Consider the following 72,089-nt stretch of genomic DNA (forward strand, 5'->3'; position numbering starts at 1 on the left):
GGGCACTAGCAAGGTGGGCGCCATGCATGTGCCAGTGGATTCGCCTCTGCCAGTCCGGCCCTCACCTCGGTGTAACCCAGTGGCGTAGCGTGGGGGTGCAGGGGGGGCCGGCCTCACCGGGCGCAACATCTGGGGGGGCGCGCTCGCACTCGCAGCTCTCTGCCCCTACCTGGCTCACTCACTCTCTCTCACTGCAGTGTTGGCTGTGCGAATCCGATCCGAGCCGCCGGGTCGCCGCCCACTGTGGAGGGGAGGGTGCCAGGCATGCGGTGCGGTGCGGAGAGCGAGGGACTATCTGGGGGAGGGACAGTGCAGCGGGGGGGGGGCGCAAATTACTTGCCTTGCCCCGGGTGCTGACAACCCACGCTACGCCACTGGTGTAACCACACAGCCTTGCCATTCTCTCCTGTCAGCCCTGTCCAGGTAAGCAGCAACGAGAAGGCAGGGTTTGGGAGAGGGCTGCTCTGTGGCTCTGCCCCAACGCCAGCCAGGACTCGGCACAAACAAGCAGTCGCAGCAGCATCTAGAACTGGCTTCTTGCATTTCTCTCTGCCAAGGGAGGAAAGGACTGGACCATTTTCTTAGCGTTTGTAAAACCGGTTTGTTAAAATCGCCCTGCCGTGCCACCAGCTGTTTGTATCTTGCCATTGGTGTTATTTCTATCTCTACAGTATTTTTAGGTTTATATAATGTTCTGCCAAGTATTGTAAAATGAATGAAACCATTTTTTAAAAAAAGAGAGAGGAAGACAGTTGTGTGTAATTCCTGGATTTCTTTCCAGCTTCTCGAAGCCTCTTTTTACTAGACCAAATTTATTTATTCCATTGCTTTGTGTCCCGGATGACCTCTGTCCCCACTACTAAGCTTTGCTCACCTGGGTATCCAGGATGTGGTAAGCAGGGTGTGTCTCCTTGCGAGTGTCTCGTATTCCTCCTTTGGAGTTGCAGTGCATTAAAGAGGCAAAAAAGCGGGGAGGAGGCGGCTGCTCACTGCCTTTTGCAGGTAGCGAGTGGGTAGCCATGTGATGTCTCATGCTATTGCCGCTTGCACAGACAGGTGTCGTGGCACAGGGCAAGAAGAAGAAGGGTTTGGATTTGATATCCTGCTTTATCACTACCCTAAAGAGTCTCAACGGGATGTGGGTGTCACTGTGGGTTAAACCACAGAGCCTAGGACTTGCCAATCAGAAGGTCTGCGGTTCGAATCCCCGTGACGGGGTGAGCTCCCGTTGCTCGGTCCCTGCTTCTGCCAACCTAGCAGTTCAAAAGCACGTCAAAGTGCAAGTAGATCAATAGGTACCGCTCTGGCGGGAAGGTAAACGGCATTTCCGTGCGCTGCTCTGGTTCGCCAGAAGCGGCTTAGTCATGCTGGCCACATGACCCGGAAGCTGTACGCCGGCTCCCTTGGCCAATAAAGCGAGATGAGCACCGCAACCCCAGAGTCGGCCACAACTGGACCTAATGGTCAGGGGTCCCTTTACCTTTAAGGAGTCTCAAAGCGGCTAACATTCTCCTTTCCCTTCCTCCCCCACAACAAACACTCTGTGAGGTGAGTGAAGCTGAGAGACTTCAAAGAAGTGTGACCAGCCCAAGGTCACCCAGCAGCTGCATGTGGAGGAGCGGAGATGCGAACCCCGTTCACCAGATTACGAGTCCACCGCTCTTAACCACTACACCACACTGCTTTCCCCCTCGCTGTGGCTGGTGGAGAGCAGTAGTTGGAGAGGGGCAATTTCAGGCCAGGGTCCAGCCAGGCCTCTTTGGCCCTTGGAAATCTCTCTAGGCCTACATGGGCCTTGCAGTCTCTTCCAACTCTATGATTCTGTTCTTAGTCTCATGCTAGCCTGGATGGAGACTTCTCGGGACACTTGCCCCAAAGCAGGCTCAGAGTCTTTGTCTTTGTTATTACAGTGGTACCTCTGGTTAAGAACTTAATTCGTTCTGGAGGTCCGTTCTTAACCTGAAACTGTTCTTAACCTGAAGCACCACTTTAGCTAATGGGGCCTCCCGCCGCCGCCACGTGATTTCTGTTCTCATCCTGAAGCAAAGTTCTTAACCCGAGGTACTATTTCTGGGTTAGCAGAGTCTGTAACCTGAAGCGTCTGTAACCCGAGGTACCACTGTATTTGAAGCTTAGATTTAAAAAGAAGAAGAAGAAGATGGCAGCCTTCTGAAGAAAAGTAAAAAGAAAAACATTTCTCTGCCATTATTGCCTCTGGTTCTGCCTGCTACTGGTATGTGTGGCTGCTCAGAAGGAAATGTGGTTCTTGGGCGCAAAAAATATCCCCATCTCTGTGGTAGTAGTAAAGGTAAAGGTACCCCTGACCATTAGGTCCAGTTGTGGACGACTGGGGTTGCGCACTCATCTTGCTCTATAGGACTCTATAGGACTATAGGAGCCGGTGTTTGTCCACAGACAGCTTCTGGGTCATGTGGCCAGCATGACTAAGCCGCTTCTGGCGAACCAGAGCAGCGCACAGAAATGCTGTTTATCTTCCCGCCGGAGTGGTACCTATTTATCCACTTGCACTTTGACGTGCTTTCGAACTGCTAGGTAGGCAGGAGCTGGGACTGAGCAACGGGAGCTCACCCCATCATGGGGATTCGAACCGCCGACCTTCTGATTGGCAAGTCCTAGGCTCTGTGGTTTAACCCACAGCACCACCTGCGTCCCTATTACCTGCTTAATTGGGAGTCAATCCTATAGAGCTCAGTAGACTTATATAGGCTTGTACTGGCAACCTCCTCGTGAACCCTGGCCACACCCTGCGATTTTGAAGCACTCGTGTGCCACCTTGGCACTAGTGGATTTCCCCAAAGAATTGTGGGAAGTGGTTAGTTGAGGGTGCTGTGAGCTGTAGCTCTGTAAGGCGTCTCATAACAACTCCCGGCACTGTTCACCATCTGCAGTTCTCATCAGGATTCTTTGCAGGGAAGCCGTTAGCACTTAACTTTTCCCAACTCGCCACTGAGGCTGGGAAAAGGTGAGGTGTGTGGTGGGAACGACTTGAAAAGGACAAGATATCTTTACTGGGGCAGGGTGGTGGTGACTGGAAATAGTCCTTCTTTTTGAGCCTCCATGAAATTGGTACCTATTTTCATTGCTCAGTCTTGGGTACCTTCTGCAGTTTAGTTAGGATGCACTTTTGAGGAAGAGAATGTGTCTTTTTAAAAAGCAGACCGCCCAATTACTTTACAAGGGGATGCTCGCAGGGACTGTAAATGCATGGAATGGGCTTGTCTCTTAAAAACATATTTCTTTGGCTTCACTCGGGGTGTCTTTGGGGCCCTGAGTTTCCTGAGAAAGGAAATGGGGGCGAGGTGGAAAAACCCTCTTGAAGGACAAACAATAGCTCAATAAACCCTAACCCTGCATAACAAAAGCAGGGTGAAGGAAGAATCCCTCTCACCTATGTGTTAAGTAGCGGGGTCACCAGTGGGAAACAAGCTTTATGGGCCCTGCCTGGGGGCTATAAGCCCCTGGGCAGAGAGAGAAAGAGAAGCCGAGCCTATAGCTGCGGGAAAAGAAACAGCCACTGTGAAATCACAGCCCTTGTAAAAGTGCAAAAACCGGAAGCGGCACACATATTTTGGAAGTTGGGTGATGAGGGCTGAGCTGAGTTCACAGAACTGGAGAGTTGGAAGGGAACTCAAAGGTCATCTAGCCCAACCCCCGGCAATGCAGGAATCTCAGCATAGATTTCCGCTTTCTAGTCTAACCAGAGCAGTTAGATTCAGGTAGGTAGCCGCGTGGGTCTGACGCAGTCGAAATAAATAGAAAATTCAAAAATTGTCCAGTAGCACCTTAGATACCAACTAAGTTTGTTCTGGGTACAGTGGATGCTCAGGTTGCGAACATGATCCGTGTGGGATGCATGTTCACAACCCGCAGCGTTTGCAACCCACAGTGGCGCTTCTGCGCACGCGCGGGTTGCGATTCGGCACTTCTGCGCATGCGTGACTGCTGAAACCTAGAAATAACCTGTTCCGGTACTTCCGGGTTTCGGTGGGTCTGTAACCTGAAAAAACGCAACCTGAAGTGTCTGTAACCCGAGGTATGACTGTATAAGCTTTTATGTGCATGCACACTTCTTCAGGCACACGAAAGCTTATACCCAGAACAAACCTAGTTGGTCTCTAAGGTGCTACTGGATAATTTTTTTTATTTATTCAGAGCAGGGCAGTTCACAATCATTCTAGAGTTTTGGTAGGAGAGCCAGTGTGGTGTAGTGGTTAAGAGCAGTAGTCTCGTAATCTGGGGAACTGGGTTCGCGTCTCCGTTCCTCCACATGCAGCTGCTGGGTGACCTTGGGCCAGTCACACTTCTTTGAAGTCTCTCAGCCCCACTCACTCATTTTAAACCCTTGAGGTCCCTTCCAACTCTGCAGTTCTGATTCTGTTTACAGTGGTACTTTGGTTCTCAAACTTAATTCGTTCCGGAAGTCCGTTCCAAAACCAAAGCGTTCCAAATGCGAGAGCCAGTGTGGTGTAGTGGTTAAGAGCGGTGGACTCATAATCTCAGCGGCGTAGCGTGGGTTGTCAGCACCCAGGGCAAGGCAAGTAATTTGCGCCCCCTAACCCGTGGATTTGCGCCCCCTAACCCGTGGATTTGCGCCCCTAACCCTAACCCCCAGATGTTGCGCCCGGTGCGGCCGGCCCCCCCTGCACCCCCCACGCTACGCCACTGCATAATCTGGTGAACCGGGTTTGAGTCCCTGCTCCTCCACATGCAGCTGCTGGGTGACCTTGGGCCAGTCACACTTCTCTGAAGTCTCTCAGCCCCACTCACCTCACAGAGTGTTTGTTGTGGGGGAGGAGGGGAAAGGAGAATGTTAGCCGCTTTGAGACTCCTTAAAGGGAGTGAAAGGCGGGATATCAAATCCAAACTCTTCTTCTTCTTCTAGTTGTGAAGTGAATTGACTTCTGCAATTGAGAGTTAGCCAACTCAGTGTTCTGCAGATACTGCTCAACTCACAGTCCCTAACCATTGGCCATGCTGTCTGGGGCCAATGGCAGCTGGAGTCCAGTGACATCCTGCAGGGTCAAAAGTTCCCCATCCCTGATCTAGAGGTGTACCGACTGGAAAGCAGGCTGCTGTATCCCTAAGTCTCTGGATGTTTGGGATTGTCCACTCCCGCCAGCCCCAACCAGCATTATATAGTTGAGCGTTGTCGTTACATCACAGGGAAAGGCCTGTGGACCAGCGGTAGAGTAACTGCTTTGTATGCTGAAGGTTGTAGGTTCAATCCACAGCATTAATCAATTGTTTTTATAGCTGGTGTTAGCCGTCCTGAGCCCGGCCTTGGCTGGGGAGGGCGGGGTATAAATAAAATTTATCATCATCATCTCCATATAGAGCTGGGAATGTCCCCTGCTGGAAATCGTGGGTCGACTGTTGCCAGTCAGTGTTGACAATACTAAGCTAGATGGAGCAGTCCTTCCTTGGCGGTTTCTAAGCAGAGGTTGGATGGCCGTCTGTCATGGATTCTTTAGCTGAGATTCCTGCATTTCAGGGGGTTGGACTGGATGACCCTTGGGGTCCCTTCCAACTCTACAATTCTATGATTTGATGACTCAGTATAAGGAAACTTCCTACTGTTCCTATATCACAACAACCCAATAAAATCAATTTCATAATAATAATAATAATAATAATAATAATAATAATAATAATAATATAATATAATTATATCCCGCCCTCCCCAGCCGAAGCCGGGCTCAGAGCATCTAACAATAAAAGTAACACAGCATTCTAAAATCAATTCAGAATCAAATTAATGGCAACCATTGGGCTAGAGTTCTGTGAGGATTACCAAAGGAGGGGGTCAGATTGTGCCTTGGCCAAAGGCCTGGTGGAACAGCTCTGTCTTGCAGGCCCTGCAGAAAGATGTCAAGTCCCGCAGGGCCCTAGTCTCTTGTGACAGAGCGTTCCACCAGATCGGGGCCACGCCCGAAAAAGCCCTGGCTCTGGTTGAGGCCAGCCTAACCTCCCTGAGGCATGGATCTCCAAGATGTTTTTCTTTGAAGACCGTAAGGTCCTCTGTGGGACATACCAGGAGAGGCGGTCCCATAGGTACGAGGGTCCTAGGCCGTATAGGGCCATATAGGGCTCATTAAACTATTAACCTGTTTCCCTTGCTTCTAATCACTTTAACAGCTTTCCAACGTTTCTTGGGTTGTAAAGAGTCCTCAAGAGAAGGCGAATTTGTCTTTTTCTACTTTGCTCCAACGCTCCTCCGACGTGCTTCATCTCTGCCTAACTTGCTGCAGATCACCATGGTGTGGTTCATGATACTTGAACACCTGCCCACTGATGACTTCTTTGGCTGGTGTAAGTAAGCTTGCAGAAAACATTATTGTCCTGCTACGCTGATAGGTCTGGGCAAAGCATTCTGGCCAGAGCACTCAGTTTACAAGAAGTAATGATGACATCATTTAACCCTCCCTTCCTCTCCCACTCCCCCACGCAACCCCAACCCCAACCCATTCTCAGTTCATGCATAAATCAATGCCGATATATTTTATGCAGCTCAAAGGTCAGGAAGTGATTCTGACGGGTCTCTGTTCGGACAAAGACCTCAGCTCCAAAGGGTGAGAGTCCCTGCAGCCCTTGAGCTTGTGAGTGATGGGTTCACAAGCCCACCTTCCCAGCCCCCAGCCCCCACTCCATTGTTGGAGGTTGAAAGGAAGCTATACACTGTCAGAAAACCAGACCCACTTCCTTGGGGCACATCGGGGCTAGGAGTTCACAGAAATGCTTTGGAGAGAATGAGAAGGGTGACACACACACACACACACACTCCCTGCCAGTTTGTCCTGTCATCTCACTTGCAACTTGTGACATTTGCAACAGTCCTGATCACAAAATGTGTATGTATATTTTCCTGATGGGCATATGGGTTGTCTCCTATGCTCATCCCATTCAGAGTAGACCCACTGGAATCCACAAACCTACTTAGGTGAGTAATGATCATTTCAGTGGGTCTGCTACTCCTTTAAGGTCTGCATCTATATGTGTTGGGTGCAGCTTAATGTACTGCAAAACAAAGGCAGAGTTAGCCTGCTTGGTGTCTTAGCCAGCCACATCCTTTTGCGAGACGCTCTGCTCCATTCCTTCTCCCACCTGGTTTTCCATTTCTCCTCCACTAAGCATGCTTGGTCCTCGCTGAGTTATTTCGGGGGTTCCCCGCACACCCCAGAGTTTGCCCCCTAACATTATGGAAAGCATTAGGACATTAGGATGCTCCCAGCCCAGACTACAACTCCCATCGGCACTGGCCAGCATGAGCTGGTGGGAGTTGTAGTCCAAAGCAGGCGGAGGACCCCAGGTTATGGAAGATTGTTGACTTTGTCAACCTTTGCTCAGCTTATGAGGAGTATTATTATTATTATTATTATTATTATTATTATTATTATTATTATTATTATTTTATTAAATTTGTATACCACCCTATATCCTCAGGTCCCAGGACGGTTCCTAGGATAAAATCACAATATAAAAACACAAAATGCATAATCAAAAACAACCCAATAATACCCCCCATTTTAAAAGGGAATTGGATGTCAACCAGCCAAAGGCCTGGTAAAAGAGGAATGTTTTTGCTTGGTGCCTAAAGGTGTATACAGTTGTACCTCGGGTTAAGTACTTAATTCGTTCCAGAGGTCCATGCTTAATCTGAAACTGTTCTTAACCTGAGGTACCACTTTAGCTAATGGGACCTCCCGCTGCCGCCACACGATTTCTGTTCTCATACTGAAGCAAAGTTATTAACCTGAGGTACTATTTCTGGGTTAGCGGAGTCTGTAACCTGAAGCGTCTGTAACCTGAGGTACCACTGTATACACAGGGATGCAGGTGGTGCCGTGGTCTAAACCACTGAGTCTCTTGGGTTTGCTGATCAGAAAGTTGGCAGTTCGAATCCCTGCGACATCGTGAGCCCCCGTTGTTTGGTCCCGATGAAAATAAGGACGGGATATTCCAGGATCAAATCAGAACCTGGGATGGCTACTGTAAAACCGGGGATGCCCCTGGAAAATAGGGACACTTGGAGGGTCTCTATGCCGGCCCCAAAACAGCTACAGACACAATGAGTATTGGAAGTGGGATTGTAGAGTAACTGCCCCAATTACCATCATAATCAGAGTTATCACGAATGCACCATGAAAAGGATGTCGACCTGAAGCAGGTTCCTATGTCCTTAGGAAGGTGCCTTACAATGAGTCAGACCACTGGTCTATCTAGCTCAGTATTTCTCCAGGGTTACAGGTGAGGGACATGCTAAGGACTAAACCTGAGACCTTCTGCTGGAGAGGTGGTATAATGCTATAACCCAGTAAGAAGTAATGTGCAATAGGCGTCCTATCCTTCTGCTGTCTCTTTAAATAGCTGTCTGAAGGTAGGGGAGTCGCATTAATGTTGGGGGAACAGGGAGCCCCAATAGCCACGGGCAAAGTCTCTTCCTTGCTCCGTCCTGCCTCGAACGGCAGCCAGATGGCTTAATTTGGAGTGTCTCCCGAGCTCCGACAACCCCTAATTATCTTCATTTCCTTTTCTCTCGCTCTAGCCCAACAGGTCACTCCTCAGGCAGAGAGGATTAACCTGTGATCGTACATCATTACTGCGTGAAGAAAATCCACCCTTTGCCTTTCCCCCCCTTCTTCCAATTGGCATCAACCATTCAGTGGGTCAGGCTACAGTTATGCGTATACATAGGGCTGTCACTTATTTTTACTTTTAGGGAGAGGATAGGAAGCTGCCTCAACTAATAGCATGGAATGATTTTTTTGATTTTTTTGCAGGGGGTGGGAAGTGAGACTCTGCCAATATCACAATGCCATTATACCAATATTTGGTGTGACTGCATTTGGAACACTGCAGGATATTGCAGAGCCAGAAGAAGTTCAGAAAATGGCAAGCAAAATGAACAAGGGCCGTGCACCAACTCTATGAGGAACGGTTGCAAAATCTTTAGCTGAGATTCTTGTACTGTGGGGGTTGGACTAGATGACCCCTGGGGTCCCTTCCAATTCTACCATTCTATGATTCTATGATCTGGGTTTTTTAGTGGTATGGAAAAAATGTGTGTATACGTAATGGAGATGTATAAAATTAAGGATGGGTAAAGAGGATACGGAATTAAAAGACACCTGCTTCTTAGGAGAAAAGCAATGACAAGCCTAGACAGCATCTTAATAAGCAGAGACATCACCTTGCCAACAAAGGTCCGTATAGTTAAAGCTATGGTTTCCCCAGTAGTGATGTATGGAAGTGAGAGCTGGACCATAAAGAAGGCTGATCGCCGAAGAATGGATGCTTTTGAATTATGGTGCTGGAGGAGACTCTTGAGAGTCCCATGGACTGCAAGAAGATCAAACCTCTCCATTCTGAAGGAATTCAGCCCTGAGTCCTTACTGGAAGACAAATCCTGAAGCTGAGACTCCAATATTTTGGCCACCTCATGAGAAGAGAAGACTCCCTGGAAAAGACCCTGATGTTGGGAACGTTGGAGGGCGCAAGGAGAAGGGGACGACGGAGGCTGAGATGGTGGGACAGTGTTCTGGAAGCTACCAGCATGAGTTTGACCAAACTGTGGGAGGCAGTGGAAGACGGTAGTGCCTGGCGTGCTCTGGTCCAGGGGGGTCACTAAGAGTTAGACACGACTAAATGACTAAACAACAACAAAAAGAGGATACCAATTCATAAAGCCATCCATCAAGGCTGAATGCTGGAAGATTAAGGACAGGTAAAAGAAAGCCCCTTTCCAACACACCCTATAGGTATGGAATTCACTGCCATGAGAAACAGCGAAGGCCACCAGTTTGTGTGGCTTTAAGAAAGAACCAAAATCATGGAGGATATCAATGGCCACTAGCCACCAATGCCCATTCTCTGCCTCAATAATGCTTCTGAAAACCAGTTGCTGGAAATTGCAAGAGAGGAGAGCATTCATGTCCCGTTTGCAGGCTTCCCATGGGCTACTAGCTGACCACAGCGAGAAGACGGTGCCGGACTATACGGGCCACTGGCCTGGCCCAGCCGGGGCTCTTAGGTTTTGTCTCAAAAGGCATTCTGCTTCCTTGATGAAGTTATGACACAGTTGTGTCAGAAGATGGCACTGTGGAGTTGCACCCACTGAAACCTGCTATTGCAAAGGCATCCCGGTTTAAATTGCCTTGCCAGTTTTAACAAAGCACCTTGCTAAAACCCTGAGGACCAACAGCTTTTGTTGCAGACTACAGTCCACTTCATCATACTTTGGTCTACGAAAGCTTATGCCGTAAGAATGTGTTCATCTGGGCAGTGCCAGAATAGTCTTGGTTTCCCCGCCCCCTGCAAGACGAATAGGAAATTGCCAAATTTAGTGACTTTGGGGGAAACCCTTTATTATGGCATTAGCCCCCCCCCCCAGCCTAAATGAATGTGCAGTAGTGGCAGGGTGGGAAAGGTTCTCTCCTGATGGATGATAATAATAATAATAATAATAATAATAATAATAATAATAATAATATTTATACCCCACCCATCTGGCTGGACTTTCCCAGCCACTCTGGGTGGCTTCCAACAAAATATTAAAATACAGTAATGCATCAAACATGGAAAGCTTCCCTAAACAGGGCTGCCTTCAGATATCTTCTAAAAGTCTGGTAGTTGTTTTTCTCTTTGACATCTGGTGGGAGGGCGTTCCACAGGGCGGGGGCCACTACCGAGAAGGCCCTCTGCCTGGTTCCCTGTAACTTGGCTTCTCGCAGTGAGGGAACTGCCAGAAGGCCCTCGGTGCTGGACCTCAGTGTCCGGGCTGAACGATGGGGGTGGAGACTCTCCTTCGGGTATACCGGAACAAGAATCCCTGCTCTTGCGGGGGTGGGTAGAACAGGCAGAGGTGGAATTCTGCCCCCTTCCCTGTTAAATCCCACACAATGTCAGGGGCTGTGGGCTAAGCATGTACATCACCCTCATGCCCCCAGGGAATGTGTGACCAGTGCTGGGAGACAGATCGTTTTGGCAATAAGAGACGGAGCTTTCGCTGCTGAAGCGATTGCAGGGCTGTGTTGGAGGGGAGAATTAAGGGTCACAGGGTGTGGTTCTTCTGTGATCCCATTCCCTCTACTCTCTCTCCCTCCCTCCCCCCCATGAATTTTAAGACTGTAAGGAAGAGCCCAATTGAACAAGAAAAAGCTTTCATCTAGTCCAGCATTTTCCTAATTTAAACTTAAGGAAGCATGCCATTTGCTACATGCCAAAATCGAAAGAATAATGCCACTTTACAATAAAATTATTTTGATAATTGTTAGCTATGGCTTTCTTCTAATCCTTTGTTCCTTTGTTGTTGTTGAGACTTTTGTAGATGTAGGAATCTTGTAACAAGATTTGTCCTTCACAAAAATATCAGTAGTGGACCACTCACAAAACCATACACACACATATATACACAGTGGTACCTCGGGTTAAGTACTTAATTCGTTCCGGAGGTCCGTTCTTAACCTGAAACTGTTCTTAACCTGAGGTACCACTTTAGCTAATGGGGCCTCCCGCTGCCACCACGCAATTTCTGTTCTCATCCTGAGCAAAGTTCTTAACCTGTAACCTGAGGTACCACTGTATACACTGGGATGCAGGTGGTGCTGTGGTCTAAACCACTGAGCCCCTTGGGCTTGCTGATCAGAAAGTTGGCAGTTTGAATCCCCGCGACAGTGAGCTCTCATTGCTCTGTCCCAGCTCTTGATAACCTAGCAGTTCGAAAGCACGCCAGTGCAAGTAGATAAATAGGTACCACTGTGGCAGGAAGGTAAGCAGTATTTTCGTGTGCTCTGGTTTCCATCGCGATGTTCTGTTGCGCCAAAAGCGGTTTAGTCATGCTGGCCACATGACCCGGAAAGCTGTCTGTGGACAAACGCCGGCTGCCTCTGCCTGAAAGCGACATGAGCGCTGCAACCTGTCACCTTTGACTGGACTTAACCATCCAGGGGTCCTTTACCTTTATCTACACACACACACTTACAGGGGGGCTTCCTCCAATGAAGTGAACAGGGAAGCCACTGCAGATCAGGAATCATTCAATTTTTCAAGTGGACTACGTTGGGGAAAAAACACCTGCTAGCACATTTGCAAAGCTAAGCAGGGCCCAATAAGGTTTCAAACTGGATGGGGGACCACATGTTGAGATTCCTTCATTGCAGGGGGCTGGACTAGATGACCCTCAAGTTCCCTCCCAACTCTGCAATTCTGTAACTCTTAAGTATCTTTGTTGCACATCCCAGGGCAACATGATGGATAGGAGTGTGAGCAGTGCTTTGGCAGTCCCCGGTTCAAAGCTCAGATCAAGCAAGTCACTCTCAGTCTCAACCTCCGAATTGCAATGTGAGAACGACTTGGGAGCTGTGAAAGTCCATCTTCAAATTTCTCCAGAAAGGATCCATCCGAACTGGATGTGTCAAAGGCAGCAGAATGGCAGCTGTTCAATGTAAATAAAGCAAGAGCATGTTGCATACCCCAACAAGGTCTGAGCTACTTAGACCTCTGGACTAGTCAATGAAGCTGGATGTCTGAAAGCCTAGGACAGGCATTGTGCCTTGGGGGCAGCTGGTTCACCACTTTGAGAAGAGGATGTTAGTCTAGACTTAAGCTCTTAAGTTCTTTCACATCAGATGACTTTTAAGAGTTTGAATCAACCCCTTGAAGAAATGAAACAAGTGTGTTATTCCAAACACCTGGTTTACTGGGCGAAGAGGGAAAATTTAATCATTTTCTGAATGGCTTCCTCCCAAAGCCAGTTTGGACTTAATGGATGAGAAACATGTAAGCAAATGTACTTGCTTTTGTATCAGCAAGCTGTTGGGAACATACCCTCAAATTTGGGGGGTGGGTTTATGCTAATTTCCCATGCTGCAATGACACATGGGGTATATTTTATAGAATGACTTGAAACACCCTTTCCAAGGGCTGAGTTAGCGGGGGATTGTGTGGTTATCAAATAGCTGGCAAAAAGCTGTCATCACAGCAGCCTCGGGTAATAGCCCAGAATGGACAATCAGTTTTTAACTGTATGTAACTGAGAACTAAGGAAATGGCCTTTTGCCAACGAACACCAGAAAAGGACATTATCACTGGGCATGTTTCACATTTTATCCTACTTCTGCCAAGCCAAATTATGTAGGACCCCAACTCACAGGAGTCCTCTACCTCAGCTACTGCTGTAACTGCATCGCCCTTCATTCTTCAGAGATTTTGCAAGGTCCTCCTCCCTGCTGAAGAATCCCTTTAACAAAGGCTGCTGTATTTCAAAAAGTGAAAATCTGGACATTAAAGTTGTTTCTTCTTCTTTTTTGCCAAAGGTGTTGTCATGCCCAAAGTTACTGAGCTTTCTTTTTGCAATATTGAGTGTTTCAGCTATTTTTAATGAAATTCACCAAAATCTACACTGCCATAATTCTGAATGTTCCCGGATTTGTGCGATTCCCACCTGGAAGCTGTTTACGAGGGCTGAATACAAGCTATGTATAGGAAATTCCAGACGTATGGCAACCCTGCTTTTAACAGCTGCAAACATGTTTACCTAGCTGAAAGCAGGTTTTTGGGGAGCCCCTGCTGGAGGAAGGCAATTCTCTAATCCAGTTATTTACATAAAGTGTAGGGTCACTCTTGAAGGGTGGCTAAATAACCCAACTTTAAAATTACCCATAGTGTATATGCCTCATTTGCTTTTTTAACAGTTCTGGCCCACTAGCCTGTTCCTGCCAATACTCTGCCCACAACCCATATGGTAACTCACTATAACCCACAATATGTTCCCAAGTAAGATTTGAACTGGTATGTGGCAGATTACAAGAGGGCATGTTCCGCAGCATTCACAAGTCTGCTTTAACATGATATATACGAGGAAAAAAACAGCTTTGTGGACTACTTCTTTACTTCAATATGCAGGAGCTCAAGGAGGCAGGAAGGGAACTCGTCTAGTCCAAGCGGCTACTCAAAAGCAGAAACTGACGAGCACAAAGACCATGAAAGGCTTTATTCAGTATGTTTTTGGTTATGGAGCCCAGCAAGATGGAACAGGCAAAGCATGAAAACCCCAGGAAATAGTTAAGAGATTTTTATTCTAATAGCTTTAATTACAGTGCTTGTTTGTCGAAATGAAAACTGAAAACAAGTATACAAAACAGTTGATTACTGTGTATTGAAAGCAAATAAAGAGATTTTCCACAACACTAAACAAACCAGTTCTGATAGTTCCTCAAGTTAAAGTTTAAACAGCTCCAGCTTCTTCAGTGTTTTATCAAAATACAAAAGAAAAAAAAAAGTTAAGAGGTCTTCTTGATGGCAAATCTGAACCTTGCAGTATGAGGGATGTGAAGGGGTTTCCACACATATACAGATATGGGAGTGTTCCAAAAAATGGCATCAAACACTTCTAGAATGGAATGAAACTCCAAACTCTCATGCTTTTAGTATTTCCCCCCCTAAACATTTCATTAGGTGGCTTGGATGGCATTTCTTACTTAAGTACAGTACTTGCTGATGACAGAGCTGAGCACTGCTATGGGCTGCTGTACTCTGTGGAAATAATTTGTCTTCTGGAGTACTGTAGTTCTACATGAGAAAAGTCCAAAACACTTGGGGAGGGGGCGACAACAGAACAGGTAAAGGATGGCATCCAAATTAGATGCAAGAGGAGAAAAACGTTCTTGCCCAAATCTGAGAGAGCACTAGAGGGTCATAGTGTTTTACACGTGCGCCAATTTCTCTTAAGTCTGTGGCCTGAACTGAACTGAACTCTGACTTTAGGAGATCTCACATTCACAAAAAACACAAAAGAGGTTGTCAAGCACAGGAAGATCCAGGATGCTGCCCATTCCATGGACCTATAACATGTTAAATTGCTGGTATTCAAGTTGTTGCAGAACTCACAATGGACATTTTGTTCAAGTGTTTCAGCTTTCCTTCTTTTCTAAAAAAGAAACTGACATCTCCAGGCTAAAAAATAGCCACCAAATCTGGCCTCCCCACAGACCTCGCAAGCCAAGAGGGATTGTATTCAGCTCTAGCGTACAACCAGACAACTGGCAACTTTTCTCTGAATCCACTTCAAATCCCTTCCCCAGTACTAAACAGCGAGTTGATTTTCTTTATAATAAAAAAGCTGAGTAATATTGCATAGGAGTACCAGAAACTGTCTCATTGGAAACAAGAACTATTTACATTAAATAAGAAACCTAAACTGTTTTCAGGCTTGGATTTGCCACATGTACAGCATGGTGAAGGACATCCTGTGACAAGAGAAATGAAAACAGCTTCCGGCACTCAATACCACAAAGTAGCATGGTTTGCCACGTTAGAGTAAAGCGAAGGGTGAAGGAGGAGGAGGAGGAGGAGGAGGAGGAGGAAACAAGGAGGGGTGGAGAAAAGAGGGAAAAGAAGAGTATTTTTAGGGCTTCATTTCTGGTTTCGGAGCTGATTGGACAACCAGTCCAGTCCTTCATAGAGACCGTCTCCACTAGTGGCACAGGTGGCCTGGATATACCAGTTCCTGTGGCGAAGAGAATGCAGTCCTAGTTTGTCTGTGATTTCTGCTGCATTCATCGCATTAGGCAGGTCCTGAAAAATGGAAGCAATTTGCTTTAGAAAATGGATTTTTGTTTCCTTTAGAGAATTCATAGGAAGAATCTGCAACACACAGTTCAAAGGTGGCATAATGGTAAGATGTTGCATTGACCATTAATCTGTGCGATCTGGGCTACAGTGTGATATAGACAGAACCAGATCTGGTTCCCTGAGGCCAAAGACATCCTTGTGCTCTCACATGGCTTGCAACAGTAGCAACCCACCCTTCTCAATCCAGTGAGAACACAGAAGGCCCATAGTACAGATCATGACGAGAGTGGAAATTTTGAATCTGGCTGTTTATGTAGCATGCAAAATTCCTAACTTGTCTGAAGTGTGGTGGAGAAAAAGTGGTGGAAAAGTGAGACTTGTAAAGGCAACAGATGCTCTGGGATATTCATATATTCATACTCTGACCGATACTGTTGGTACTTTTAAACCCCTACATAATGGCATTGTGGTGCCACAATTTGTTTGGAGGTGCAGCAGTTCAGGAAAGTCAATAAAGAAGCACTTTTAGCATGGTAAAATCGTATGTTTTGTGTTGCAAGGGAAGTCCCAGGGGCTCCTTAATGCAATTGTGTCATGCAAGAGACAATATATTTTACTTCTGAAATCTGTCAGTAATATTATTTCCAGCCCACTGCTGACAGCAAGGCCCATTGACATAGGCATAAGCAACAGAGGGTGACTGGAAAGTGAGAACTCTTACAGCCCACCATCACAACTGGAGGCAAAGGGAACCTTGGGGTACAATTCTGGCTGCGCTGTTCATGATCACTTACCTGTTTGTTAGCAAACACTAAAAGGACAGCATCTCTGAGCTCATCTTCTGCCAACATTCTCATAAGTTCTTCTCGGGCCTCATTGACTCTCTCTCTGTCATTGCTATCAACAACAAAGATCAAACCTACAAAGGAAACAACAGTTGTTTACATGGACAGGCATGGAGACAGAGAGCCTTTCTGAAAGGAAGTTTTAAGTATGGAACTAGGTTTATTGTCATAAAAATGTGTCTATACCAATAGGCACTGGCAATCTATAATGTAATTTAAATCAAATTCACTAGTTATGGGGCTAAAGCTAGCCACACAGCAACCAAGTAATAGCGAACTATGTGAAGAAGCCATTTACTCAATTTAGAAATCAAGTATTGTTTTTGATCAAGCCAATGGATGTATATAATCTTCTGGAATCTGCTCAAAGTCCAAGGCTATAACAATATCAAAATAATGAGATAATTTTGGGCATTTGCAAACAAGGTAGGAAAGAATGAATAGGAACCCTTTAAATACGAATCTTGGGCTCTTAGAAAGAAAGCTGTAAGAAGTGCCTACCAAAATTCTGTATGCTAAAGCCACAGATGAAAGAAAAAAAGACCAATATTTAGGGAAGAACTGTTTAACATGATGGGACTTGCGTATTTTTTTACCTCCATCTGTCAGTCAACATATCCTAAGATGGTGCTATCTAACCAAGTGTTCAAGAGAAGCCATCCTATAGCTAAGATCAGATCTATTGCTGATGTTTCCATCAGTAACATGCTGATGCAGCCAAATTACAACATACTGGAAAAGCTACTTAAAATAGCTCACCTTGAAAGTGCTTTGACATCTATATGGGAAAAAGTCACAAACTTGAGACCTCGCACAGCTTCATTTACGGAATAGGTATGGAGAAGTTAAATGACATTACTACATAGGAATACCTGAAAGGATGCCCTCAACAATCTCCTCTTAATACCCAGATTACTCAAGGAGGACAGCAAAATGCTGGTTGAATGCTTGAGATGCTACCAAAATGACTGACTTTCTTACTTACCAGGATAAAAGCCAATGTCTAGTATTTTACTTATGAAAAGCAGCCAGTAGACGAGGCACAAATTCATGCCCGAGAAAACATCTGACTCTTGACTTCCTGACCTAAAGCTCGCTTTAGTGCCATGCTGCTGCTGTGGCAACCTTATTACACATGTGCAGGTACATAGGAAGCTTTCATATACTGTAAGTTCATCTAACTCAATTTTGTTTACATCGACTGGCAGTGGCCCTCCTGGATTTCAGTCAGGATTTTGTCAGCCCTACCCTACCTAGGTACTCCAGGAAACATAACCTGGAACCTTCTGCATGCAAGGCATGTCTCTACTACTAAGCTATGGCTCCAACCAGAACCATGAAGGATTCATAGACACGGCAAGTATGGTGAGCTGGTTTTCTGTGCAGAAACAAGTATATCATATTGTTTTTCCAGTGATTCTGAAACTTTAGCTCTTGGGTCACAACAACGTTGACACCATAAGACAAAGTAGCCTCAGCAAGGATTTCAAAAGCAGTGAGACAACAGCCAACAATGTCAAGCTATGTGTCTACATCACCAATGCAGCAGCTCCTATGCTTAAAGGTAAACGGTGAAAGCGAAACACATGCTGATCTGTCACAGCCTTTGCTAAGTCAGCCCTGAGGGCTGAAAGAGACACTCATAAAACAGGTCCAAGATTTAATGCACACAGCAATAACTTCGCTAAAAGATCATGAAGATAACAATCAACAGGCCACCAAATGATCTGAAAGTGGTTTTCATTATACAAATTACATACCCTCAGTTACAACATGCTAGCAGGTTTAGAGAGTTGCCTTCAGTTTTCCCTGGACTTATTCTATTCAAAAGAAGGGACGCTTGGCTAGTGTTGCTGACATGAACACCCAAAACAGACGAGTAGTCCATGGGTTCAATTTGGCCCACAAAAGGCCTTCAATTGTTCCCTGGGGTGATATGGAGGAGTTACACACAGGTGTACAGCTACTTTAAACCAATGTATGGCCAAAACTACTGCAGAAGCTAGAGAGGGGACAATTGGGCAAGCTTGCTAGGCACTCCTTTTGTTTGGCTGCCAAACACTGACACAAAACCTGATGCTAACACTGAAGGTACTTGTACTGACCATGGCATACTACTGGAGCTAGTTTTTGTACATCCTGTGGAAAGGAATCATATAGAATCTTGAGATTAATTTTTGGGAACACAGAAGCTGTCTTTTGTAGAAAGAATCAGAAGACTGGCCTATGTATCTAGCTCTTTACTGTCTGACAACAGGTCTCCCGGGTTTCAGACAGCAGTGTCTCTAGATCTCCGTTGGAGATGCAAGGGACTGAAGCTAGATTTTTATTTTTGCAGGCAAAACTATGGTTCTCATTTAGGGGAATGCAACTGTTAGCATACTTGCAAAGAAAACACTCAAAACGCAATTGCAAGGGTTATGTCACATATGTGAATGAACTAAGATAACCTAAGCTGGCGCAGAATGGAGATGTCCTATCTTGATGCTTGTGCTAAGAAAGGACTGTCCCTACTGCAAGTTTCGCATTCTGAATGACAAAAGTCTGTGGGACAGAAAGACCTAAAGACATATCCCATCACACTCAGTACTAGACAGGTAGCTGATACGTTTACTTCATGCTATCAACATAGTTATGGAGTAACTGAAGATGCCTGAGTGGGTCTCTATAAATACAAAAAAAAGTGGTCAGTTACAGAAAATAGCTCACCTTGTGTATTCTGGAAATAATGGCGCCAGAGTGGTCTGATCTTATCCTGACCACCTACATCCCACACTGTGAAGCTAATGTTCTTGTATTCTACAGTTTCTACATTGAAACCTGAAATAAAAAAGTGGGAGAAAAGTTGAGCCGTTAACAAGTGAAACAACAAGCTCATCCATATTACCCAAGCTAAGGTAGAGAAGGAAATGGTTGAATTCAATTATATGCTTGTTACCCCACACACAATCTCCTGACCAACTGGTCCACATTTTAAAAGCCAGTCTTAAAATGTATATTCAGAATATACACCAATACCCCCCATCAAATATATACTTCATAAGGAGCAAACAGCTTATTTAACACAGATTTTTGCATTTGAAATGGCAAGTCAGTGAGCTACTATAGTCCAAAGAGCTGAATTGTATTGAAGGCCACTCTGAAAACATATTGCCAAGTGAAGAGCCACTAGTAAGTTAGAATACGTAATTGCACCTAAATATTATTTACTTGTCATTTTCAAAAGCATACAGGCCAAGCTTCACGTATTACAGTGGTATCTCCAGCTGCGGATGGGATCCGTTCTGGAGCTCCAGCCAGATCCTGAGGTTTCCACATCCAGAGGTGCCTGTTCTGCACATGTGCACAGCGCAATAGAGCGCTTCTGCACATGCATGAGCGGTGAAACCTGGAAAAATACTTCCAGGTTTGCCGCTTTTGCAACCCGAAGTTCACGTTACCCAAGGGTAACGTAAGCCGAGGTTCTACTGTATTTTGCATTGTTTCTTCTTTCAAATGTTTGCCACGGGTTTTTAAAGGATTTACAGGATGACACCTCTCCTATGGCTAGTTTCTCAATTTTAAAAAGGAAATACAACTGACCAATGAGATAACATATTATATATCACAGCAGATATTAACCAAAGCAACAAAAATGGCTGTAGCAACATCTTAACATTCATAGACATTGTCAACATTTTCCTCCCTCTACTATTCCAGCATTAGTCAAATCCTTTCTTGAAGAGAAGCAAATTAAGAAATATTGGAGTTGTATCTTGTGCTCTCTAAGCAATGAGTTCTAATGGATCTATAAACATGGTTAGAGTGACCAAATGCTTATTTCACCTGGGTAACAAATGCATCATCAGACATATGCAGACCAACCATATGCGAGTTTACTCAACAGTACTGTCAGTCTGTGTACAGTTCCAATCTTTATCTACTTTTAAATATGTTTAAAACAGTCACATATTTGTAAAGGGAAGCTGCTTAATATCTTACCTATAGTAGGGATGGTAGTTACTATTTCACCGAGCTTAAGTTTGTACAATATAGTAGTCTTTCCTGCAGCATCCAGCCCGACCATAAGTATGCGCATCTCCTTTTTGCCAAAAAGGCCTTTGAAGAGGTTAGCGAAAATATTCCCCATGCTTAAGTCTGGTGCTCACTCACTGGCCAAAGAAATCTAGGAGAAAATAAATTCAAAACAGTTAGTTCTGTACAGTGTGATGATCACGCCCTGCTGAATCCTTAGGAGTAAAAGCCCCTGGAACCCAGTGAGATTTATTTCCAAGTGTTAAGTGTGAAAAGCCACCTCACAACAATGGAGGCTCAATGCAGAGCAGAAGTTTTAAGAGTGTGAACAGGGATTAGATTGGAAAGGTCATTTTCAGTGGTGGGTTCTCAGCTTTGGATACTGCAAAAAGACCAACAGTAACACATACTTTTAACACAAGACACACAAAATGGGTTTTGTAGGAGACTGCAAGTAGTATGACTATCTTGGCCAGATTGGGGGGGGGGGAGAGAGAAGAAAGAAGCTTGAGGAATTCCCACCATCCAGCTTGAATGGTAGCCCCTCCCTCTCCCATCACAGGGCCTTCTGCAGAAGCATTTTGTTTTGAATGAAGCCGTCTTCTAAACAAATGGACTTTTCCATTCTGTTTTGTTTTGAATCAATGCTTGTTGTTCAAGAATCTTAAATAAACTTTGTGAGGTCTGCCTGAAAAGGGTTGTATGGATACCTTAAATGAAAAGTTTGCTGCCGTAAATGCTTTTCATATTCTTCAGTATATAGTATTCTAGAGAAACCATTCAAAGTGTACAAGAAACCCATTTTTTTATACTACTGCTTCTCACAGATGTGAACATGAAATCTTTATTACGTCAAAACAAAGAAAATGACCACTGGAGTCGGATTTAGGTAATGTCGTGCCTATTTCACAACTTATTCCTATTGATTTTCAAAAACTTTTTATTTTGTAACCAAACCTTGTAACAAGCAAGGCAAGGCACCAACAAAGGAGCAGTAGGGCGAGGACACCCCTAAGTTACAGTGGTAACCCGGATTAAGTACAGTGGTGCCTCGCAAGACGAAAAGAATCCGTTCCTTGAGTCTCTTCGTCTAGTGTTTTTTTCCGTCTTGCGAAGCAAGCCCATTAGCGGATTAGCGGCTATTAAAGGCTTAAGGGATTAGCGGAGCAGCTGCTAAAAGGCTATTAGCAGCTTAGTGCCTTAGAAAAAGGGGGTGGGGAGTGGAAAAAAACTCCCAGGAATCGCAAGACATTTTCGTCTTGCGAAGCAAGCCCATAGAGAAATTCGTCCTGCGAAGCACCTCCAAAACGGAAAACCCTTTCGTCTAGCGGGTTTTCCGTCTTGCGAGGCATTCGTCTTGCGGGGCACCACTGTACTTAATTTGTTCCGGAGGTCGGTTCTTAACCTGAAACTGTTCTTAACCTGTCGCACCACTTTAGCTAATGGGGCCTCCTGCTGCCGCCGCGCCGCTGGAACACGATTTCTGTTCTCATCCTGAAGCAAAGTTCTTAACCCCAGGTACTATTTCTGGGTTAGCGGAGTCTGTAACCTGAAGCGTCTGTAACCCGAGGTACCACTGTACTCTGAGATGGCATAACAAGACTGTATTGACAGTATTGTCAGCTACCATGGAGGTCTTACAACTCAAAATACATTGTGAACCTAAATATACTGGATTGTATCAAACCAAGCAGTCCCATTAGCACAAGGACTTCCACTTGTGCACTAGATCTCTCCCCCCTCCTTGTGCCCCCACCATGACAATTTGCAGAATAAATTTGGGGGCCACACAGGGGGAGGAGAGGTTGTGTTGCAAAGTCCTAGTGCTAAAATGACTAGCATCCAGGTTTTAAAATGTCTGAGTAAAAGCATAATGCTACCAATTTCCAGCATTTAAAAAACTGTCATACATATGCTATAGTAACAAGGAAGTTAGTATCATTAGCAGGAATGTCATAATAAAAGATTATTCCACTTTCCTTAACGGGGAAAAAAAATCAAATGTGCCTCACTAATCCACAGTACACTAGGCACCACTTCCCCAAAATTAGGATTGACTTGATAATTCAGAGATGGAAAAATCAGATTCCAGCAGAGCCATTCTTAGAAAAAGGAATTATATATTGGTAGCCATGTGGACTTTAAAGCACTTTCTTAGAACAGGATCACTGCTTGTCTTAAAAAAAACCATTACCTTTATTTAGCAACAGATTTCACTGTGGCGGCCAAAAAGAACATTTTATATACAGTGAGTCAACACATGGTTCACACCTTTATTACACTTACACACACAAAGATCAGGAGTAACATCGTGACTAGTTCATATTAGCAAAGCAGATTTTTCCTACAGTTTCAGTCATTCTCTCTGTCACCAGAGGAACAAACAACAATCCTTATTTGGTTAGAGGAAGGGCCTTGTAGGAGTAAAAAACAAGTCCTGCTTTCTGGCCACGGTCTCCATGACAGCTTTTAACTCTCTGCCTGCACCTTGTGAAGGTACACAGCCCTTCCAATGCTCTGCAACTTATAAGCAAATTCACCCATTTTCTCTTTTGCTCCACAATTAAATACTAACCTAGCAGAAAATGCAATTATCTATATTATTGTAATAAGTATGTATCAATGGTCTTAGATCACTGGGAAGTGGCTTTAAATCAAACTCAACTATGTTATTCTGGGACATCACTTTTCTTTTGAAGATGATGCCCTGCTTAGAGCGTCTCTTTCAGAAATTAACACAGATGCCAAGAATATTCCATGTTTTCTTACAAAATATATTCCACATGCTTGCTAGGAGTGCTCCAAAGATAATCAATCCATACATTTCACATTTCAGCTTTGTAAATTAACACATCCTATCAACTTTGTTAGGACAAGCTGACAGTATAACATGGTAGTCACACAATGTTCGGTTTCCTGCAGATCACTGTCAACACCACTCAACAGCTGCTAATTGCATTTCCAAAAGTATGACTCTCAAGAATGCTTCAGGAAACAAAGACACCTCAAAAATAACAAAGAAAAGATTGATGGCCAAAATTAAAAAAAACTGCATTATTGTCACAGGTTTCTGCTAGAAGCTTAAATATTTTGAGATTAAACCCCTGCTTTTAAACATGCCAGACACTAAGCACATGATATGAAACTCATGAGAAAACTGCACGTACCAGGGGCTCAGTTACGTTTGCTTCAAATACCACCAAAGATATTAACTTTATGCAGCAACAAAACTGAGAGGGCACCACTTACCTGGTGCCATGATCGATGGCATAAAGCAACTACAAACATTTAGGTGAGTAGTTATTAATAATAATAATAATAATAATAATAAAATTTATTTATACCCCGCCCTCCCCAGCCAAAGCTGGGCTCAGGGCGGCTAACAACAGTCAAAACAATCCAACATTCTAAAAACTTTTCACCATAAAATCAATCAAAAACAAATTGATGGCAACCAGCAAGCAAGACCCTGTGCAGATTGCCAGAGGAGGGGGTCAGGCTGCGCCCTGACCAAAGGCCTGGTGGAACAGCCCTGTCTTACAGGCCCTGCGGAAAGATGTCAAGTCCCGCAGGGCCCTAGTCTCTTGTGACAGAGCGTTCCACCAGATTGGTGCCACAGCCGAGAAAGCTCTGGCTCTAGTTGAGGCCAGCCTAACCTCTCTGAGGCCTGGGACCTTCAGGATGTTTTTATTTGCAGACCGTTTATTAACATCAGCTCAGCATACAGTGTAGGAATCTTTCCTAGGAACTTCTATTCACTGCCACACAGTGATTTCTAACTGCATGTACCCATGCTTAGATCAGAGGAAGGGAACCTGCAGCATTCCAGGTTCCATTAGCTCTAGCCAGCATGGCTGTATGATACAGCTCAACATTTAGAAGCCCATAGGTTCCCCAGCCATGGTTCAGGAAGAAGCTGCATACAACACTCTGAATACCTGACTATTGTGTGCCCATAATAGCTTATTTCACACAGTCCATACATATCATTGCATAGTTGTGTCTAAACTACACATGAAATATTTGTAGCTCAATTGCCTCTGGCTGTTTACAGTATTTAAGATAACATCAAAACTAAAATATTTATGCATCACAGCTGTGTGTACGTTTTTACTTAAAATCTCAACCCATAAACTCTTGAGTAATTCTACAGACTTCAGTAAGGCTACTCTGGAGTTGGAAAAGACTAATTTTCAGGTTCCACGGGAACAGGATTAAATAAAAATCATGATTATGCAATAGTTCATTGCTGCATTTCTTGACCATTTTGGAAATTTACAAAACTATAAATTAAGTGTTAAAATAGTGCCATGGAGATACTGGAGTACAATATGCAACTATTTCTGCCTTTCTCCAAACATTTCCACTGCTCTTTCACCGTTCTTCCTCCAGGTCCAAGTAACCATTTCTCCTACTTATTCTATACAGTGGTACCTCGGGTTAAGTACTTAATTCATTCCGGAGGTCCGTTCTTAACCTGAAACTGTTCTTAACCTGAAGCACCACTTTAGCTAATGGGGCCTCCTGCTGCCGCAGTGCCACCGGAGCATGATTTCTGTTCTCATCCTGAAGCAAAGTTCTTAACCCGAGGTAATATTTCTGGGTTAGCGGAGTCTGTGACCTGAAGCATATGTAACCCAAGGTACCACTGTACTTTGTCTCCCACCCCCTCACACACCTCATGACTAACAACAGCTTTCATTCCCCGACAGAATGTGCAGAGATTTTTGTATGCAGTTGTGAACCTTCTGCCTGCATGGACTACAAATACAAGATGGGCATTAGAAAAGGAATACCTTAACTTTAAAACTAAACCAACTCACTAGCTAGCCAAACCAATGTTTTCAGTATCATGTGCTGCTTGCTACAGAACAATTCCCTTGTGGTCAAGACTGTATGCACACATTAATCCCCAACTGAGACTTACAGGTTCTCCCCACAATTATAGTTGTGCTTTTCAAAAAATAAACTAAAGAGTGCTTCAAGATACTAGCAGTGTCCTGGCTGTTCATGTAAGAAGTGTAGACTGGCTAATGTGCACGGATGCAGCACAAGCATTTGTCCTATTTAGTGTTGGCCATTTAGCATCCCTTCCAAGTCCCTTCATGACGAGGCAACAGCCACCAACACATACACTTTATTCACTATACCTTATGGACTGCAGACCGGTGTGAACTTCATACAGGGAAATTTATTTCATATTTAGCACTCCCTATAATAGTAGACGAGCATGTATCTCCATTGCATCCAAAGGAAGAGTGGGGTGAGGAGACTTGTTCAACGGTACAGAGCCCTTTATTCTTAAAGAAAATACAGCAGCAGGGTCTTTTAACACCCCTTGCCTCCCCTCAAACATCAGTCCTGTTTGCCTATGTGTACTGACAGCATGCTGGCATAAGGAGCTCCCTGGCAGTAAGTCTCTGGGTCTCAAACATGTTCTGCTTTCAAAGTCATAACAATTAGTAAAAGGGAACACACTGTGATATCACTGTGTGGTTGAATTTCCTATTACTGCTTCACTTGCTCATTTGCAGGGGCAGGGAAACCATCCAATGACTCCACATTCCGCGGTCTTTACTAGCTGTTACAGGAAGAGGAAGATATTTCATAGGGCTGTTGCTTCTTGAAGCATCTACCTATCCTGCATAATGTCTAGTTTAGTCGCAAACATATATTTCAATAATTCTATAGCTCTTTTAACACAATTTTTGGGCTCTTGCACAGGAAGGCAGATTGCTAGATACAGATACATGGTGCAACACTACACATTAAAAAAAAACTCTGCATGTTCCTTGAACATGCCTTCATTTGTGACCAGCAATGAAACCTAAATGGATTTCTAGACAAGCAAAGAGAATAAACAGCACACAGGCCTAGAGCAAAATACTTTTTCGCAGTAAATGGCTTAAATATTAAGCTGCATTAATTGTTACTCAGCACAGAAAGGTACTGAACTGTTTTTATACTCTAGTGAGATTATAAATCAGAGGAGGAAGCAAACAATAGTGTGTAACACTTCTGGACTGCGATGCCTATGAAAAAAGAATTTGAGAATGGAAATGTTAGCATGTGGTATTTCACTTCTCCAAAAAATTACTTAGAAGTAATATTGTTGGATTTTTGCATACTGCAAGAAAGACTGCTGAATAAATTTTAAAAGTTGCAAAAGCTGAAAGCTTACTAAAACTCCTTACCTAAAAGCTGCAAAAAAGGTGCCCGAGTGACATTTCAAGGCTGGACAGCTGGCATAGCAAAATATTCAAGTTAGTAAAAGGAATTCCTGCAGATCAGTTTAATGGAACTTCACTTTCACATTCTATTCCGACAGTGGCCACAAGGCATAATCACAGTTACTCTGATTAGATAATGTTAATACTGTACTGAATTTTTGTCCTGCAGAAATGAAGGCAAGATTCACTCATTGATATGTCTTCCCAATCATATGCATGGTACATTATAGGTAACACCCAGGGAACAACACTCACTGCATTTAAAGCCCCATTTACCTTCAGTGCAATTCTATACATGTTTACTCAGAACTATGTCAGACTGAGTTACATGGTGCTCACTCCAAGCTAACTAGGTATCTGATTGTAACAATTCAGAAAAGAATATCCAGCTGTTCTCCAATCCTATAAAATAACCATGTTTTAAAATGAATCCTAATTAGACCATACATGATTCAAAGTCTTAATGAAAAAACAATTAAGTCATAAAATATGTTAAAATACATTTGAATTTGAAACAAATAGGACAATGATAGAGACTCTTACCATATCAGGGTATAAGAAAAGCAAATGATTGCTAACTGCTCAGACAATAAATGCCCCTGAGCTAGGGTATCAAGATTCCCCCATAAGGACTATTTCCCAGTTTCAAATGGGAAGCAAGCAGCACTTAAGTCAGCTATTTAGGTATGATAGTAACACAGGCATTCATATTTTGTTTTCAAATGATCTCTTTCTACAGCACTAGATCTTTCATAGCATGAGCATACTATATCTTGCTTACTCAAATAAGCCATGGAGCAGGTCAAGGAGAAGATTAATTGAACACTTTCATGACAAATTATTTTTGTCATGAAAGAATTTGAACTTTCAATATTACCCAGACAGTGGGAAAATGTACTAGCTTCAATACCTAACGTGTAAATAGATTTAAAATTAAGACTAATACAACAGAAAAGAATATTTAGAGTTGGACCCTTTACGGTTGTATAAAAAAGGTTAGCTAAGATAGCTCAGTGTTGGAAATGTGGCAAGGAAAACATATTTGTACAGTGTTCTTTACTTAAGAAGTTTTGGGAGAAAGTGCTAGACTATGTAACTATGACTGTGCAGAAAAAGTTAAATCTTTCAGAGGAGAACATTTTATTGAACTATATACCTGCAGTAAGGAAATTATCAATGGGACAACGGAAATTGATTTTCTGTGCCCTAATGTTGGCCAAGAGATTGATATTGAGGAATTGGAAAAATAAAGATATGATACCCTTCACTCAATGGACTGATATGACATAACTGGCAATTTATGAACAGACTGCTTACAGGCGCAGACTCTGTATGGATAAATACGATAACATTTTGAATGAATTTATACAAAATGTAGTATGCTATTAACATTTACATAAGCACTAGGACAATAGCACTATACTAATTTATGCAAGAATGCGTGGGAATATCATATACTGTATTGATTTTTGTGTATATTTTCACTTTTCTATGTTTCTTGTTTTTCTCCCTCTCACTTTTCCTTTTTTTCTGTATTACTTTACTTCTTTTAACTGACATCACCTTAATATAATATAAATATTAAAAAAGACAAATTATTTTTGCAAAAGTAGTGCTTAGGGTAGCCGAGATTCCCTCCAAAGGTAGGCTAATCTGCAAAAAAATTAAAATGGTTAGTTATGTATTATTTGAATGCTTCCTTTTATCCAAAGGGTGGACTTCATGCAATGCATACATACCTTACCTGGTTGGGGCAATAAGTCAATACCTTAAAAGTGGTTGAAAAATGGATTAGAAAAAACTCATGAAAAGCAAGTTTAGCAATGAGTAATAGCTCTCTGACTGCTAAATAGGACCTCAATGTTTTCAAAGGCAGCATACCTTTGACCCTAGGACTCAACAAGCAGCAGCTCATATGGTCAGTTTGTAATCTTCCCAGAGATCTCTGGCTGTTCCACTACTGAAAACAGAATGCTGAAGAGATGGACATTGGCCTCATCCAGCAGGGCAATTATTGTATGGAGTCTGCTTGGAGAATTAGAGGCACAATGAACGTGATCCCCCCCCGTACAAGTTTATCATACATGAGCTATAAAGAAAGAAACCTCATTACAACAAAGGGGTAGTTAATGCTTACACTTCCAACCATACAACATGCTTCTTCTATAAAGTCTAAAATAAGACTAATATGTATTAAAAGTGCAGTTCTGGTGCACATTATCTTAGAAACTAGGCAATAAATAAAGAAATAGAAACTTCACTGAATTACGTCACAATCTGAGATTAATGATACCTGTAAGAGATAGCACTGCTTTATAACAGGGCTGATTAACCCCAGGAACAAAGGTCTGATAAAGTTTCCCAGCAAATTTTTCTGCACCACCTCCCAAACCACATGGATTTTGGAAACAATGGGAAAAGCAAAAGAAAAGACAGCATATGGTGGGGTAGAGAAGTTACTGTTTAGAGCAGAGGTAGTCAACCTTTTTATACCTACCGGCCCACTAATGCATCTTTCTTGATAGTAAAATTTCCTTACCACCCAACAGTGCTCGATGGAAGGAGGATTCAGCCTGTGCCGTAGAACCCACTACCGTGGACCAGGTTGACAACCCCTGGTCTAGAGGGAAGCTTGTGTGGTGCTGAATTGTCATGTCTTCAGCATATTTGTTTCCCCAAGGAATTTGGATAGCACCAGTGGTCTGGCATTTGGTGGCTATTATATGTCCATTTATGTGTTGGATGTGGTGTGTGTCAAACTTTAAAAAAAAATAAAAATGGGATAAGCACTGCAGTATATCTATTCTGTACTGCTATTCATCATTCTTTTGATAATATTTTTATATTTAGATCACCTTTCCACCTAGGAGCTGAAGGTGGCATATATGGCTCTCCTCCTCCAATCCCACCCCCCACAGCAGGGTAGGTTAGGTGGAGACAATGTCTGGCTCAAGGTCACCCAGTCAGCTTTATAGCTGAGTGGCAATTTGAATCCTGGTCTCCTAAATTTAGTGCTTTGGGACTTCTACCTGTTTTGTGAAGAAACTGACACATGTAACTTAAAGTAAACTAATAAACACCTTAGTCACCATATTGATAAGTGATGCAATGATGACAACTCCTTCCCTTTTGATTTGTGTGCCTGCAAGTGTACATGCATACTGTGAATGTGTGCGCAGAATATGAGGGTGGAGTGGCCACATCCACCACTGGCAGGTGGCCAAGGGTTGGAAACATGTGAATGCCTTGGGCCAAAAAAGATCACCCACACTCACTTTTTGAGGAGTGTGGAGTACCTTGGGAAGAACTCCACAACCACTTCAACAGTTAACTTTTTTTCTAACTTCAGAAATAATGAGTGCTTCCAGTTAAGGCTTCTTGGTGTGCCCAACCCAAGTAAGAAACTTGAAGTTGAAGACGACAACCGACAAGGTCAAAGACAAACAATGAAGCTGGCTGATTTTATGGCCCACAAAGTTTTAATACAGTGATAAGTACAACCTCATGCTACGGTGTAAGCTGATACTTCCCTGAAGGAGTTTGCACAACAGACAGTGCCTGTTCCCTTGTGGTCGAAAGGACAGCAAAGTTCTTATGGCTGACTAATCCAACCTCCCATATGACAATGCAATCAGTGTTAGAAACTAAGTTATGAAAGTTAGGAGCTAAATGGGACCTTAAACCTAGGTTATAGGTGCAACAAGGGAATGTCTAGGCACAGTTTTTAAATAACAAGAATACAAAGTTGAAAATTAATGAACTGCAGCTAAAATATTATGTTCATTTTTCACAGGCTCTAGTCCTTCCCCTGCCCACCCCCCTAATACAGTGGTACCTTTGGTTACGAACTTACTGTATTTTTTGCTCTATAAGACTCACTTTTTCCCTCCTAAAAAGTAAGAGGAAATGTGTGTGCGTCTTATGGAGCGAATGCAGGCTGCACAGCTATGCCAGAAGCCAGAACAGCAAGAGGGATCGCTGCTTTTGCTGCACAGCAATCCCTATTGTTCTGGATTCTGAGATTCAGAATATTTTTTCTCTTGTTTTCCTCTTCCAAAAACTAGGTGCGTCTCATGGTCTGGTGCGTCTTATAGAGCGAAAAGTACGGTAATTCGTTCCAGAGGTCCGTTCTTAACCTGAAACTGTTCTTAACCTGCGGTACCACTTTAGCTAATGTGGCTTCCTGCTGCTGCCGCGTGATTTCTGTTCTCATCCTGAAGTAAAGTTCTTAACCCGAGGTACTACTTCCGGGTTAGTGGAGTCTGTAACCCGAGGTACCAATGTGTTCTTAAGAGGGTCTCTTCCCAGTCTTCAGAGATTAGCCAGAAGTGGGGAGGCAGAAAAATGTCCTCCTTTCCTTCCACTCTGCAGTTTTAATCTGAAATCTTAGGTGCGGGACTGCTCCCAGGGCTCAGAAACTGCTTGCGCTAATGAAATTCCTTCGCAAAATGTGGCTAGAACAATGGGAGTTTCGAACACACGAACAATTCTGTTCTAACCCTGCTCCAGCCAATTAACCACTGAATCCCCCAACACAAGGACTGTTATGTAAAACAGTCATGGCCCTCTTAGAAGCTGCATCTAAAGAAGTTAGTCAGAAGAAAATGAGAGAGAGAGAGGAAGGAAAAGTCTGCCTTGTTCTTACACATGACCACACCAACCTCCTATCAGTGTTCATTCTGGAATATATACTATTTCTTCACTGAAGATGTACAGCCAATTTTCCTCAACAAGCACCGAAGTAATTACCTGCACCTCCCCTACACACTACTCACAAGCCGTGGAGGCCTTCAACACTCTCTTACAGCCTTCTTTAAATATAGAAAATTAAGCACCACAGTACATGTGAATACAAGAGTGTGGGTAATATTCTCCTTCTTCTTTGCACAATATCCCCTTCTTAAGTTCAGATACAGGGGCAAGAGTGGATAGATAAACACTAGAAAAGGAGGGAGAAACAAAACTGAATGGTTGGGAAAGCTGAACTTCTCTAATTTGGGTCCTTCCTTATTCTGTAGGTTTCACCCAACATACCCAAAGAATGCACAGAAACACTTCCTGGATTTTCACACACTTACTTCTAAGCTATAGAGTTTAAGCTAAAAACATAAGCTAAACAATGTTTTTCAAGGAAGGGAAGAGGTCTGTAGAGAACTAAATAATTTAAACAGTATTCATGAATGGAGGACTAAATGTATTGATGTAGTTTATTAAGAAATAAAACCACCACCAAACACCTATAATTACAAGGCATACATAATTAAGAAAGGATATTGACCAGCATTTACCTGGTATTCCTTCACAGCCAACTTGGAGCTACTTATTCAAAGGGGCCAAGGAGAAAGACATAGGTACTAAACCCCTTCACTGGAGAAACCTATTGCCCTTCCTCATTCCCTCACAGACACACTGCGGTTCTGTCACTACCATACAAGCTGGCAAAAAACCCAAGTAACTCAATGAGAAATATTTCAACTGAAATCGTTTTAGCTAAAAATATAAGAGGATGGATTGTTGCCAGTAGAGTGCATCTGGCTGCAAAGACGAGCTGTGCCAATGAGCGCAGGATTGCCAATGTTGTAGTGTATTTCAAGGGGGGGGGGGCGACTATGAAATAATTCCATGGAGCACTGCTGCATAAAGTCTCGAATCTCAACCCTGGAAATGGTATCATAACCATTTCTACCCTAGAAATGGGGGACGAAGAGGAGCTTTCTGTTCTGCCATTTTACACTTTTTCTGCACTTGCGTAACTTTCTGTCCTGCTGATGAAGTCACCAGTGAGTGACTAAGTGATCAAAATCAGCTTCCCCACCCCATACCCAGAAACCTCGGGAACAACTGAAGGAGACGAAATAAAGGAAGCGAAGACCTGTCCACCTATCCTCTATGTACCCCAAATGTTGAGATCACAAACTTATTGGGGGGATGGGATGGGGGTGTTGCACTCAAACAACAACACCAGGGGCTCGAACTAAGGAGCAGGTCACGATGGCATGTGCCCTCATAGTTATGGGAGTTCCCCTCCTTCTAAGTGCAGCTAAAACTAAGTAGACATGCCTGTCAATCCTCAACTGTTCAGTCAAGGAGGGTTTTCTATTTTTTATTTTTAAGCCTGCTACTTTAGGAAGTAAAGGAAAGCTACGTGAAAGCGAGTCGGGGAGGAAGGTGGGACGAGACATTCCTATACATTTCTACAAAGACATAATAATAATAATAATAATAATAATAATAATAATTCTTAAAGTGTTTGAAGGAAGTGCCCGGCGTAAATTGGGGCGAGTGCGGGGGGGAGGGGGGAGATATGACCACAAGGATAAACAGCTAGCTGTTTACAACATTAAAAAAAAAAAATACAACGAGAGGGTCTTTTTTTGGGGGGGGGGAGCAAGAAGGGCGGGCGAAGGAGGCCTGGTTGCTTCCTCGCCGTGAGCCGTTAAGGTTCGATGGTTGGCGAGGACGACGTTCAAGGGTGGGCCGTTCGGCTGCTTCCCGCGACTATCCAAGGAAGTCTCCCCTCCCCGCTTCAGTATTTTTCAGCCTCAGAAGGGCCTCTTCCCTCCCCCCCCCCCGCCCGCCCGCTTCCTCCGCCGAGGCCAAGCCTGCAGTGCGGCCTGCGGCTCCGCTCCCCTCCCCGGCCTGGCGCTGAAGGCCAAACGGAGGAATGGCAAGAGAAGGGCCCGAACCTCCGGGTGGAATTCCTCGCCATTATTACCACCCTCCCTCGCCCGCCGGCCGACCCTGAGCTAGGCCCAAGCGCCGGCACCGCCCGGCCTCTCGCCTCTTCCCCGCCCGCCCTCAGCCTAAAAAAGCAAAGCGTTGAGGGTTGCGCTGCTTACCGGGCGGCGTCTCGGTCTGCCTCGTTGCTTTGAACCCGGGGCTGCTCCTTCCCTGCGTTTTCCTCCTCTCTCTCTCTCTCTTTTTTGCTCTTTTCCGTCCCCCCCTCCTCCCCGCCTTCCTTCTTTCTTCCTCCCTTTTCCCTCCCTTCTCTTTCCCTCACTGCGCCCAGGCACACAAGATGGCGGCTCCCGGCGGCCACGTCAGTGCCAGGGAACCTCGCAATGCACGACGGGTAAGCAGGGAACGGCTCCCTCTTTCTCTCGGCCTCACTCGCTCGCTCTGTGCGTGCGCGTGGGTGTCCACCACCCCTCCCTCCCTTCTTTACCTCACGCCGCAGAAAGGGGGGCGAGAGAAGGAGAGAGGAGCGCCGGAGAGCAGGAAGGTTGAAGGAGGCAGGGGGCGGGGCTTTGGGAGGGGCGGCCAAAGGAAGAGCACCGCGCGTGCGCCAAAGGGAAGGGGGAAAGGCAGAGCGGGCGGGGTCACACTCACACAAAAACCACACGGGAGCAAGTGGTGGGGAAGTGTAGTCAAGAGGAAGTTCTAGGGGAGCATGCGCGCTCGTACCCTTGGCTCGTGCCCATGTAGACCGTTAGAACGCCGGCTGGGGAAAGCGCGCGCGCGCGCGCCTCTTCAAAATGCCGTTGACGGCGCGCGGCGGTGGAGGTCGCCCGGCGACAGTGCGCGCGTGCGTGCGCGCTTTCTCACGCAGAACGGCGGTTAGCCTCGCGCTCGAGAAAAGAGGCAGCGCCGGAGCGCGCCCGGCGGACAAGGGGGCGGAGCCTTGTTGGCCGAGGCTGTTCTCTTTATCCCGCCCCGTCGTCGTGAGGCGACCGGGGAACGTGGTTTCCCTCAGAATATATGCAATACTGTAGTTCCTCGCGGAGAAAGAAGCTTTCTGCTTACTCTTTTAAAAAAAAAAACGTGTTCTGTCAGTTTTAAGCACGTGGGCCCAATGCACGCCTCTTAGGAAGCATGTCCCCATTGAATTTAGCGGAGTTTCTGAGTCGAGTAACAGCCCCTTGGACGAGTGTGAGGGAATTTATTGGAAGATTTCAATACAGGCTGCCAGGGCCATAATGCAGAACAACAAACCCGTGTGTTGCAAACTAAACACAACAAACAATACAAGCAACACGCAGAGCAGTATACTAGATATACTGTATACTAGATATGCCATAATGCAGACTGCCATAAAACACACATGAAGTAATAGACAAAGCAACAGAAGTAGAATATGCGAATATTCCATGGTTGTGTAGTTGGGGTTCTTTAAAACCACAACATTAGAAGCTCCGCTAGAAAGTACAGTTTTACCTCAGACCAAGAAAGGATGCCAGTCTGGTTAACAAGCAGAGTCAAAAACGTTGCTGAGGGCAGGAAGCCTTTCTGTAGAAAACAGAAGTCCAAATGAGAACACAAAGGTACACAAACTGAAAAGAAGTGTAAGCAGACAGCAACAGGGATGCTAAAAAATAGAGAAGAATTTGAATAGCACATTCAAAGACCGTGAAAATATTACTTAAATGCATTGGTAGCAGGAGGTGATCTAGTGAAGTAAATGGATTACAGGTGTGCTAAGGAAGGAGAAGCTGAATGAATTATTTGGATGTGTCTTTGCAGCAAAAGAGTCTGAGGAACTGAGGCAGATAGTGGTGTTGAGGTTGTCAGCATCGCCCTTGAGCCAGTGTCACCAACTGGACTCATCCACTCAGCCCCGACTGGGCTAGGCGAGCTGGGTAGCACTTCCAGAAGACCACCTTTCTCTCAGGAACAGGTCTAAGTGCTGTGGACTCACAACTCAGAGCCTTGAGCACCTCAAATCACTCCAACAAGAAGACAGTCTTTGTACAGCAGAGTACAGCAGAGCATAAATCACTCGGACGACAGCGCTGAAGAATATCTTCTTTTATTCACTAACAGCTACTGTACTATACAAACTATATACAAATGGAGATGCTGGAGTGCACTGAGTGTTTCAGCTGCTTTCTGCAGCGACCTTATCTACACAGAGATAACACTCAGTCTTTTCTCTCCCTGACTGACTCACTCATTGACTCTCTCACTGACCGACTCTCTCTTTCACTGACCGACTCACTCTCTGACTGTGGTGCTGGAGCAGAATATGTAGATATCAGAACACGCCTCCTCCTCTCTGCAGAATCAGCAGACTGCTCAGGAGATTCTTAGATATGGGAGGGGTGAAATCTCCTCAGAGGTGTTTATTCTACCTTATTGGCAGAATAAAAGCTGACAAGTTGCTGGGTCTGGAAGGCATCCGCAAGACAGTTCCTAAAAGAACTCAAATGTGAAATCTAGGACTGGGAAGTGGCCAATGCAACTCAGGCCAGTTTGCTTAAGAGAAAACTGGTGGAAATCTCTTGCCAAGAACAAGTCTTGCTGAAGTGGAACCAGCATGGCTTCTGCAAGGGTAAGTGCTGCCACACTTAAGATCTTCGAGAGTGTCGTCAAGCGTATACGTAGATAAAAGTGATTCAGTCGACATGGTGTACTTAGCCTTTTGAACAGCCTCTGACAGAGTACCTCACCAAAGAGTCCTAAGTAAGCTTAGCAGTCACAGAATAAGAGGAAAGGTTATCTCACGGATTGGTTATGTTACGAAACAGGAAGCAGGACTATCTTGGCTCAGAGGCTTCTAAGATTAGCAAATAAACAAACACATACGGTATATTTCTTCCTACTTCCTTGAAGTATTTGCAAAACTCCTTTTTGGTATGAGGTTTTCTGTGTGCACACCCCACTATGTTCCATTCACAGCAATGAACATGACATAGGTGCTGTGTTTGGGTAGGGTCATTTGAAGTTCTGTGCACATTCACTGTTTCAGGACCTGTTCAGAATGAGACGTTTCAATTAAACAAAAAAGACACCTTTTTAACATAAAGAACATACAAGCGCAGCCAAACTTCTTGTACTTGCTGTAGCACACAGGTAAGTTAGATCCCACACGTTGTCATCAGAAGTACTATGTAGGTATATGTTAGAAATCAAAGGTCCTTCTTGCTGACTGTCGGTCAAAAGAGGCAAGATGGAATCAATGGAGCATAGCTTTGCCTAACTCTAAAGACCCTAAACACTAAAGTTGATTGAAGAGGGCTTTGTCAGTAAAACTGTCACAATGCTATAATTGGAATTGTGCTTACATCAAATTCATACACTTCCTGACCATAAAACCCCTCAAAGCAGTTATAAAAAGGAAGAAAAAGAACAACCCTTATTGAAAACTATTAATGAGGCTATACAGTTAAAAGCGATACATAAACCATGGAATGAGACAAACTTACAACTGATCCTCTAAGTTTATTGAAAGATGGATTTTATCATCAGTAGTTTGGAATAGTAAGTAACCATTTCCCTCTTTGTTATAAAAGAATTCTCCTTATACTTTATTCTTCTTTGCTTACTAATTTATTCCTTGTGTAAGTGAGTTATAGATTTTGTGATTGTGCAACAATGTATAATTGGTGTGTGTGTGCGCGTGCGTATGTATGAAAAAAGATGATAAGGATACACAGAGAAGACACAGTAAAAAAAAGCACTTGCTTAATTTCTTCACAACAAATTACTGCACTATGAAAGGCATACAAGCAAAATAACTTAGCAAGAATATGTTTGTTGGGAGATTATTTTGCATTCTTGCACATTTTTCTTTATAATTTGCTTGAGATCCTCCCCTGTCAGCAGTTATGCAGTTATCCATGAGATTTTAAAACATTTTTTAAAGAGAGAGAGAGAGATGATCAATTATAATGGTGGATACTCTAAAATTACATTTTCAAGCTTTTCAGCTCTGTGAATCAGACACATCATTTATTATACAAAGAAACTCACAATAAACTCACACTAACAGTCAACCCATGGGAGCACATGAAGCAATCTGTTCTGGAGTCTGAGAGAGGGAATCTGTCTTTATTACAAAGTATAATTTATGTGGATTTTATATTTATGGGATTGGAGTCTGAGCACTTCAGTTTTATCTTCTTATTCTTAAGTTGATAAGCGACACATTCTAGGAAGACTCCTGCCTTAAAACCCTTAATCCCTTCTAATATTTAAGGAAAAAATTCATTTGCCTTGTGTCTCATTTTATGCCGGGACATGCATTTCTCATATTTTTTCTTTGATGTCTGGTTAATGTGACTTATTTTTTAATTATTTAAAATTCTAAAGCTTGCCATCTCAATATTGGCAAAAGCTGTTTGCGAATATGTATCAGTATTGTGTCTGATGCTGTGACTTTGCATTGCGGTTTGTAATATCTAATGCATTGGGTTTGGCTCTTTCAAAGCTAAGAAGCAGCATGATATATTTTAATATGTATTATATACCTGTGGAGATTATAGTCTGTCGTCCTTCCCCTAAGGGGAACAGATTTTATGGTTTAGTAGGTCATTGACATCTTTAACCTCAATGACTCTACACAACACAGTGGGAGAAGATTTTTAAATGTCAACACTAGGAGTGGGTCACTCAATTTCCACTGACTAATTCCTGGAAGTTAATTGTACAGTGTTCTACTGTTAGCCTTTACCCTTCTGGGAACATAATTTTAGGTTCTGGCTCTAATCATAATGCAATGGACTCTGTTCTGTATACCTTAGAGAACAAATGGCCAAAGTCTCTCTTACTGGGCATAACTCTGTTTCCAAGCAGCAGTCTGTGGACCTGAAACAATACACCCCATATACCTGTATTTACTCAGACTTACTCTCACCCTGCCTCCAGCCCGCTTACCACCTTCCTCAGCAGAGTTTGCTCGACGGCATGGTCCGACGTAGAGTGGCCGCTGCCTTCCCGTGGCTCTTCCTTGGCATCCTGCTTGGGAGCCTGCTTCCTTTCGCTTCCTTGCAGCAGCAGCAGCTGCCACCTAGGGGGAGCGTGTGGTGCCCCATTCACTGCCTTTGCTTCTGCACCATGGTGCACTGCATGCACCTCATGCTGGAAACTTTGAGGGCGATCAACAACTTGTCGCCACCAATCACCCAGATTTTCACTTCTATTTTAAGATTTCATTTTCTTAATTTTGGATTCAAAAAAATAGGGGTTGTCTTGTACATGGAAAAATACAGTATGTGCAAAGAAATTTCCACAAAATTAGATCTGGCTTGAGAGCAGTACATGTGAAAAGGATCTAGGAGTCTTGGTTGACCACAAACTTGACATGAGCCAACAGTGTGACGCAGCAGCTAAAAAAGCCAATGCAATTTTGGGCTGCATCAATAGGAGTATAGCATCTAGATCAAGGGAAGTAATAGTGCCGCTGTATTCTGCTCTGGTCAGACCTCACCTGGAGTACTGTGTCCAGTTCTGGGCACCACAGTTCAAGAAGGACACTGACAAACTGGAACGTGTCCAGAGGAGGGCAACCAAAATGGTCAAAGGCCTGGAAACGATGCCTTATGAGGAACGGCTAAGGGAGCTGGGCATGTTTAGCCTGGAGAAGAGGAGGTTAAGGGGTGATATGATAGCCATGTTCAAATATATAAAAGGATGTCACCTAGAGGAGGGAGAAAGGTTGTTTTCTGCTGCTCCAGAGAAGTGGACACGGAGCAATGGATCCAAACTACAAGAAAGAAGATTCCACCTAAACATTAGGAAGAACTTCCTGACAGTAAGAGCTGTTTGACAGTGGAATTTGCTGCCAAGGAGTGTGGTGGAGTCTCCTCCTTTGGAGGTCTTTAAGCAGAGGCTTGACAACCATATGTCAGGAGTGCTCTGATGGTGTTTCCTGCTTGGCAGGGGGTTGGACTCGATGGCCCTTGTGGTCTCTTCCAACTCTATGATTCTATGATTCTATGATCTACTTAAACATTTGTAGGTCTAGCCATTCCTCTCCAGTTTTTAAGACAGAGCTGCTTTCTGGGATCATCAGCTGCTGTATTTCCTGCCTTTGCAATTAAAATTGCTGTGGTAAGGGACCAAAACATATTCCAGTTGTTTTTAAATGTCCATTGTACTTAACGTATGTTGGCCTACCTTTGGCACAAATACAGATACTGCCAGGAACAGGGCAGGTGGCCCAGATCCCAAAGTTATGTTGTCTACCACAGTGGTTCTGAGTACTGGGGACAGGGGCCTGAAATGCAGTGGAACAGCATACCAAACTTCATGGATAGGGTTCTTCTAATGAGTTTAATCAGCTGAAGCTCTGCGTGAGAGCTTCTGCTTGCACAATGGGGCTTTGCCACCTCTCCTTTCCCTAGCAACCCCAAAACAGTTGGCTGGGGGAGGGGTCGGCAAAACCCCTAGAACACCACACTGAGGGAGGAGAGGAGGTTTCTTCTATCTGCAGGCTGCAGTACTTGTGCTGTTAGGATGTTCACCAGAGCACATTGTTGAATTCCACCCCATAGTTTGATCCTAGATTACAATCCTGATTTGGATGAGTTATTTAAACCACAGTTTGCAGTTTGGTTGGCCATGGGAAACTCTGGTTTGAGCAAACCTGCAAGTCTTCTATAGCTACTACCCATGGTGGCTATGTTCCACTTCCATTATCAGAGGCAGTGGGCCTCTAAATACCAGTTGCTGGGAATTGCAAGTGAGTAGAATTAGGGTTGCCATATTGTTGCCGTATGTCTGGATTTCCAGGGACATTTCAGCGATTTCTGCCCAGACACTGTTTCCAACTGACATATTCTGGCTATGGCTGGAAAATTTTGGACGTATGACAACCCTAGTAGATTGCTATTGCACTCATGCCCAGCTTTCCAAAGGCATCTAGTTGGCTATTGTGTGAATTGGATGCATTTTAAGGCACTGGTTATGTTTTAACCTGGCTTTTATCCTTTGAATTGGATATTGGATGTTAATTAAAGTCACGTTTTTCAACATTGTGTTTAGGGAGATGTCCACGTGCCCAGGATACTATAAAAGCAGTAAGCCTTTATGATACCTGCCTTTAATTTTCGACACTTCCAATGGTATTATTCTCTTGGAATCAAGCTTTGGAATAGCTTTTTCTTTCAACAAACTCTCTCTTCCTAATATTATTATAGTTTTGTTTGTTTTATGTTTAATAACTTCTTTGGAGAGAGAAACATTACTGAAGACCTCACAGTTCTGAAAACTACAATCGGAGCTTTAAAATGCTTTCAATGTGGTGAAGTTTTGGCTGACGTGTGGATGCCACCCTTAGTAATTAATTATATTAGTGGTTTGTATGTTTGTTAATTCCTTATGGGGAATATTTTTACAGCTATCATCTGAGAAAGTTCTTCAAAATGGGACCTTATCTGGACGTCTTTTGTCAGTTGCTTAGAGGATTCTTCAGTGATTTTTGCACTGTATGGTTCTTTGCAAGCCTTGCACTTGTAATACTATTTTGTCTATTTTATTGTAAACTCCGCAACTGTAAAATCAATACACAATAAAAATACATAATACATAAAATACACAATAACAATTCCACCGGGGCATTGATACTTCCTTAATTAAAATATGTAATATTTAATAATAAAAGGAACGATTAAAAAGCTTGTCAGTTAAAACAGTTAAAAACAGTTAAAGCAAAAACAAAAACAAAAACACAACCCAGAGCTTTAGTTCTGGGAATGCTTGCCTAAACAAGTGTGCCTTCAGGGGCCTCCAGTATTTTAGCAGAGAGGACATTCAGCAACACTAGTGCCACCAGTGAAAAGACCCATCGCCACATTACTGCATCTCAGTAATCAGCAGATTGTGGTAAAACTAACTGGGTTCTATTAGCTGATCACAATGTCTTTACTTGAAAGTGAAGAGGAAGACGGTTTTTCAAGTCACATTGTCCAAAGTTGTTTAGGGTTTTTTATTTAAGTAGCAAAACTTTAAAACTGGCTCAGTGGGTTGTAGGCAACCAGTGCAGATCCCTCAGCACTGGTGTGATATGTGCCCAACAAGGTGCACCACTCACCACCTAGGCTGTGGCATTCTTCAACAGCTGCATGCAGCCTCTGGATCAACTGCAAGGGAAGCCCTACATAGAGCACATTACAACAGTCCAGACATGAAGTTAACAACACATATGTCACATTGGTCAGGATATTCCTGTCAAGCACAGTGTGCATTTGACACACCAGCCAAAGCTGATGGTAGGCCTTCCTGGGCCCCCATGGGCAAAGATGGTTCAAAGACCACTCCTAAACTACATACCTGTTCTTTCAGAGGCAGTGCAGTCCCATTTAGAACAGGCAAACCCCCAATTCCCAGACCTGGGGACCACTTCCACAGTATTCAAAATTAACCAGAAGCCAGGCATGTTTTGCTACTGGCATGGGTCCAATTGTGACCATGTGAAGATCTCTGGATGCCAGGTTAGCAACTAGGGAACGCAAAATGTCACTTAGAGAAGGATTTGAAATATTTTCCTTGAAGCTTGAATTTGTTTTATTTGATGTTTAATGTGTTATAAACTCCTTTGAGATTTGTTCTTTAAAATGTAAAGCAGTATAGAAACAACAACAACAATTTCAATTACAAAAAACCCAAAAAAGACCGTGTGCCTAGATATTCCATTGTGGTGACTGTAACCTAGATTTAAGATGCCATTTGGCTATTAGTCTATGTATCTGAATTTCCCACAGTGTCTCTCTTTTAGCAGATTTCAGTTTCAATTGATCCTCATCCACTCTACCACTACTTCTAGATACTAGTTAAGCTTATGCATGACCTCTCCTGACTCAGATTTAATGGGAAAGTAGAACTGATTGTCATCAGCATCCTGATCACACAGTGCTCCAAATCTCCTGATGATGCTCCCAACAGATTCATATAGATGTTAAACAGCATTGACAGACTTGTGCCTTGTGGCACCCACAGCTAAAATGCCAAGATGTAGACTTGTAGTCCCCCAATGCTATTCTTTGGTACCAGTTATGTAGGAAAGACCCACAGAGACAACCCAGGAGAATACCATGGTCAATGTTATCAAAAGCCACTGAGAGATCCAACAGCAACAACAGGGTTGCACTCCCCTTGACTTCTTTTGAGTCATCTGCCATGGCGATCAGGATTGATTCCATTCCAAACCCAGGCCTGAACCAAGACTGGAATTGGCCACCACCTTCTTGAGAACCTTACCCTCAAAACAGGTATTAGAGACTTGATGGCAGTTGTCAAATACCTCAGGATCCAAGAAGGGCTATTTCAGTAGCTGTCCTACCACCACCTCCTTCAAGGCAGTTAGGAAAATCCCCCTCAGATTTGTTAGCTGCCAACTGGACCCACTCAGTCAACCTCTCTGACTTGCACAAACAATCTGGCATGGGCAAGGCTCAAGAGGGCAAGTGGTGGAGAAAGTGACCACAAGCACCCTTCCCACATCCTTAAGCCTCAATAGCTGGAACTAATCCCTCAGAACTGGATAAGACAGTACGTTGGACATTTATTCAGAGACTATTTCAGCAGGGGAAAGATCAGTATGAAGGCGAACAATTTTGTCTTCAAAGTGCCTAGCAAACTTAATCACAGCAGGCATTTGATGGTTTGAATGTCCCATTGACTGGAACAGGTAGGATAAACCTTTTCACTACTTTAAAGAGCTCTGCTAGGTGGCTGCGTGAGAATGCAATGGAGGCAGCAATGTGGACCTTGATGGGAAAGGTTTCATTATGTAGGCTCCTTTTTTAGGACTAGCAGAAAACACATAAAGTAAGCAAAATAATCAGATATATGCTAAGTCTGGAGTCTCTTGAATCGTCAAACCAATTCCTGCTCCTCTTGGTTTAATAATAATCAAGGAGAAAATGAGTAAACTAGTAACATGTGCTGTTGATCTCAAGCATGACCACTGGCAAATAAATTAATGTGTAATGCCAGATGAATCAAGCTTATTCTCTCAATTCTTTTTCCTAGAGAGGAATAAAGTTCCATCAACAGAACCTCATTAGGTTGTGCAGCTTATACTAATTTGAGGAGCACATAGCTTGACAGTAAGCATAAGAAGAGAAGACAGAAACCCAAACCAAAGCTGCCAATCTACATCATACAAGAAGTGAACTTTGACCTCTCATAAGAAGGATGGTGATTGTTTCAGGTGCAAGAAGAAAAATGGAAGCTTGTCTGCTTATAAACATCAATGTCAGGGCACATTCCCTAATGGGACACCTGCATGAGCGAGGAAAGAAAGGAAAAAAAACCAATCATGTTTGTAAAAAATGGCAATGGCAAATGATAAGCTCCCATATCTTTATTGCACAGTCGTCGTCATCATCATCAGCTGCCTCCTTCAATAAAATTCCCAGGGCAACTGGTAAAATTTCAAAATACAATAAAAACAAGACACATACAGATTTAATACATGGATAAAATACTAAGAAAAGTAAAATACAATAAATGGGAACAGCATGAAAACCGTAAAAACAACAAACTCAGTCCAGATTAAAAGGGTTTTGCTTGGTGCCAAAATTAGAGTTGGCACCCGGCAACCCTCTTTTGGGAGAGCAACTGGGGTACTACCACTGAGAAGGCTCTTCTTTCCTCAATAGCTTCTGCCATGCCTCTGATGGCAAGGAATTCAGAGAAAGGTCTCTGATGACATGCAAGTACATTTTGTTTTGACTATTTAGCACTACACATGCTTTATGCCATAAGAAAAACCAGTCTCTGCCTGAAGGGGCTTTAGATTCAAAGTTTGACAATGGGGAGACACATCAGGAGAAGCAAGAGTAGGAAGGGATGGTTGTGAGCAAATATTGTTCATATCCTTAGACTTAAGAACCTAAGAAGAACTTGCGGTATCAGGGCAAAGGCCCATCTAGTCCAACATTCTTAACTAGATGCCTCTGGAAGCTCACAAGCAGGGCATGAGGGTAGTTTTCAACTGAGGGATCCTGCTTCCAGCCCTGCTGGTTCCTGATCCCCATCTAGATTGTTCTGTTTTACTGTGACTATTTGAGGTTGATTTCCGGCAACACAATAATCTGTCTTATACTGAGTCATACCATTGGTCCATCTAGCTCAGTATTGTCTACACTGACTGGAAGCAATTCCTCATGGTTTCAGACAGGGTACACTATCATCCCTACCTGGAGCTACGAGGGATTGACGATGAGACCTTCTGCAATGAAAGCAGATGCTCAACCAGTGAGCTATGGCCTTCCCCCTGACGCCCCATGTTGAAAGAACTACAAGGCTATTCAACAAGGTGGCCTTTTCTCAAAGATGTGGTTAAAGTTGTCTAAATAAGCTTAAAATGTTGATAGATCAGCCTTAGCATTGCTATACATGATTTTAAAATCCTTTTTGAAGCATAGGGAGGAGGGGAATTGGTCTGAACTAGTATTTTCTATGTTGAAGTTGTTGGTTTTTTTTAAAAAAAGCCGCCTCCTTAATTAACCAAAACACAAATGTTGCTTAAGAATTTCCAGCAAGCCCTACTTATTTCAGAGTAACACTGTCTTACATTCCTATTTTAGCTTGGCCCTTGTGTGGCTTCACCTCTCATCTATTTCAATTATTCATTTGCATTGACAGCTGATATATGCGATGTCCTTATCTCCAGGGAAACAGATCGGCTGTTGCCGTTTGATTTATCCTACTGGAATGCATTTCAATTACCATCTTAAGCCTGCGTCCATGATGTGGGGGCTAAGGCAATGATGTGAATCACCCTATTTAATATGCTCTGTTACTTTGCTGAAATCCATTGCGATGGGGGGGGGGGAGCTTTTCAATGTCTGTAGATAATGGTGTGTGTGTGTACAGATGCATTTGTCAGTTTGTGGTGAGGAGGGAGACTCACAGTTTATGCTTTCTCCTTGGCACAAATCTTTAGTTGCAATTCCAGCAATGTTATAGATATGGAAAGGAAAGCAACCCAAAATAACAGAAAAGTGCAAAGGGGAGCTTAGAAAGGCTCTGCTGCTTTGACTGTGTAATAAACCAATTCATATGTTTATATGAATACATTCATCATTTTATTATTATTTTTAAAAGTATAATTCAGGTGCAGAATTGTTCCAGAGATGATAGTGGGACAACAGGTTTGTGATGTCACCAATACCAGCCAGTCAGGCCTGTGCTAAAATACAGAACTGGTTTTAATTGAGCTTGAATCTTGACAGAGAATCTTGTGTGACTATATAAGTTTGGTATGTGTACTTCTGTAGTAGTGTGACCACACTAACAGTGGGTTTCTTTCTTTCTTTCTAGCAGATTTTTAGACATTGAGGATATGCTTGGAATTGTGCATAAAATCTAGGATGTCAAATAAATTGTTGAGTAAGATTCCCAGTGGGTGAATGTGGGATGGGGGTTTAGTGTCCTGCATTAGTTCCTATTCCCTCTAATAACTATACAAAATAGGTTAAATCATCCAAACTGGACTCTGTGCTATAATAATTCAGTATTTATGCAAAGCTAAATTCTGTGCCAATAAAAATTGAAATGCAGAAAGTACTTTATAAAGATTTAGTTTTAAAATATTTCATCACAGGTTTGAGAGTGGGAGAAACTGGCAAATAATGGTCTAGGGGTAGTTCTTGAAACAAAACTGAAATTTGACTAGAGGCCTCTGAGGCAGTGTCTCTGGAGGTGTGAAATGGTGTGAAATCAGTAATTAGGAAGCAGCTAATTAGCTCATGCTCACCAAGAGTGCACATTGAGAGAGAGTTATATATAGCTAGAGGCAAAGTGGTGCTCCTCAGGATCACAGCACTGCACATGCATATTGTGCATGCAATTGAGTCTCCAAAGCTGAGTCTTGCCATGAAGTGATATAAAGCAGTGTATGTGGGCTTCCTGGGGCCCCTCCAGACATCCTGTTTATTGGATGATTTGTCATAATTCATGATGATTTGTGCTCATTATAGTTTGAGGCAGTTATATGCAATTCCACTTTCAATACTGTTCACATCTGCAAAAGTTTCAGGGCAGACATATTGCTTCCTTTCCTGTTGGTGCGTGTTCTTGCTGAAGGGCCAGAACCAAAGTGGGATTGGTCATTAGCTCCACCCCATATCATCAGGCCCAACCCTAAAGCTGGCATGGGGGACCTATGTAGGCTGTAGACTGTAGGCCAAATCTGTAGCCCATCTGGGGTTCTAGTTAGGCCTGCAACAGTTTCTCCTCATCATGCCACCTGCCCCATACCTGATATCCTACCTGTCCCACCCACCTGCCAAAGTGGCCTGCGGAGGGCATAGGAGCTCAGGATCCAGCCAGCAGGCTGGATCTTAGTTCCCACCCTTGCCCATATAGCCATTAGGAACAGCCTGGTGTTGCCTGGCCCATCAGACGATATCCCTTGTCATATTCTACAAAGCTCTACTCCTACAAAGCTGCATCACTCAGCTCCAAGCTTCCACCCTATGGATCTCAGAATCTGAGCCTCAAGAGATCTGGCACGGAAGCTTATACCAGAACAAACTTAGTTGGTCTATAAGGTGCTACTGCACAAGTTCTTAACCTATCCCATTCACAGTGTTTCAGTTTCTAGAGTAGTTTAACAATCAGTCCCTTTCCCCAGTAAATTTTGGGAACTGTAGCTCTGTGAGGGGAATAGAGGGGTCTTCTTATAACTCTCAGCATCCTTAGCAAGCTATGGTTTTCAGGATTCTTTGGTGGAAGCCATGACTGTTTAAAGTGGTATGATGCTGCTTCACATGTATAGTATAGATAGGCCCCTATGTTGGAATTTTCACTAAAGGAATGGGGAGGTCACGCCATCTTGTCCTTTGCCTCAGATAGCAAAATGTCTTGAGCGGGCCCCACAGACATATTCTGGATGACATATATTCTTTCATCAGGGCATCCTGACCTGTTGTGATTTCCCTGCAAATCTGAGCATTTGCCGCTATATAATACTACTAATTTTATATTAGTTTTTAGGTTGCTTGTGGGTGGCTGTGACGCTAGCAGCTGAGTCATTTTCATGGGGGGATTTTGTTGCTGCCAGGGTATTCAGAGTTCTGTGTGGGAGGCTGACTGAGAGATGGAATTTTTCTTCACCCTGTGGCATAGTTCTAGAACGAAGAGAAAATGATTTGCCATTGATGTGACAAGTTGCTGTTAGTAAGGTGATTCACTTCAAATTACTCATCATCCAGAGGCTTGAAAGCAGACCATATAGTGTCCCACAAGTGGATCAATCTGCTTCTGGGTTTTTTGTTGGTTTGTCCGTGGCCCTTGAGTAGAGGTGGGACTGACTGTTAAGAGTCATCCCTGACCACTGGTCCTGTTAGCTAGGGACGATGGGAGTCGTAGACCCAAAACATCTGGAGAGACGAGTTTGCCTATGCCTGCTTAAGAGGATAAAGCCAAGTAGCTCTCTCTGATAAAGACTTTGTATACCTGCCAGAAAATTTGGAATCCCCCCCCCCCCGCCACCAGTCCTGTGGTGAGTGTAGACAGCAGCAGCAGCCACCGGTATTTGCTGGGTGCAGTTAAGGGATGCCTTCGTGTCTGTTTTGGGGCAAGAGTCTCATAAGAGAAAATGGAAGTGGAGGTCTTCCCTGTTGTAATACATTCTTTTATTTCATTTCAATTTATTACCTGCCCTTTGCCCTAAGAGAGAAGGCAAGCAAAATGCGAGGGAGATAGAGAAAGATACAGGAAATTGAATGCAGAATTCCAAAAAATAGCAAGGAGAGACAAGAAGGCCTTCTTAAATGAGCAATGCAAAGAAATAGAGGAAAACAACAGAATGGGAAGAACCAGAGATCTGTTCAAGAAAATTGGAGATATGAAAGGAACATTTCGTTCAAAGATTACCATAATAAAGGACAAAAGTGGTAAGGACCTAACAGAAGCAGAAGACATCAAGAAGAGGTGGCAAGAATACACAGAGGAATTATACCAGAAAGATATGGATGTCTCGTACACCCCAGGTAGTGTGGTTGCTGACCTTGAGCCAGACATCCTGGAGAGTGAAGTCAAATGGGCCTTAGAAAGCATTGCAAATAACAAGGCCAGTGGAAGTGATGGTATTCCAGCTGAACTATTTAAAATTTTAAAAGATGATGCTGTTAAGGTGCTACACTCAATATGCCAGCAAGTTTGGAAAACTCAGCAGTGGCCAGAAGATTGGAGAAGGTCAGTCTACATCCCAATCCCAAAGAAGGGCAGTGCTAAAGAATGCTCCAACTACCGCACAATTGCACTCATTTCACACGCTAGCAAGGTTATGCTTAAAATTCTTCAAGGAAGGCTCAAGCAGTATGTGGACCGAGAACTCCCAGAAGTGCAAGCTGGATTTAGAAGAGGCAGGGGAACCAGAGACCAAATTGCAAACATGCGCTGGATTATGGAGAAAGCTAGAGAGTTCCAGAAAGACATCTACTTCTGCTTCATTGACTATGCAAAAGCCTTTGACTGTGTCGATCACAGCAAACTATGGCAAGTTCTTAAAGAAATGGGAGTGCCTGATCACCTCATCTGTCTCCTGAGAAATCTCTATGTGGGACAAGAAGCTACAGTTAGAACTGGATATGGAACAACTGATTGGTTCAAAATTGGGAAAGGAGTACGACAAGGCTGTATTTTGTCTCCCTGCTTATTTAACTTATATGCAGAATTCATCATGCGAAAGGCTGGGCTGGATGAATCCCTAGCTGGAATTAAGATTGCTGGAAGAAATATCAACAACCTCAGATATGCAGATGACACAACCTTGATGGCAGAAAGTGAGGAGGAATTAAAAAACCTTTTATTGAGGGTGAAAGAGGAGAGCACAAAATATGGTCTGAAGCTCAACATCAAAAAAACGAAGATCATGGCCACTGGTCCCATCACCTCCTGGCAAATAGAAGGGGAGGAAATGGAAGCAGTGAGAGATTTTACTTTCTTGGGTTCCATGATCACTGCAGATGGTGACAGCAGCCACGAAATTAAGAGACGCCTGCTTCTAGGGAGGAAAGCAATGGCAAACCTAGATAGGATTCTAAAAAGTAGAGACATCACCTTGCCAACAAAGGTCCGTATAGTAAAAGCTATGGTTTTCCCAGTAGTGATGTATGGAAGTGAGAGCTGGACCATAAAGAAGGCTGATCGCCGAAGAATTGACGCTTTTGAATTATGGTGCTGGAGGAGACTCTTGAGAGTCCCATGGACTGCAAGAAGATCAAACGCATCCATTCTTAAGGAAATCAGCCCTGAGTGCTCACTGGAAGGACAGATCGTGAAGCTGAGGCTCCAATACTTTGGCCACCTCATGAGAAGAGAAGACTCACTGGAAAAGACCCTGATGTTGGGAAAGATGGAGGGCACAAGGAGAAGGGGACGACAGAGGACGAGATGGTTAGACAGTGTTCTCGAAGCTACAAACATGAATCTGACCAAACTGCGGGTGGCAGTGGAAGACAGAAGTGCCTGGCGTGCTCTGGTCCATGGGGTCACGAAGAGTCGGACACGACTGAACGACTAAACAACAACAATACTAACTTGATGACCTTGAATTAGGCCTGGAAACCTAACTGGCAATGCAACTGTCTTAAAATGGGTTATGTGAGATCTAAATGGAACCCCAGTCATTTGGATGTTGCATTTTGGACCCATTGAAGTTTCCAAGTCATCTTTAAGGACAGCCCCACACAGAGTGCATTGCAATAATGCAATCTGAAACCTACTAGAGTATGGTATACAATGGCCAAATAATTTCGGTTCAAAACAGGCCACAATTGGCACATCAGCTATAGCTAGAAAAATGTATTCCTAGCCACTGAGGTCATCTGAGCCTCTACTGACCCTTGAACCCTTGCACCTCTAATCTGTGGGCCTGCTCCTTTCAATGAAGTGCACCAAACTGTCTTCAGTTTGATGATGTATTAACTCTTTTGAATGGAAATGCTTGATGCAGGCACATTTACTGGCATTTACTGCATTTTTTTTCTGCAGTAAATATCAGTAAATGCTCCCCCCCCCCACATAACAAAACCTTGTATTTTATGTTGAAATGACTTCACTGGTTTAACTGGTTGCTGTCAGTTTCCCCCTGTTCAAACATCTTTACTTTTGGACAACTGCACAGCAGAGGGCAGCAGTAAGTTTGAGTGGAAATCTGGACTCTGTTGAAGCGACTAGTAGTACAATGCAAAGGGAATCTAGCCCCACAAAATCCTTACCAGCATTCCAAGGGCTCACTCTAGCTGCCAGTATGAAGTCCCCACAACTCTCTTTCCTTAACAAAAAATTAAAAAGCAGCGCTACTGACTTAGGTTGCTTCCATGTGACTTGTTTATTGATCATTCAGTCTCATTTGTTTTCACAAAGTTTGCATGGAGTTTAGATAATGTTAGCTATGTACTGAGCATTCATTCCAATTTGTTTCTGTGGAAGTTATAAGACACTGATTGCATCAAGAAATTGTTATCCCATACTTTCCAGTGCATTTTCTCATCACTTTCCTTATTGCAAAAAGTTGATTCTTCTGGGGAAAGCTGGTTAGAAGTGCAATAGCTCCAAATCTGCTTTCACTGCACAATCTGAATTTTCTAGTATGAGGCTGACTTCCAAAATAATGACATACTGGTAGTTTCCTTTGGATTAGAGAACACTGAAGTTTCTACGTTATCTTGCAGTATTGGATTTCTGTCTAAATACACTAGTAGAACATCAGTGGAGGCAATCTGGTTTTTTTTAAAAAATAAAAAGCAGACAATAAATCTGTTGCTGCCTCAGAAAAATCCACAAACCTTTTTTAAAAAAAATATTTCCATTTTCCATAGTCATAACAAATTATATTCTACAATAATAATAAAAATCCACAAACCTGGCTCCCCTCCCCTGGGAAGACCAATTGTGTCTGGGACCAATTCTTTATTAGATCCCCTATCCAGATACCTTGAATCGTTTATTAAACCTTTTGTTATGAAGTCTACTACTTTTCTTAAGAATACCATGCATTTCATTAAAGAAAGGGAAGGTATTTCAGTACCTTTTAGGCTCCTGTCTAATAAGAATGAATGTCTCCTCCACTAAACACGGTCATTTCACACAATGAAGCTTGTGCTGTTGTAGCCATTACGTTAGATGAAAGATCTCACTTGAATCCTCCCCCCATTTTCTTTTGGATATTTTTGATTTATGTATTGAAAATATTTCCCCCCAAATTTGAACAGAGATTCTGTTTACAAACAAAAAGAGTGGCAATGGGGACTGCTTGTGCCCCAGTATAGCTGGTTTATACATAGTTAACTTTGAAATTGACACTATTCAGAGTCCCAACAACCCTTAAGCATCTGATATTTTATTTTACAGATGTTATATTGATGATTTGATTTTCTTTATGAGGAATAGGCAAAGTGCCACTTACTTACACACTTGGTTAAATTCCTTAAAGGATCATCTTAAGTTTTCCCTTAATACTGATGAACGTTGCATTGCAGTTTTAGACACTGAGATTTACTTTAATGAAAATAACTGTATCCAAGTCTATTTAAAAAACAACAACAGACAGAAATGCTTTATTACATTTTATGTCCTGTCATCCCAGACATTTAAAAACCAATTTGCCTTATGGTGTCTTTTTAAGGCTTAAATGTAACACATCTAACTCTGAGGAATATAAGGATTTTGCTCATAATTTTGAAGGGAGATCTTGGAGATCGTGGTTACCCTCAGGCAGTAATTCAACAGGCAAGAGAAAGAACCACATGGGTATAAAGGAGCAGTTTATTGGAAACTAAGGAAAAATCTGCACAACATAGAGTTCTTTCAAATTTTATTTGTTGGATGAACATATCAAGAAAGGTATCCTCAGACACTGGCATCTTTTGGGTGACATCCTGGGATGCAATCTTAAACCGCTCATTGGATATTTTTAGGGCTACCACCTTAAGGGACATGTTAGTACATAGTGATCTTGCACCACCTAAAAAATTACCTAATACCAGGGGATTTATAGGTGCAATAGCTGTAACTGTTGTCCCTTGGCTATTCAAACAAAAACAATTGATTGTCCAAAAGTGGGTTTTAAATAAGTTATTCACCTTTTCCCCCCAATTGTTTTAGTTCAGCGGTTGTATCCCTCATCTGTTGTCCCTGCAAAAAGAAATATAAAGAAAAAACGACTAGAGTTGTGAAAATTAGGATTAATGAACATAGATCCAAAATTAGACAAGGAAACCAAGACGCTCCCTTAGTAGAACATTTTAAGCGCAGGACTTAAGGACACAGATCTTAGATTTTGTGTTATTGAAGGAGTTACATCTCTAGCACACGCCCCTAATGATATTGAATGTAGATTGATGCAAATAGAAGCTTTTTACATTCATCATTTAAAGACAATTATTCCTTCAGGTCTAAATTCACATCTTGGCCTGAGTCCTTATATTCAAAGGTTGTTTAATAAGATCAATATAATTTGCATTGCTTATATCCTGTTTAAGAAAAACTCCCTCAATGGGTATTTGCATAGTAACATCTTGGCTATGCAGTATTTGGCAACATTCTTGGTATGAATGGCAACAGTATACCTTTAAGTTATGTTTCAGGTGCAACTTTGTGCACTGAGATACAGTAGGATTTGGTATTAAGATCAGGGCACCAGGAAATATTTTTTTCTTGTATGATCATAAGATTGATAAGCAACAATTATTTCTGTGCTTTATTATCTCAAGGGATTATGTCTATAGTAGCTTTTGGAGTATTTTTGATATCATTTTTATTGTATTAATAGAATTGATTATTTATATCAGCATAGCCTTATGGTTTTAAAATGTTTATAGATAGCATATTGAACAGATATTAATTATTGCTTTGTGTGTTTTGGCTTTATATCAATATGTATATCAACATGATGGATGTATTTGGAAATGGGTGTTTTATGCTACCCCGTCTGTTTTTTGCTCATTAGCATTTGATGCTGAATACAGTATTATTCACATAAATTCAATTTTCAAATCAGCCTTTTAGTGCACTTTTTTTTTTTTTTTTTACTTTAGCCTCAGAAGCCTAGACAAGCCTTTGCCAACCTGGTACTCTTCACTTGTTTTGGATTATGACTCCCATCATCCCTCACTATTGGCTGTGCAAGCTGGGGCTGATAGGAGTTGCATTTTAGAACATCTGTAGGTAACCAGCTTGGCAAAGGCTGGGCTACAGAGTTGTTGTGGCCAACTCCATGCCAGTATATCCATTCTAGCTAATTGCAGCTAACAGTCCTAATCCTGTTTAGCCACAATGAAACTCTGGGTGATTTTGATCTCATCGCTCTCAGTTTAAACCACCTCACACTGCTATATAGATTTCCTTTGGTAGCTGTCTGGTGGATATACCTACCATATGTTAGGGGGTGGAGGAGTTGTTTTTATGGTTTGATTATCTTGTAATGTGCTTTGTTTTCAATTATTTTGTTTTAAATTAGTTTTATATGTTGGTTTTTGTGTGTTTTACTATTATTTGTAAGTAACCTTGAGATGTAATGTGAGTAATAACTTCAATTAATTAATAGTGAAAACAAGCAAACCTCTTCGTTCTCTGTCTGTCTCTGTCTGAACCCTGGTTTTCATTTGCAGGGGTAGTAAGATTCTGTGGTAGTGGAATGGACTGTACCATTTTAGTGGAGGGAGGTGGAGGATTCCAGTATTGAATGTTCCCATAGTGGCAAAGCAGCAGGGGCAAAAGAGCGTGGAGCAATGAATGTAAAGTTAACCTTTGTACACTAGGCTAGTTTCCACACACATTACCTACCCACCTCTCATCCATACAGGCAGCCAAGAAGCATTATCAGGATTCTTTCTGATACTTGAGGAGGGAGTAAAGCTGAGTGGGTAGCTGGCAGTTAGCTGGGGAAAGGGTGAGGCTTGAGAGTACCAAGGAACATACAGAGGCTTGGTGTGTCACATTCATATCTGGGTCTGCAGTTCTCCAACACTGCTGTATTTCATGTGCTAATTCAATAACTCTCTAATGGTACACTGCAACAAATACATGTAAAATCCCCCTGGAAGCCTCAAATACCACTCTCCCTTCCACTATCAGTGGAGGCTACCCATTGCGTCTTTGGGACTTGCTTCCATATCCAATCACTGTTTTTTTAGGGATGTTAAAATGTGAGTTATTTCCTCTTCCGAGTGCTGCTTTCTGAGCCATCCTGTGCAGTGTGAAGGGGCATGCTTGTAAATGGGCTTTCTGCTTGGCTTCACCAGACAATGAAATGAGACTGCCCCCCTCCCTGGAAACTGAACTGAAACTATGCAAAAGGCAAAGATGTCATATGAGAATTGGAAAAGGTCAGGGGCCTCACTAGTTGTGTGTGTGCCCCTTGTCTGTCTCTAAATTCGACTCTCATGCATGGATTATGGGAATGGGGGTGGTGAGGGGAAATAGAACAAAAATGTAATCCCTTTTTAACATTATTAAGGGGAAGAGGACAATATGAATGTGGGTTTGTAACCAGGCTGAAGGCCGTAGCATTCCTGGGCATCCTCTGTCTCCATCTAATTGCCTTTGACCTACAGTGATGAATGGGGTGGATGGGTAGGTGAGGGAGCAGAAGGCCTATTAATATGTCCCATCATGATCCAATTGCTATTGACCCCCATGTGGCCGGCAGCCTCGCATGTGGTTCTGGTCATGTGATTCCCAAACCCTCTCAGCTTGTGGGAGACCCGCTTTGTTCAAATGGAGCCTGGGTGGTCCCTCCCGGCACCAGTAACTGAAAAGGTTCATCAGAATTGTTGCATAGCTTTATAGCCATAACTGCAGGGAGTTATTCTTTCCAGAATTAAGTCCGTGACCATTGGAAAAGCATTAAGGTGGGGTTTCTAAATTCCAATTATCTTGGTCTCTTGAACAAAAAAACAGATTAGGTCTCACCAGACAAAGGAATCTCCCCCCTCCCATGTCACTTTTTGTCTTGTGGAACTTTCCTGATGTGTAATGCCCGTATAACTACCCCTGTAGTGAGGCCATCTTATGTTTTTTGGTCAAATCTCCTATTTACAAGGAAGGGACAGATCCATTCAAGGAAGAGGGGGGTGGGGAGGAAAAGCCACAAATGCACATTCAGTTCTTCTCATTAACCAGACCCGAGTGAATGCAGCGTCTCGAAGATATGATCTGAACACAATCCTTGGTGACCACATTAACAGAGATGAATGAAGGAGAGCTTGTCTTTCTGTTCATACCTCAAAAGCCAGGATGTCCTATTCTTCAGTCTGGCCTCTGCCTTTTGATGCGCCAAAGACCTTCCCTTGCCACCATCCCCAGGACCAAGGCCTTTCTCCCACTCTCCAGCTGCTCACTCCAATTGTATAATTTGGAGCGTATTCATGTTAGTTAAGAAGCTGGTAACTCAGGCAAAGAACTTCATGACTGGTTTGTGGTATATATTTTGGCATCCAGTTGCCACCACATTAGAAAATCTAAAAGCTGCCTTATACAGAGTCATGGAGGAGAAGGCTATCAATGGCTACTAGCCACGATGACTATGATCTGTCTCCACTGTTGGAGGCAGTATGCCACTGAATACCAATTGCTGGAAATCAAGTGGGGAGAGTGCCGCTGTTGCATTCAGGTCCACCTTGCAGGCTTCCCTTAGGCATCTGGCTGGCCACTGTGAAAACAGAATGCTAAACAGGTTGGATCCTTGGTAGGCTCCATCAGGCTCTTATGTTCTTTTGTTGACCATTGGTCCATCAAGTTCAGTATTGACTGGCAGTGGCTCTTCAGCATTTCAGTCAGGGGTCTTTGCCAGTCTTACCCGGAGATTCTGTGAATGAGGGAAAGGGCTGTAGCTCATCTGCTTTGCACAATGATCTTCCCTATGTGAGTAATTATTCAGTTTCTCTAGTCTTTTCCATGTGCCATTTTCAGCCAGTGGGACTTTAACTCCTGGGGCTTTGCTAATTAGTGCTGTGGCAAAATTTCAAGTGTTCAGTGGCATACTGCCTCCAACAGTGGAGACAGATCATAGTCATCATGGCTAGTAGCCATTGATAGCCTTCTCCTCCATGACTCTGTATAAGGCAGCTTTTAAATCAAGTGTTTTTCCTCTGCAAAAGAGGCTTCCACATTTCGGTCTTATTCTTGGGGCACTTTAGAAGAGTTGCTTGCTTGTAAGAATCTGAACAATTTTTGTTACATATATCTATACATTTGTCATTTCTTTTAAAGATTTTATTTTAAAGATTTCTTTAGAATTTTGACCTTATGTTGTGAGATGACCAAGGACTGTGTGCTTCCCCCACTCCCACTTCCAGTAAACATTTATCTAGCACTCTGCAGCCTCCCTGGCTGCCAGCAGTTTCTAATCTGAAAAAGGCCCATGGAGGCATTACCCCATGATGCCTTTCCCCGGGCTTTGATTGAAGCATGGGCATTTGGGAAGGCTGTACAGTACAGACTAGTAGTGAGATGACTTGCAGAAATAATGAAAGAAAGGACATCCACAAATAGGGATGGACAAATCTGTCAGATTCAGCTTAGCTTTATTTCTCATCTTTCCAATCTTAAACTGAGTTCACCACATTTTCATATTCGTTCATGATTCTTCTAAAAAACTTGAAAAACATTTTCAAGTGACATTTATCCTAATATACTCATTTCTGTATGGAATTTTATCTAATATACACATTTTTTGAAAGCAATTTCCCTTACTATAAGAACTTTTATGTGCACTAATGCACACATGTAGAAAGTGTAGGACGCAGGCAGAAGTAGTGAGTAGCATCTAAACCCATCTTCCCTTTCCTGGTGCCCTTCAGGTGTTGGACTACGACTCTCATCACCCCCAGCCATCATGGCCAATGGTCAGGGATTATGGGAGCTGGAGTCCTAAACATGTGGAGGGCTTCAGGTTGGGAAAGGCTGATCTGAATTATTCTGAAGTGCTTTCAAGATTGATTGGTTGCCTGTTGAATGAGATTGTATGAGAGCTTAAAAAAGGACAACTGATCAGGCAGTCATTGAACAACAACAAAACAGAACATAATGTCTAATATGTTATGTAAACAAAGTGCTTCCAGAATTATATGATGGTACTAAATTTTAAGTTGTGTTGCACCTTATAGACTTAACAAATTTTACTGTGATAAAAGTATAAACTTACATAGCATCTCCTGTGTTGGAATTTGCGTTATGCTGGATGGTGTGGGTCATCCTACCTGACCTGCAGGCTGATTTTTTAAAAAACCAAATTCAATGGGCTGCATCTGTGGTTTCTAAAAGATTAATTAATAACCACCACAGTAGGTGGTAGTGGTGGGATCCTAACTGGGTTAAGTCAGTGGTTCTCAAACATTTTTTCTCTGGGCCACACTTTCAGAATAAAAATTTGCTCTCGCCACACTTAATTGATAAGAAATACGTTTTTTAAAAAACTCCTAGCAATGCTTGATTTATAGCATAAAACACAACTAGTTTATAATATAATCATAGGACATCAAGAAAGTATAAAACAATGCTACATAAGAACATGAATCATTCCCAAAATATAATTATAAACGAGTCTTCTCCAGCACTCTGTTTGAACAGCAATTCTCAGCAACAACTCAGATTCTCTTTGGTATCATTTGATACTCTTAGTCTTGTTTTGAAAAGATGCATATCAATATTCTGCAAATAATTTTTTTATACTCTGCTCTACTGAAATGTTTAAACGTTTCTTTGAATGAATCTTCCCGCCACACTTACCATCCTTTCCTGCCACACTAGTGTGGTGCACCAGACCCTTTGAGAACCACTGGGTTAAGATGTGTTTGGCATCCTGTATTTAAACCCTAAGTATATCTAACACACAGAGAGGCACACTTCCCTCCTCATAGTTGTTACCACAATCCCCTTAAATCTGGGATGCAGAGGCCCAAGGGTGTTTCTTGTCTGAAGGTGTGGTTTCTAGATAAGCTCCAGTGCCTCTTTCTCTTTTGGAAATAAATCACAGGAAAGAGCATTCCAGTCTAGCAAACCACATTTACCAAATTACAGATAACTGAAAGAATGGAAGCTAAGAAAAAGAAAGGGAGGGGAGCTAATTTGTGCAGATCTGAGTAGCACTGCTGGCAGCAAGAGAATCATTAATGCTGCAGACAGATAAAGTCCTTCCTTCTTCCATATATGGCTTCTGGTTGATGAATCTTTTGAAGCACAAAATTACAGTGGAAAATTATTGCTTCTGCTTCAATTGCAGCAGATCTGTGGGCTGGTTCATACATGCAGGTTCAGTACCTCATGATTGTAACATCAAGCAACAACCTGCATGTGTGAATGACTCTTCACAGATAGAGAAATAATGTTTGGATCTCCTTACATCACTTCTGGTACAATGATTTTCTGTTAGACATCCCCCCTCCAGCCCAGTTTATTTTTTCTATTGTGACTTCATTTTTCATCCAAGGACTAGGACCTAGGAGACCAGGGTTCAAATCCCCACTCAGCCTGGTTTGCCTTATTCCAGGGATGGGTTGAGGAAGAGTAACTGCCCCAAGATAATCAGACTCCCTTCACTGCTGAGCAGAGGTTTGAAACTGGATCTCACCAGTCCACATGCATGCAGTCCAGTCTTGCCAACCTGGCACCCTCAAGATGTTTTGAAGTATAAGGGAGCCAGCACAGCCATGATCACAGAATCGGGGGCACCAAAGGTCAGAAGGAAGCAAGTCATCAGCCAGCTGTGAACCAGAGGCAAGTGGTACAGTCCAAGATAGGGGAAATGGCAGGTAGTAGGCCAGTAATGCAGTGTAGTGGTTAGAGTGCTGGGCTATGACCATGGTTCGGATCCCAACTCAGCCATAAGGCTCACTGGATAATAATAATAATAATAATAATAATAATAATAATAATAATAATAATAATAATAATAATAATTAATAATAATAATTTATTTATACCCTACCCATTTGGCTGGGTTTCCGCAGCCACTCTGGGCAGCTCCCAACAAAATATTGAAAAACACGACAAAATATCAAACATTAAAAACTTCCCTAAACTGAGTCAGTCAAGGTCTCTCAGTCTACCTCACAGGATTGCTGTGAGAGTAAAACCGGAGAGGATAACTGTATATGACACCGTGAACTCCTTGGAGGGAAAATTGGATTTAAATGTAATAATCAACAAATAAACAAGGAAATAAATATGAGGCCAAATGTATGCTGCAATGTCTAGGCAGGCAAAGGGTCAAGTTTAGGATGGGAGGAGTTTGGGGTTTATAGTTGTTTGATTGTAAAAACTGTCTGAGGAATTTGGAAGAGAATATAGAAATGCCTATAAATGTTTTTTTAAAAAAGCAAGTAGGTTCCTTTAAGTCAGACATACTGATCTGAGCTATGGGGCAGAAAACATTGGGGATTGTGTATATGACCCATATTAACGAGCTCCATTAATGTTCCCCATTCATTTTAGCATGGCTTCTGTAGGCAGCAATCTCAGCAAAGCATGATTCATGTTCACTAGCTTGTGTGTGCATGTGTGTATGTAGGCAAGGCAGGTGATACTGTATGGATTTGTATCTCTGGCACCAAAATGTCTTGGGACGGTCCTACCTTTCCATCCCTCTCTGAAGCAGCTCCTGTTTGAAAGTAATAATCCATGGCGGATTCATGGAAAGTGGAGCTAGGCAGGGACCACACAGAACTCAGCTCACCTCCCCTCCCCAGCCACCCTGTAGTTCACCCCTGCGGGGAAACACTGCGGTTTTTGCCCGACTAGGTTTGGAAAAGGCTTCTGGAAAAGCATTTTTGCCTCCACATGCAGCTCTGTATCATAGGAGGTTTTTGGACAAGAAAAGTGCATATTTTCAACAGTAAAATGTGGGAGAGTATGCAATTCAGAGTCTTCAGCAGCGATAGCCAAATCAACTTCAGTTTCTCATTTTTCTAATCTTAAATTCAGTTTTTCACATTCCCACAGTAATTTGTGGTTTCTTTGGGGGTGGGGGTGGGGTGGAATCCTCATGAAAATTAGTCAACAGATTAGTGTGAATTTCTCTTAGTAAACACACTTTTTCTTGCAGTTTTAACTAATATACACATTTTAGTAAGCAATTTCTCTTAACATATGATGTTTTAAAATGCGCTTTCCCCTAATATATCAGTTTTGATGCATTTCCTCCTAAAATATGTATGCTTTTACACATTTGTTGGAGAACTGCATCACAATGTTTGGAGGAATCAGAATTTCAAAGGATAGCTGTATTTTGGTTTGATGAGTGCAACTTAGGTAGCTTCACATTAAAATGCAAACAAAATCAAATTGCCTCCCCAGTGTTAGCCAGACCAGCATGGGATGATTACTTACCTTACATTGTGGCCTGAATGAGATCCACTCGTTCAGCCGCAAAGGACTTCCAAGAAAGTGACACCTGGTATGACCCTGGGGAAGAACAAGTACGAGGGGAGGAAAATCTCTGCTTGAACAATCCTGGTTCCATTTGGATGCCATGTAATTGCTTTTGCTGTTCCTGTACTAGATTTGAGGATGGTTTTGTTCAGATAATCCTTTGCAAGCTGCTTTGAGAGACCCCTGAGGCTATAAAACAGAATATTTATCTTTATGTATTTATTAAATTTCTATCCCTCTCTCCATTCATGGAAAGGAGCCAAGTGCAGTAAACAGATAAGTAGTAAAGCAATACAATTAAAAATAAAATAAAACATTAAGAAAAATTAATAACATCTAATAACATTTTAAAACAACCACTTACACTTGCAGCTAATAATTTCAAGGTTAGCTGGGAACAGTATCTTTCAACCATGAAATGTCTGGGTGAACAGGAATCTTTTTAATATTCCCCCCTGATTGTTAATATTGAGGGTATCAGACATATCTCATCAGGGTGGACATTCCATGAATGGGAAGCCATCACAGAGAAGGCTGTGTCATGGGGCAGCCCCCAGCGGAGGCAGCACCAACAACAAGGTCCCTATGCCAATTGTAGGATCTGAGATGGTGAATAATGGAAGAGGTACTCTTTTAGGTACTTGGGTCTCGATTTGTTTAGGGCCTTGTATGCTAGTATTTGTATGCTAGTACTACAGGGATGCGGGTGGCGCTGTGGGTAAAACCTCAGTGCCTAGGGCTTGCCGATCGCATGGTCGGCGATTCGAATCCCCGCGGCGGGGTGAGCTCCCGTCTTTCGTTCCCAGCTCCTGCCCACCTAGCAGTTCGAAAGCACCCTTAAGTGCAAGTAGATAAATAGGTACCGCTTTATAGCAGGAAGGTAAATGGCATTTCTGTGTGCTGCGCTGGTGCTGGCTCACCAGAGCAGCTTCGTCACGCTGGCCACGTGACCCGGAAGTGTCTCCGGACAGCCCTGGCCCCCGGCCTCTTAAGTGAGATGGGCGCACAACCCTAGAGTCGGACACGACTGGCCCGTACAGGCAGGGGTACCTTTACCTTTATGCTAGTACTAACACCTTGAATTAGGCCTGGTAGCTCAACTGGTGTAGCGCTAGGGTAGCACTTTCAAGATCAGTAATATGGTCTCATTGGGCTGCCCCACTCACCAACCTAACTTGGCAGCCACTAGAATATTAGCATTTTAAATCAATACCTACTTTTGCAGTCCCACTCTCAATGTGGTGGTTTAGGTCCTCATCCTCCTTTCTTTTCAGCTTGCATCTTTGGGGACGTAGGAGTTGAACATCAGCTTGATAGACCTACACAAACACATCTCAGCTGCTTTAACCACATGAGCAGAGCAGTCTGTTTAGCTTGACACTTGAGTCTGGGTACTGTGTGTGTGTGTGTGTGTGTGTGAGAGAGAGAGAGAGAGAGAGAGAGAGAGAGGAGAGTGCTGGGCTTCTCATAGGCATGTAGTTGGCTACTGTGAGAACAAGATGCTGGACAATCTAGCTGCAGGATTCTTCTTATATATATTATATTATGTGGCTTTATGTTAAGTCCCTTGGCTTGAAACCTTCCACATTAAGAGAGAGTGGAAATGGACACTTGTCTGGAGACAGTTTGCCAACCTAGTGGGTTTCCTCCACAACAGTCCCAAGAGAAAGGAACACAGTAGACCTTGGAACATGCAAAACATTAAAGGTAGGGCACCCAGGGACATTTTCTGAGGGGCTTCAGAAGGGCTTGCTACCAAGTCTGACATCCCCACCCCACCCCCAAATCACTACATCATTTATTCATTGCCCTGTGGCCTGCCATGACAGCACCACCACCAAGTGAAGCCACTCACAAATGAGTTATGGGGATGGAGAAGGACCCCTCACTCTTGTTTGCAAGCAGAATTTCCTGCCAACAGCATTATAATGGGCTGCTGCAATCAGGTAAGCCCTCTTGCGTGGTTGAGGAGGACCCGTGGCCCAGGCTCTGATTAGGAGGCTGGTTGGTACAGGGGGCCCACTGAAGACAGCCTACCCAAGGCTCTCCAAATACTGGAGCCAGGTCTTGGAGCTGTATAGAAGGCAGTGGCACATTACTGGCCTTCTGGATTAACATGATTCTTAGACTGAGAGGTTTGTGGTCTATGGTTTTAGTGTCATGGCTCAAACTCCCTGCTGCTTCCTATTCCTTGCATTGCAGTTTGAAGCATGGAGTTGGTGTCTGACCCACAAGGCTTATCATCAAAGCCTGGTGATGCCTGATACCTTCATTTAAACTTGGCTTTCAGAATGTTCCCTCTGTTTTAGGAGGGCCATGACTTGGTACCTGAATACCTAAGGAACTATCTTCTGTATGTCTTCCCTCATGCTTTGTTCTGGGTGACTCTGCCAGATGAGATAGGACCAGCATCTACCAGGTGCAAGGCTGACTACGAGCAGAATTCAGACACCACATGAAATCCTGACTTTTCTAGCTCAATGTTGGGTAAACTGAAATTGGGATTTATTTTTCACTTCTGGTTTGGTCTCCCAGACTTATACTGATTGTTGGCAATTCCTGCCAGTTTTCATTTCTGTCATTTGTGTTATGCTAGATTCTCTCCCCCTCCCCAAAGACTTTTGATTATGTTAATTTTTTAATGTGACGTTGTCAAGTACCTTAAGTTATATATGGGATATACCGTATTTTTCGCCCTATAGGGCGCACTGCCCATAGGACGCACCTCCTTTTTTTGGGAGGGGGGGAAATGAATAACAAAAAAATATTCCCCCCCCCCAGCCACGGGGCTGGGGCAGGGGAAGCCCGAGCTTCCCCCGACCCCAGCCCCCAGAACAGGCTGCTATCCACAAGCCTTTCGAGCCCGGCGGCAACTCCCGCTAGGCCGACCCCTCTCGCTCTCCAGGCTTCAGCGAAAGCCTGCATTTGCCCCATAGGACGCACACACATTTCCCCTTCATTTTTGGAGGGGAAAAAGTGAGTCCTATAGGGAGAAAAATACGGTACATAAATATGTACATAAATAATGAATAGTAAATCTTCTGCATTATCTAGTCATTCACTGTATTTACACCTTGCTTTGCAACCAGGGTCAGGCCATTGGGTCATGAAGTCCAGCATCCTGTTATCACAGTGGTCAACCAGATGCCTGTAGGAAACCCATAAACAGGAGCCAAGCACAAGAGCACTTCTAAATTGTGATTCTCAGAAACTTGCATTTAGAGACTTAGTGCCTCCAGGAGTGGAGATATAACATAGCCATCCTGGCTGGTAGCCAATGGTAGTCTTATCCTTGATGCCATCTAAGAGAGCTTATCCATATTTCCTCATGCCCAACTACTTTCGGGGTGGGGGTGGGGGTGAGACAGCTCTTTAGCACTCAGGCAGAGCAAATGGCAATTCCCCCCCCCCTTGCCATTTGTTCTGATCTATTGCTAAAGAGTGGGCTTTTCCTGAGAAAGGAATGTGGATTTGAAGCATATTTAGATATACATGCCTGTATTCCCTAGCTTACTTAATTGGGCAAGGAAGTGTTCAGAGCACTGAAGTGTTGCCCTCAAATTTCTGAAAATGCTGCTCAATTCCTCCCCAGCTTCTGCATTTTTTCCCAGGACCTGTCAATGTGTCCCGAGAGCTAGAGATTTCTGAGTCACTTGTGCAGTACTGTCACTGTCACCCTGCTTGACCTTGTTTATATTTTCTTTTTACATTTTTATTTGTTCTCTTCCCTGGCTTCAACTCATGAAAATTAAGGCTGACGAAGGGGCTTGTGGAGTGTTTCCAACACTAGATGGAGCAGCAGGCTTAAAGAAGAGAAAATGGGAATACTTTCCCTACATGATGAACACCTTTTCTGTTTCCAGAAGGGGGGGGGGGCAGGGGGAGGAACACTAGAACTTGAATGTCTCCTGCTTACATAGATGTAATATGTAGACAAAGGCAAAACTTAGGTAATAAATTCACATATGTCCTTTGACCCAGTATGATAAGCAGAGCCACAGCAGGAACATAGGAAGCTGCCTACTTAGTCGGACCAATGGCACACCAAGCTCAGTGTTGTCCAAACTGACTGATAGTGGCTTTCCAGGATTTTAGGACATTCCTTGCTCTACCTGAAGATGCCAAGAATTGAATCTGGGACTTTCTGCATGCAAGGCGGTTATTCTACCGCTAATCTTGATGGAGAGGGGATACGAGATTTTGCTTTCCTAGTAGGTATTGAGCAGTATACTTTGTTGAGCGCTGGTCAGTGGGCCAGAGAATGATAGTGAAGAAAAAAGCTCTCAGAGGAACTTAGGAACCTCCCTTATAGTCAGACAATTAGACAATTAGACAATGAGACACTTCCTAGTTGTCAAGTATATCTTCCTGTTTCTCCTGGACTTTGGTTGCCCTGTCTGTTTCTTTATGTATTTTAGATTTAAATGAAAGTCGGGGGGTTTTTCTGCTAGAAGGAACTCAGCCCTTTCAGATCACTAACAGTAAACACAAATAAAAAATATATAGTAAAATTAAAAGTCCACTCTGTTTGGTGTCCTATGATCCCAGCTTTCAAGACATCCTAGTAATATCACTACAGGACTAGTGGTATTGTTATCTCTGTTGCATTCATTCATTCATTCATTTAAAAGTATTTCTAAACCACTTAATAGTTTTTTAAATGTAAATGGGTAATATAAAAACAAACATTTTAATTAAAACAAAAATACAGTCTAAAACCAAGAAAACAGCAGTATGAAACATGTAGAAACATATAAAAGCAAATAAAGTAAAAATGCATAGTTTTACTCATCTCAGTAACTGGAGTCCAATAAATCTGAACCATTGCACAAGACCACCAGAAATGTAAAATCCCAACACCCTCAATTCCATTTTTCTAGCAAAGTGCACTTACAAATCTATATTCTAACGATATACTGTATCTGTAAACTTTAGAGGCTGCTGCCACACCAGCTGTTTCCCTGGAGTTGCTGGGGATGAATCCAGGACCTAGCTGCTCTACCCCTGAGCTCTGGTCCTTCCCCACCATTTGCCCACTCAGAGAATATGGAAAACATCATTTCCAATGTATTACAGTCCAGTGTTTCCTGTGCCATCCTGCCATTTCCCTCAATGCCTGATTTGTGATGATTTTTCTGACCTGTTCACTGTGTGTCTGCAGAATTCTGAATGGAATGCTGGACTTGCAAAGCACTATTGATGTACCTGGTAGGATAAGTGGCCCATGAAGTAGTTGGTGATGTGCTTACTGTTTCCTGGTGTCCTTTCTGGATTGCTTGCCCTCACTTCCTGGTTTCACTGCCCTTGGATGTCCTACCATGTGATTGGAACATAGGAAGCTGGCTGTTAATCAGACTGTTAATCCAGCTAACTCAGTCTTGTCACTTACTGATAAAAAAGGTAAAGGTACCCCTGCCCGTAGGGGCCAGTCTTGATAGACTCTAGGGTTGTGTGCCCATCTCACTCAAAGAGGCCAAGGGCCAGCGCTGTCCGAAGACACTTCCGGGTCACGTGGCCAGCGTGACATCGCTGCTCTGGCGAGCCAGAGCCGCACACGGAAACGCCGTTTACCTTCCCGCTAGTAAGCGGTCCCTATTTATCTACTTGCACCCAGGGGTGCTTTCGAACTGCTAGGTTGGCAGGCGCTGGGACCGAACAGCGGGAGCGCACCCCGCCGCGGGGATTCGAACCGCCGACCTTTCGATCGGCAAGCCCTAGGCACTGAGGCTTTAACCCACAGCGCCACCCGCGTCCCACACTTACTGATAGTGACTCTCTAGTCTTTTAGGCAGAAGTTTCACCAGCCCTAGCTGGGGATTGAACCTAGGCTCTACATCCAAGGCAGATGTTCCACCACTGAACCACATCCTTCCCCAATTAAATGTTCATATATTGCTTTCTTGGCGTTCCCCCTCATGTTATGGCAGCAACCCAAGAGCTAGAAAATCCACCTCCTATAAATGCTCCACAGAAAGCTGACCTCAACTCTAAAACATCACTGTCCTGCTCTTCAAAGGAGCATGTCGGGTGTATGCTTGGTGCACATGTACAGGTGCATAGCTAGGGGCTGGATAGCTTGGCCCCCACCAAGGGTGCAGGCCTAGGGGCTAATTTGAGCCCAGTGGTAGAAAATCTGTTTTGCATGCAGAAGGTTGCTGGTCCAATCCCTGACATCTTTCGGTAGGGCTGTTTGAAACCTTAAAGAGCCACTGCCAGTCATTGTTAACAATACTGAGCTAGATGGGTCAACTCAGAATAAGTTGTGTTCATCATTTCGGTTTCTCCATCACCATTGACATGGTGCTACTATTGGTGCTTTGTCATTCTCTGCATCCCATGTTAAGTAGGCAGTTTCCTCCTTTTTTGTTTCTCAGGGCTAGTAATAGATTCCTCAGCCTTCATAACGACAGTGATGTTGGATGAGGCAGTAGGATTAACCTCTGCTCAAAGAGTTTCTCTTGCTCTCGGATGTTGACTAGCCCAAGGGGTGGTGATTCCCCCTCCCTTCCCCTTCAATTGATTCAGGCCCACCCTTTGGAGATGCAATGGCTATTGCTAGATGGTGACTGGGAATAAAATGAGTCACAAGGATCAGGAAAGTTCAAGATCCAGGTCATTTCCTTTTTGCCTTGACATGTGAATTTCTGCCTCTCTGCACAATAGGGCTCTGACCAAAGGTCAAAGGCTGGGGATTAAACACACAAATGATGATGAAGACCAATACATACATGAAGCTGCTTTATCTGGCTACTGGTATGTCTGGCCCAGCTCTTTCTTTTCCTGGCAGTGGCTTTCCAGGATCTCAGGCAGGGGGTCTCGCCTATCTCTACCCCTGGAGCCCCTTTAAGCCACAGATGCCAGGGGTTGAACCTGTGACATTCCACATGCAAAGCATGTGCTCTTACTACCAAGCTACGGAGCTTTATCAAAGGTTTGACAATAGCCAGTGGATAATGATTGATGATTCATTCTGCATCAGGAGATGCCAATGGTATGGTTACACATTACACATTTAAACCAGCTTCAAACCTGTATAATTTGCACAACTCTTAACTTGGTGTTAGGGATCAGCCCTGCCCGGATGGACTTCAGCCCTGAGGTCTCCTCAAATGAGGAGCAAGGAATAGAAGCAGGACCCTCCAGCAGATCTCCACACTTGCCAGTGACCCTGAAGACCCATTGGATCTGGACTTGGCTGTCCCAAAACTGGAGGTTCACACACCAGCTGCCTGGGTTCCTAGCTGGCTCTCAGAGCACACCCTGCTGTCTCAATCTCTCACAGGACAACAGGAGTAGAGGAGATGGCGAGCCAGGCAGAAACTTCAGATTGGTGCATATCCACAGGTTTCTGCTGGAATCCCGTTAACTTGTCATACCACAAATGTTCCAGGAGTTGCTTGTTTTATTTTATTCTGCTTCGGTTGTGCTATAGCACAGGAGTAGCCCTCTTGATGGCAACAATGCAATAACATTGGGGAAACATCACAGAAAAGCTAATTAACATGGGATGATCCAATTTAAATCCACCACTAATGTACTATGATTGCCAAATACACCTTTATCCACTATTCCCCATTCATATTAGACCAGAGTAGTTCACGCCTACAGGCATTTGAATTTGTATATAGGGAACAACCTCAGTGATTCATGTTTATACCAGTTGGCATTCCATTTTATGTTTGTCCTTGCTTTCTACCGTAATTTGTTGATTTTATTAACACCAAAGACAAGCATGCAGATAGCTGAGCCTGCACCTTGTTGTTGTTTAATTCCCCAACTAGGAAGTGTGCAAAAGGACACAGGCAACCTTTGCAGTTTTCTGGTTTTGTGCAAATACGTGGGCTCAAAAGAAAAAACATTTAAAGCGTAGCCCCATGGGCATAGCCATGGGGGGGGGGGTTGCAGGGGGTGCAGCTGCTGCCCCAGTCAATTAAATAAATAGAAATATTTAACTATCTGACCAATTGCCTCACAGATATCTTGGTTCTGCCCCTCACCCCGGTAACACAAAGCCTGCCTCCCCAAATAAATCCTGGCTATGCCCAGGCTGTGCCCCTCTGTTCAGGAGCATGCTGGAAATAGTTGTGAGCATGGCAAGAAAAGAAATGAAAACTTTGAAGAAGTAGTTGGCATGGAAAGGGCAGTAGCAGAAAGTGAGAACTGATCCACCTTACTGAAAGTACTTGTCAGGGAACTGCCATCAGTGCCGGAGGGAGAGAGCAAGATCCAGAGGGATTCCAGAGAGCGTCCCGGGATTGGGAGAGTCAGCCCATCTTCTGGGGAAGAGAATCAGCGTAGCACCAGTGGAGAAGGGGGGCAGATGGGGGAAGCGGTGAGGCGGTCCCATGACTCCTTGCCGGGGACCAGCAGGGAGAGTAGGGGTCCTCCGCTGCCTACGCCCTCCTTGTGCAGAAGGCTTTCGTGCAGGGAGAGTAGGAGGAGACTAGGCGTCAAAGAGCTTCTTTGCTGGAAGAAGTTTAAGAAACGCCCACTGACGGATTCTGCCAGCGATTGAGACAGCCACGGGTGAGTGGCTGTCAGGACAGAAAAGGTTCACTCAGGCAACCCAGCCAGGTGTTTGCACCGGCTTACGCACGAGCAACCCCTAGAACCACTACAGTACTGAAACAAATTATCTGCCACTCCAAGTGAAGCTTGATTTCCCCATATTTGTTGGATTATCCCCCTATTTGGTAAACCCAGATTTACTGGGGGCAGGGGGCGGGGATTGAGTCTGCTGTTGTTTGAGGGTAGCGCCTTGTGGACTACACAGATTAAATGGAAATGCAAACAGCTACAAAGAAACAGTAAATTTTAGTGTGGACAAGCCCAGTAACACATTGCAGAATACACTTGCAACACCCTCACCCCACCAGTCTTGAAGGCCCTGAGAATATCTGTGACTGTGAAATTGTACATTCTTTATAATATAATAATAATTATAATATTGCATTCATTGAGTCTGGATTATCCCTTAATCAATGACATGGTGCATAATCCACCTGCAAAAAAACCACCATTCCAGATTGGCCCTCAGGCATTGGCAGTGCTGAAGCAACGGCCCTCATCTTTCTGTCCTGGGAAACTGGACCCTTGGAACTGCAGTTCTCTGGACTTGTACAACTGGGCTGGGAATCTATAGGAACAGGTTTTCAGTTCATTCATAAAGTCATAGCAACCTGTTTTAAGTTTGTAGTGCTGATCTATCCTGATGCTTCTCTGCAGTAAATTTTAACTCCTGGTGCTTCTCTGTTGTAAATTCATTCTCCTAAAGAGGACTGCAATATCAACAAGCAATATTCATTTTTTAACAAGTTCGTGTTTTTGTTAAACTCTTAGAAATGGCATTAGCAAATGTTAACAAACACATGAATGGAGTGGTTGTTGTGGCAATGGTTTTATTTATTCTATTGCACAGTGTTGAAGCAAGGATCAGGCTTCAGTTAGAAAACTTTGTATGCCACAATCCTAAGCACCCACCCTTGAAAATCCCATTAAAACTAAAAGGGTAGTATTGATTTTACATATTGTTGGTTGTTTTATAACTGCTGGGTGTGACCTTGGGGTTCCTTGAGTGAAGAGGAAGGAAGGTGGAAATATTTTAATTAATAAATAAAGGCTGCTAAACACAGGCAAGAAGATAGTTTTTACAAACTGGTACCAGCTGCATCAATGTTTATTCTGATTTTTAATTCTGTGTCCCTGGCCCCATTTGAATAGGGAATGCCACCCCTTAACAGCCCAACCTTTGCTGCTAAGGCTGACAGCTTTGGAGATGCCACAACTTTGTAAGGTGTTTAGCTAGCCAAACCTTCTGCTTCTTATGAGGTCATTATCTTTGCGTGGGATCTTGGACTATTAAGTTTGAGTTGCCATAAATCTCCTAAAGAAGAACAATTTGCTGAGGGCATTGTTCCATGCTGGGCAAAATGTATACTGAGCTTCTTCATGCAATTGGCATTGAAATGATGATGCATTCAAGATAAATGGTGCTTGAGAAAGTTTGCTTGAGAAAGTTCTGGGAAATTATTTGGGCTTCAGGCAATATCTTTTATACATTTTCTCCTTCAGGAGTTTTATCTCGATTTATGCAAATATCAATAGTCATGCAACAGCATGAGATTGTTTGTGTCATGTACTACAAGAAAATATTTTATTGCACTATGCAGTGAATGTAGAGTTGAGGGACACCCCCGCCCCCTCGCTGCTATATTTACAGTGCAGCAGAGCGAATAGGACTCCGACCCCCTGCAGTGATTCTGTATTTTCCATATTATCTACTCAACTGCAGGCAGGAAGAAGATGTGTGATGCTCTTTTACATGTAGATTGAATTTAGCACCTATTTTCAAAACGTTCAAGATTAACCATTTCCCTATCACTTTTGTTTAGAATGATGTTATTTTTGCAGCCTCTGCTTCATATTGCTGCAGGCCTCAATCGAGGGCTGAGCATCCAGTTGCACATTCTATCTGAAGGCCAAAAATTTGATTATTTATTTATTTAGATGATTTATAGACCACCCTTTGCACAAGCCACAGGGCAGTTTGCAACTAAATTCGACAAAAGAAAAAGATTAAACAAAAATCCATAAAAGACATAACTTTTAAAAGCAACAGCACAGCAACTCATAACAAATAACTATCAATTTATCAATATCAGCAGCAACCACAAATCCATTTGTATGGTCAGCATTCTCACCTTCCAAAAGCCTGCCAAAAATGGTGCATCTTAGCAAGGCACCTAAAGCTATAAAGAGATGAGGCCAAATGCATCTCAGTAGGGAAGGAGTTCCACTTGCAAGGAGATGCCAGTGAAAAAGTCCTGGTACTGACCTATGATAGGGCCTTCTCAGTAGTGGCCCCACACTTTCGAATATAATAAGAGACTGCTGGATCATCTACTCCAGCTTTCTGTTCTCACAGGGTCAGACCAGATTTTCATGGGAAGCCCGCAAGTGGGACATGGGTTCAATGGCACACTCCCCACCTGCAATTCCCAGTGATTGGCAGATTGCCTCAAACAGTGGTGACAGAACATGGCCATGGTGGCTAGTAGCCACTGATAACCTTATCCTCCATAAATGCACTCACCTATCTCTCTTGTGTTTCCTTTAGCTCTTGTTTCATGCTCAACTGCTGTGAAATTTAAGATGTATCAATTGATATTTGTGTATTCTGTATTCATATGTTCCCCAACCCCCCTCTACTTTCTTTGTTCTCTCCCCCATTGTCAAAATTTACATTGCAAACGCATAGGAACATTGAGAAGTGTCATAGCTCAGTGGTACAGTACCTGCTTTGCCGGCAGATAATCCGAGGTTCAATCCTCAGCAGCTCCAGCTAGGACTGGGAGTGATTCCAGTC

General features: G+C 43.3%; 1 protein-coding gene across 2 annotated transcripts; it reads right to left on the reverse strand.

Annotated features, from left to right (window-relative positions):
* Positions 1-13,993: 13,993 nt before the first annotated feature.
* ARF1 (ARF GTPase 1) lies at positions 13,994-34,256 on the reverse strand. Of its 2 annotated transcripts, none has more exons than XM_083406821.1 (5): positions 34,082-34,256; positions 20,415-20,598; positions 19,143-19,253; positions 16,383-16,507; positions 13,994-15,591 (listed from the first exon to the last, which is right to left on the reverse strand). In XM_083406821.1, exons 2-5 carry the CDS (start codon positions 20,560-20,562, stop codon positions 15,430-15,432), a joined length of 546 nt encoding a protein of 181 aa, XP_083262947.1. In that variant the 5' UTR covers positions 20,563-20,598; positions 34,082-34,256; the 3' UTR covers positions 13,994-15,429. The 2 variants fall into 2 exon arrangements, with proteins under 2 accessions (XP_083262947.1, XP_083262946.1); XM_083406820.1 differs by having other exon boundaries at positions 33,517-34,100.
* Between the last annotated feature and the right edge of the window lie 37,833 nt (positions 34,257-72,089).

The sequence above is a fragment of the Podarcis tiliguerta genome, assembly GCF_965153285.1.
Source record: "Podarcis tiliguerta genome assembly, chromosome: 12".
Lineage (NCBI taxonomy): Eukaryota > Metazoa > Chordata > Lepidosauria > Squamata > Lacertidae > Podarcis > Podarcis tiliguerta.

What these genes read in the sequence shown, in the direction of transcription:
- ARF1 (XM_083406821.1), bottom strand. Translation starts at nt 20,562, where the DNA reads ATGGGGAATATTTTCGCTAACCTCTTCAAAGGCCTTTTTGGCAAAAAG. An exon ending in AACTACCATCCCTACTATAG is followed by an intron (nt 19,254 to 20,414) that starts GTAAGATATTAA and finishes TTTTTATTTCAG; the next exon opens with GTTTCAATGTAGAAACTGTA. An exon ending in TAGTGTTTGCTAACAAACAG is followed by an intron (nt 15,592 to 16,382) that starts GTAAGTGATCAT and finishes TCCATTTTTCAG; the next exon opens with GACCTGCCTAATGCGATGAA.